This window comes from Pongo pygmaeus, chromosome 13 (genome assembly GCF_028885625.2).
Source record: "Pongo pygmaeus isolate AG05252 chromosome 13, NHGRI_mPonPyg2-v2.0_pri, whole genome shotgun sequence".
In the NCBI taxonomy this organism is placed as follows: Eukaryota; Metazoa; Chordata; class Mammalia; order Primates; family Hominidae; genus Pongo; species Pongo pygmaeus.
The window spans coordinates 16248746-16319349 of record NC_072386.2 but is presented as its reverse complement, the minus strand read 5'-3'; the positions used below and the strand labels follow the sequence as shown (position 1 = coordinate 16319349).

The window sequence follows — 70604 nt, the reverse complement described above, 5'->3', positions numbered from 1 at the left end:
GCTTTGTTTTAAACATTTAGTATGTTTACCACCTCGTTTCATCCTCACAACAGCCCTATGGGAAAGGTACATTATCACCCCATTTCACAGATGACGAAACTGAGGCATTGAAAGATCTAGAATGTTGTCCAAACTTACACAGCTAGCAAGCTGGGGAGCCAGGCATTGAATGCTAACAATCTGGATGATCGTAAAAGAACTCTCTGACTGCCAAGTTTTGATTTCAATATAATTTTCAGCTCCTATGGTCAGGGCAGTCTGGGCTCTCTCAGAATCAAGATGAGAGAATGGCAGGGGCTTGTGTAGGTTTGAGAACAAACTTCTGTATCAGATCACTTGTACACCACTTTAAGAATTCCCTGGAGAAAGCAGAATTCTTTTCAAAAATGAAATCCAGGCAGGCCATGGTGGCTCAAGTCTATAATTGCAGCACTTGGGAGGCTGACGGGGGAGGATTGCTTGAGCCTAGGAGTTCGAGACCAACCAAGGAAACACAAGGAGACCCCCATCTCTACAAAAAATAAAAGGCTTAGCTGGGCTTAGAGGTGCATGTCTATGGTCCCAGCTATTCAGGAGGCCGAGGTGGGGGGATCACCTGGGCCAGGGAGACCAAGGCTGCAGAGAGCTGTGATTGCACCACTGCACTCCAGCCTGGGTGACAGAGTGAGACTCTGTCTCAAACAAAAACACAAAAATGAAATCCATGATGAAATAATAGGCTGCCTAGGAGAGGAGGAGGGGATGGGGGAGTATCAATGAAACAAGACTGGCCATGTGTTGACAATTGTTGAAGCTGGTGGTTCATGATACTGTTCTCTTTTCTTTTGCATGGGTTTGCGTATTTCCATAATAAAAAGCTTACATTTTTAAAATAAAATAAGAGGAAGTCCATGACTACCATAAACCCACATAAGTTTGCTGACTGTCTTTCTGGTTGTTTCCCAGTTTCTCCTTTTCCCCTGCAGGCTTGCCTCTGACAGCCCCTCAGAGCATCACATGTGGCCCCCCTGCCTTTCTCTCTTTGTGTGTTGGCTTGTCTCTATGTCTGCCACTTTCTGTGACCTTCTGAGAACCAGGGAAAAGTTCTGCAATCAAGCCCACACATAAACAGCCCGTTTTTATCTCATTTTCTCCCAGAGCCTCTCTCTTTCTTCTCTGTATGTCCAAATCTCTGTTCTCTTTGTCTTTGCCTTGACTTCTCCATTCATTTTGACCTTGCTGTACGGCTGGCTAGGAATGGTCAGCTCCGGCTGGCACCCTGCTTTAGAAAATGTGCATGGAGGGTGTTTTCATGCATGTCTGAAAAGTTCAGAGGGTGCTACCACGAAAAAATTGGTTGTTGCAGAAGACAAAAACTTTTCTTTTCTACCTCCTTTCTTTCTTGTCTAATAAAGCCATACTCTTTTTCATTTCTTTTCACTTAATAGAAATAACAATAATAATAGCCATTGTTTATTGAATGTGTGCTGTGTGCTGGGCATTTGGATGAGGTTCTTATAGTTATTGTCTCACTTAACCCTTCACAACCTGTGTAACATGTATTCCCACTTCACGGATGAGAAAACTGAGGCTTTAGAGAGGTTAAGTAAAAGCCCAAAGTCACTTAGCTAGAGGCTGGCAGAGCTGGAGTTTGAACTCTTCTTATATTTTCCAAAGAGGAAACATATTCAGGCACTACAATGACATTAAGACGTTGATAAAGGTTTCATGTCTGGGATCCTTAGTGGGGACAGTGACACCCCTCCCCCACCCCTCACTGGTAGACAAACCTGAACTACATGCTCAGGCTGGGCCTCGCCCTGTGAGAAGGACCCTGACCAGCTGAACCATACCCAGGAAGAGGACCGTCATGGAGAGGGGGCCCTGAGAGGGATGGGTAGAAGCTCTCAGGGGCATGGTGCTGACTTCAAAGGAATGTCAAGGGTCCAAGGGGCACAACTGGCACCAAAAGGTAAGCCACATTCTCTGGGTCCATCCTGGACTTTCCCTCTAATTCCAGACCACAGGGCCAATTGTCAGCCTCCTGGTTATCTGTCTCTGGATGTCCCATGGGCACCCCAGTCCAACATGCCCCATCTGAACACCCCAACTTCCTGCTCCTCCCCTGGCATCCTCATCTCAGGAGTGGCACCACCCCCGACCCATTCATCCAAGTCAGGGACCCGAAGTCATCTTCCACTCCTTCCTCTCCAATCCCTGCCAAATCCAGACACATCTCTCGACCCTGACAGCCACCACCTTCGTCTAGGCCACTGTCCCCTTTGTCTGGACTATCTCAGTAGCCTCCGGCTCCGGCTCCTACCTCCTAACCATTTTCCATCCTGTGACCAGAGGGATCTTCCTAAACATCCTCCTCTTAGCCCTTCCCTTCTCCCAGCCCAAGGGGCCAGCTGGAGAGAGAGAGGAAAGGAATAATGCTCTCAGACCTCCCAGTTCCAGTCTTTGCCCACCTCTGGCTGCCTCCTGTGCTCCCTGTCCACTGGTCCTGCAAGCCGTCCCTCTGGTCTGTTTCCGGCCTCAGGTCTTTTCCATCCACTGTGCTCAGGCTCCCTCCCTCTTCCCGTGGGTGGGATTCTGGGAATCTCCTTTCCCAAGTGACTCTGATTATTCCTGTTGGTGTTTTCTTTTTTTTAAAAATTTTATTATTATTATTCTACTTTAAGTTTTAGGGTACATGTGCACAATGTGCAGGTTTGTTACATATGTATACATGTGCCATGTTGGTGTGCTGCACCCATTAACTCGTCATTTAGCATTAGGTATCTCCTAATGCTATCCCTCCCCACTCCCCCCACCCCACAACAGTCCCCAGAGTGTGATGTTCCCCTTCCTGTGTCCATGTGTTCTCATTGTTCAATTCCCACCTATGAGTGAGAACATGCGGTGTTTGGTTTTTTGTCCTTGCGATAGTTTGCTGAGAATGATGGTTTCCAGTTTCATCCATGTCCCTACAAAGGACATGAACTCATCATTTTTTATGGCTGCACATATTCCATGGTGTATATGTGCCACATTTTCTTAATCCAGTTTATCATTGTTGGACATTTAGGTTGGTTCCAAGTCTTTGCTATTGTGAATAGTGCCACTATAAACATACGTGTGCATGTGTCTTTATAGCAGCATGATTTATAATCCTTTGGGTATATACCCAGTAATGGGATGGCTGGGTCAAATGGTATTTCTAGTTCTAGATCCCTGAGGAATTGCCACACTGACTTTCACAATGGTTGAACTAGTTTACAGTCCCACCCCTGTTGGTGTTTTCTTGGCTCATTTCCCTCTTTGATCCTCCACAGTTCTAAACAGATATTGTGACACCAGAAGGTGACGGTTGGATTTTTTGTTATATTTTGGAGTAGGCTTTCAGTTCTTGGATCTAACACATTTGAAGGTTAGAATAAGAATTCTTAATTCCTGCCATCGGGGAAAGACTTTACAGATCTCGAATCCTTTCACATTCTTGTTCTCATACGATCTTCGCAAAGCTGTGGTTTAGGTAAGGCAGGAGGTATCACACCTGATTCAGAGATGAGGAAACTCCAGGATTTGAACCCAGGCCCCCTAACAACACATCTGGGCTCTGCCCACTCCACTCTGTCTCTGAACTGAAGATGAAAGGAAATCTATTCACTGACCAAGTAGCCTATCTATGTTATTTCCTCCATGCCAGCCTGTCTACAAATTAGCTGAAACATGCCTTTCTCCTGGTTTTCATTAATCACCAGCATCAAAGAAGACAGTTGCTAGGAATATGCCGCTATCCAGCGTGACTTGTCTCAGATCTGCCTCTTAAAGCTTACCTGGTGTTTTTGGGAAGCATCTTGGAGCAGGGGTACCACGTGCAGCCCTGGTGGGCAACGCGTTGGCAAAGGAGCCTTCTCTCAATTGTTCTTCAGGTTCCTCTGGGCTCTTGGATGTCACTGCTTCTGATGAGCTGATGTTCTGCCCAGTTCTCGTCACAGCACCGAAAAACTCAGAGAAAAGGCAAATTTCCAGCAAATATTTACCTAAGAAATGAAACCAAGCAGGCAGCCCACTTCCTCATTCCAGAACACTGCTGACTATTCAGCTCTTCCTCCCCTTCTCCTGCTGCAAATGTAGGACTTACACTCCTATTTCCTCTCTCCTGGGCTCTTGCTGGCCCTTTCAAGCTCCTGCTGTGGGCACCATCCCCCTGAGCTGTCGGAGCTTTGCCCAGCAGCCATGGCCCCTTTGGTTAGCTGTAAAAATTATTACAGGCAATAAACCAGGACTCTGCCTTAAGGCAATACACTAGGACCATGGGCTTCCAGATTCTCTTGGAAACAAGGCAGCCCATCTGCGGGGAGAAGAGGCTGGAGACAAGTTCAGAACTGAATTCCAACCACATGGCAGGACACACTAGCTGTCCATCAGGTGTTCCTGCTCCCTTTCTATAAAGTAAGGATCTTTTCATCCCAGGCCATACTTCCCAGCCACCCCAGCATCTAGGGACAGACATGGACTACGTCTCACCCGTGGAGTGTGAGCCAAAGTGATGTGTGTCACTTCTAGGCCAAGATGGCCAGGGAACAAGCGTGTCTTTCCCACCTTCTCCTTCCCCATCTGTTGGTTGGACTCTAAGGCTCTGAAGGATATAGAATCACAGGATGGAAGGCATCTGGGTCCATGAATCACCATGCAGAAAAAACTGTCCTCTACACAGGCTGTCCTCTCACAGACTAGTGCGTGAGCAAGAAGCAAGTTTCTATTGTAATAAGCGGGTGAAGAGTGGGGCTTATTTGTTCTAGCAGCTGGTGTTACCATAGCAAACACAGCACAGAATGTAGAGGACTTGCAAGCACCATGTGGTCCATCCTTTATTTTAAGGATAAAGCTTCGTTTTGATGTAATTACCTCTTTAAATGTCCTATCTCCAAATACAGTTACATTCTAAGGTACTGGGAGTTAGGGCTTCAACATGGGAATTCGGGAGGGAGATACAGTTCAGTCCATAACACCCCTGATCGAATCGGCCATGGTGGAGTGGGAGAGACTCATGGAGGCAGTGAACAGGCACCATAACTGACAAACCCAGGCCATTTGTGTTTGCCAACCCTGACCTCTTCGCTCCTGCCTGGAGTGGCTCCTCCCACCTCTACTGATGGGCATCACTCTTGTTCATTAAATCCTGCCTCAAGCAGAATCTGCATGAAGTATCTTCTGATCGCCGTGATGCAATATTCTGTCTGGGCTTGGCCTACATCCTTTTATGTCATACGTTTATTTGTTCATTTAACACATACTTATGGAGAAATAGTCAGGTGCAGTGGTTCCAAGTGTGGACTTGAGGGCCAACTCCATCATTTACCAGCTGTGTAACTTCAGGCAAGTTTCACTGTTAACCTCCCTGAGCCTCAGTTTTATCTAAGATAAGCTATGACCACCTTATGGACAGTGGGGCTGAAATCAGCTAGTAGACATAAAATACTTAGCAGGGTACCTGACAGACAGTAAGCACTCAGTGAACATCGGCTATCAATGGGAGCCGACTATGTGCCAGGTACTGAGCACACAGTCACAAAGTCACAGCCCCCTTCTAGGCCAGAGTGGCTTGGAAGCCACAGCTAGATCTGATTCAGCATGATATCTGGGATACAGGAGAGGCCCCATACATACTTATTCTCAAAATGAAAATGATGAAAGAAAAAAGAGGATGAGAAATACAAAGATTGAGTACAACATACCTCTTTTGCTGGATGTCTAAAAGCAAAGAAACACTGTAAATGCATTTCCTCTGAAACCAGGCTGTCTCCTTCACTGATAGAAGCAGTTCTTGGTACATCTTTGTCACATGGTTCATAGAAAAGAATTGCAAAGCTCTTCTCCTTCTAGGCACACGGAGATGCTATCTCTTCCAGGAGTGCCCATCCATAACGTGCTTCCTGGCTCCATTTCCCAGACTTCAAATGGATATTTTAAATTCTTGGATGATTGTGGCAAGTTTCCTCATAATTTTACAATTCCTCTCTTCATACCATTAAGGAAGAGTCATTATTGAGTTGTCACCAACCACTCTGGGGACATTGGGAAGGCAGCCATCTTAAAGTGGGGTAAAAAAAAGCTAAGACATTGGTTTTAAAATGCTTAAATTCTGGACATTGGTTTTAAAATGCTTAAATTCTGGAAAATTTGGTTCATAGTAGTAAAGATTCACTTCTGAGGGGCTGCCATGCTCCAGACTTGGACCCTTTTGAAATCAGCATGATAGATTTCATTTCCCTTCTCTTGGGCTTTCTCATTTTTGTGTTGAACTCAAACATAGAACTTGACATGTATCTCCAGAACATTTCAACATTTGATTTCTCTTCACCATGCTAAGCTATGCAAGCCTTTTTGAATATTGCTTTTCCTATCCAATGTATATTAATTTCTTTGGGGGCATTTGAATACTCTGAGTTCATCTAGGTTACCGATAAAAACATTGACCAGAACAGAGCCCTATAGCACTCCACTACAGACTTTTTTTCCAGGAGTTAATGCAATGGTGCTGCAGTTGGCAGAGAGTGAGGAAAGAGATTACTGACTGCACCAGACCCAGGTTAGGAAGAGTTACTGTACTGGGGCCCTGTATGTAGCAGGGTTCACAGCCTGGGTGATGTCGCAGAAGGAAATTCAACAGTGTATCACAAAGGTTGTGCTTGTTTCCTGAGTGTTGTAAGCTTATCACAGGCCAGCTTCTAGTTATTCTCTAGAGATATGGTTTAATTACTAAATTTAGAAACAAAAAAACTCAGATATCTAGGAGACCCAGCGCAATTTCTTCATTAAGTTGTGAAAGGAAAATCTATCTCAGACCCTCACTAAGCTAAAGGGAAAAGTCAAGCTCGGAACTAAGTCAGGCAAATCTACTTCCCATTTTATTTCTAAATAAGATAGCTACAAAGCTTCAATTTAAAAAAAAAGCTACATACCTTTCTCATAATTTACCCACAAGGAAATTCTCTGTGGGCCTCAGGGTCTTTACCCTAAAACAGTTCTGTTGAATTTCACCTTGGCTATGTAAATTGATGGCTTATCTTCACACGTGCAGTACAAAGGACAGACAGAACTCAAAGTTATCCCTTTGTCCACCCCAGACAAATGCATATCTGATTGCTTCCTCTGCCCTATTGTTTATGTAAAAGTGCAGATTCACTGAGCCAGACTAAGGGATAAGTGACTATTCCTCTACCCTTCTCTCACATGTAAACTGTGTATTCGGGGAAAGGCTAATCAGACACTCAAAAGAATGCAACCATTTGTCTCTTATCTACCTATGACCGAGAAGCCCCCACTTTGGCTTGTCCCACCACACCAGACAGAACCAATGTACTTCTTACACTATTGACTGATGTCTCATCTCTCCCTAAAATGTATAAAACCAAGCTGTGCCCCGACCACGTTGGGCACATGTTGTCAGCACCTCCTCAGGCTGTACCACGGGTGTGTCCTTAACCCTGGCAAAATAAACTTTCTAAATTGATTGAAACCTGTCTCCGATATTTTTGGGTTCAAAAAGTAATATCAATGTCTTTCTGGGGCAGATAGAGTTTTGACTTGGGACTATTCTTCTCTCTTTGACAAGGAATGAAACCAACCTATATTCTGATCCTGCTCCTTCCCTGTTCTCTAACAGGTTTGCTTCCCCTCTGCTAGTAGAAGAAAGACAATCTTTTTAGCTGGGCATTCAGCGACCTTTGTAATCTATCCCCAACTAATCTTTCCAGACTATTCTAGAGAAGACTCAACTCTGGATAAGCCCACAGGAGAGCTGGGACTAACCTCTCAGGCCTATCCACCTCCCCTGTCTTCACTCATTCATTCACATCACAAATATTTATAAAGTACCTATGTACCAAGGACTATGCTAGTCCCTGAGGATAAATGCTCTTGGGACACATCTTGTTTCTTCTTCCCAGGGAGGACAAGATCCTGGCTTCAGCACAGTATTCACCCTAGGGAGAGTTTTAGTGTTTTGCAATTTCACACAGACAGAATTCAGATCACAAAGGAAGACATTACTGCATCAGAAAGCTGGCTGTGACCAATTACCATGATGGGGCCTCGGAACAGGCAGGAGCAGAAGACCAGATTCTGCAAAGGCCATTTCTAGAGCACCAGGAGTGGGACCCATTTAAACTGAAGGCCAACCACGTATAAGAAAGAGCTCTGGGCTGACATACCCAGAAACTTGGGTGCTTGCCCCAGCTCTGCCCTGAAGAGCTGTGTGACCTTGAGTGAGTCCTTTCCTATTCTGTGCTGCAGGATGGAAAGTGAATATGGCCCCCAAAGACCCCTTTTTACCTGACTCAGTGCAGGTGTCATCTCTGAAGCTTTCCATGACCTCCTTCACCAACCTATTGCTTCAGGCATACCTCTGAACATTCACTGACTTCTGTATGCATTTCTGTTCTCTCCACCTGACAGACGGCTCCTTATTCCAGCACTGTGGCTTGTAATTATTAGGAAATACATATTGAATTCAGAAATAAGGAACATCATCATTTCTAGATCTGTAATTCCAGCATTACCCACAAGGTGGCAATTTCCTACACGTGGTCCCTGCACAAACCTTACATTTGGATAGAAGCCCCTGGAAGGGCCAGGTGCAGTGGCTCATGCCTGTAATCCCAACACTTTGGGAGGCCAAGGCGGGAGGACTGCTTGAGTCCAGAAGTTCAAGGCTGCAGTGAGCTATGATTGCACCACTGCACTCCAGCCTGTGAGACAGAGGAAAGGAGAACCAGAAGGACTTTCCAAAAGGCTCATCCTCTGGCCCCTGGTGGGTACGCGCTGTCCCCTTCCCCTCCACTTGTGAAGTGTCCGTCTGTCAGAAAGCAATACAGGCCTGCTTTACTGTGGCCAAGCCTAGGTTGCACTATTTCCAAGCTTTTCAGCTGGCCAGGAAAGACTGGTGGTCTGGCTCTTACTGACCTCTCAGGCTTCCGCTCCTATGTCTCCACACCCCACACAGCACTGCAGCTGTGCTGAGCTTGCTCCTGCTCTTGACTGTGCTGTCCTCTCTCTGGTCCTCATGCCTTCCCATACACTGTTTCCTCCATGTGGATTCCCCTTCTCTATCATCCTTCCAGGCCAACACCTACTGGCTCTCTGAGATTTAATTTAGGAAGTGCTCTGTCCAGGAGCTTTCCTTGACTCTCTTTTCCCCGAATACTCTTCAATAGTAACATTCATTGCACTGAAAATGCTTCCCTATCCACCCTACCTGGGCCACCTTCTTGAGCACACAGAGCATGGCTTCCTCAGCTACTCCCCAGTGTCCAGCACAGGCCAGGTGTACAGCGAGCCTTCTGAGAACTTGCTGGATGAAGAACAAATGAGTCAAGGCATCAGTGAATCTACAGATTAGGGATGTGATGTGGCAAGATGAACTGAGACCTGTACCCCTCCCCAGTATGGGAGAAATTTGAGAATAAGTGGGGGAAAAAGCTACAGCAGGTCCTTGAATAAAATCGTCACATTCAACATGATTTTTTTACAACATTGACGAGAGAAAAGGAAACCACCTCCAGCCAGGACCACTGTCTGTGTGGAGTTTGCACATTATCCTGATGTCTGTGTGGGTTTTCTCCAGGAGATGCCTGAAGATGTGCACCAGTGAGGGGAACTGGCGTGTCTGCATGGTCCCAGTGTGAGTGACTGTGGGTGTGTGTGAGCGCGCCCTGCAATGGCCAGGGTCAGTTCCTGCCTTGTGCTCTGAGCTGCTCAGATAGGGTTCAGCTCTCGCAACCCTGAGTAATAATTATCCTGTTCTTATTAATTTTTCTTAAATGTACCTATAGTTCACATTCATTTTAATGTTTATGATTAGAAGTATTTGGGGTTTTTATTTAGAAGTTTGGTAATGTTTTTATAACCAGAAAGATGCCATAGGAACTTAACCTCTTGTCTGTATCAATGAGCCTACGTAAAATTGGTTTTGTTATACGTTGTCTCACTTAAAGTCAGTTTCCAAGAACCTATCCACGGTGTTAAATAACAACTCGCTGTGTAACTTTTTGCTGATCTGGATCAGAAAGCAATCAAGTGCTCTTAGCACAATAACAGTACATTATTATTTTGAAAGGAAAAAGGCCAAAGGCATGAAAAAGGGGGCAAGTGCTTTCCTCCTATGAGACTAGGCTGTGCTGCCTTCTAAGAAAGTGAATTCTCCCATTGGCAAGGTGAATTCTCTTTCAATTATTTGTGAGGAAACTGGCAGCAGATATTTTACCCTCCAGGTCAGAAAGGAAGTTCCAGGGGCTTCCACTTTGTGTCACAGAGCTGATGCTGGGATTTTGCTGGTTACCAAGTGCATCTATTCTATTTAGGAAGTGGGGAAGTAACCACAGGATGTGTGCTCTGTGATCTGAACTTGGGCCCTGAGTGCTGTATTCCCCGACTTTGACTGTGGGCTATGGTGGTTCACTCTCGTAAACGGTCAGAGGTCCCTCTGGGGAGGGCTTACAGGATGGTTTATAGGATACATTTGTAAAGAGTCCTTCTTTAAGGGGACCCAGCCGTCCTTTCAAGGAAGAGGCTCTGGGTTAATACTAGGTCTGAAAATGGACAAGAAATTCTGGCTGTCCACTGTGGTAACTGAAATCAGCTTCTAGACACCAGATACGGAGTTTTTCCTGTTACGTAGAGCACACAGCATTTTAATAAGATGCCCATCTCTTTCAGTCCTAGGGACACTGTGACAACTAGCCGATGACAAGATTCCTGTGAGTCAAAACACAGTGGTGTCCACCATTTTATTGCCCATTACAGTGTATGTGCCCTGCTCTGCCCTTGGCAGCTGGATGCTACCACTTGGCCTCTGCTATTCTGGGATCCCATGATTCCCAGTGGATTAAGGAGCCCATCACAGTGGTGTCATCTCTTATCTTCATATGTGGCCAATAGAGGAGAGCCACCACCAAGTCTTCAAGGATAGTAGTGGTCCCCTCGCTAATGAATTTCCCAATGTCATAGTGAAGGGAATGTCCTCTGGGCCCCCTTGGAGAATGTAGTGGTTGGTTGGGTGGGTGGGTATGTGAGTTGTCTATAACAAATCTATTCCAACATCTCCCTAAGCCTTTTTATCCCATCCCCTACAACACACCAAGGATGTTCTGGCATCTCAATATCTTTAAATACAGGTCACCATTGAGTCTCAGTTCCACTCAAACAGCTAAGTAAACTATAGAGCCCCTTCCCCCTGCACAAATCAACACACTGAATCCAGAATCTCTGATCAGTGCACCTGTACCAATAAATTTGACTTGATGCTAAGTTCTATTCTGCCTTCCTTGGTCTAACACCCTAAGAATCTATTCATGCACATATTCTCCAGGTTTCTACAATGTAATGTATCAAAATCTTGCCATTTTTTTGGTGTAGAAGCTAAATCTTCCCAGGGTAAACCTTGTATGTGCCCTACTCAAGTACACAGAGTTCTGATGTCAGTTGAGAGTCTAGTAGCCACAAGCCCTAGGTTTTGAGGAGAAAAGGTATCCCTTGCAAGGCAACTGCCTTGGGTGATCTTAACACAGGGTCCTTAAGCAAGGGAAAGAGAGTCTTCTCAGACATGACACGCAAGCTGCTTCCATTGGCAAAGGAAGCTCAGAATGACTCAAGGGTTCAGGATTCTCAGCTTCATCTGAGTCCACCCAGATTTCTCCATTCCATGTCTCAGGTTCTCATTCCCTAACTTTCACATAAGAGACTGGAAAGCCTGTGAATTCAACTTATAATTATGCAACACACACAATCACATTTTTTGTGTCATTTTCAGCAATACTGACCCTGTAGCTGCAAGAAATGTATTCTTATTTATCATTTAAATAAATAATTTGTATGATTATTGAAGCATATTTATAGTTAAGCTTTCTAGTTCTCTGATTGTGACCCATCTTTGACAGTTGTTTCCTGGGACCACTCCTGGTTCTATTAGCTAGATCACTCAAGCCTAGTCAGATGACAAATAGAATTCATTTCTCTTTTTTTCTTTTTCAGGCATGCAACAGCTCTGTTCCCCAGGCTGGAGTGCAGCGGCCTGATCACAGCTCACTGCAGTCTTGAACTTCAAGTCTCAAGTGATCCCCCCACCTCAGCCTCCCGAGTAGCTGGAGGCGTGTATCACTATGCCCAGCAAACTTTACATGTTTTTGCTAGTAGAAAAGAGGTCTCACTATGTTGCCCAGGCTGTTGAACTCCTGGCACAATCCTTCCCACAAACCTTGGGAGGTACAGGGATTACAGCATGAGCCACTGTGCCAAGCCTACAAATGGAATGTAATATAAAGAATTATTGGGCCAGGCATGGTGGCTCACGCCTCTAATCCCAGCACTTTGGGAGGCCGAGGCGCATGGATCACCTGAGGTCAGGAGTTTGAGACTAGCCTGACCAACATGGTAAAACCCTGTCTCTACTAAAAATACAAAAATTAGCCGAGCATGATGGCACGCACCTGTAGTCTCAGCTACTCGAGAGGCTGAGGCAGGAGAATCACTTGAACTCAGGAGGTGGAGGTTGCAGTGAGCCAAGATAGTGCCACTGCACTCAATCCTAGGTGACAGAGCGAGACTCCATCTCAAAAAATAATAATTAAAAAAAAAAGAATTATTGGCTGGGCACAGTGGCTCATGCCTGTAATCTGAGCACTTTGGGAGGCTAAGGTGGGCGGATCACTTGAGTTCAGGAGTTCAAGACCGGGCTTGACAACATGGCAAAACCCTGTCTCTACAAAAAAATACAAAAATTAGCCAGGCATAGTGGCAAATACCTGTAGTCCCCAGCTACTCAGGAGGCTGAGGCAGGAGGATAGTTTGAGCACAAGAGGCAGAAGTTGCAGTAAACCAAGATCATGCTACTGCATTCCAGCCTGGGCGACAGAGCCAGACCCTGTCTCAAAAAAAAAAAAAAAAAAAAAGAAGAAGAAGAGGAATTATTAACTAGGCAACTTGGAGGTAGCAACTGTGAAGCAGCTACCACCAGTAGGGCTAGGAGAACAATGGAAATGGTTGGAATGACTAAAACTTAGATGCATATAAGAGGGGTCCTTGGAGCTCAAACTCAGACCTCTGCAGGGTGTGCCACTAGGCTGATGCTAGTGTCACTGAGCCTGGAGAAAGAACCCCAGGGGGGCTGGGGCAGTTCATTCTGGGTGGGCCTGAACTCTAAAATCTTATCAGCACTGTGTGAGCCCCAAATCTCTGCTCAGCTCTCACCTCCCAGCAGCCTCCCTCAAGTCTTGCCCTGTACTTGTGCAGTACAGGGTCAGCCAAAGGTCTAAGACTTGTGGGATTCCCTCTCTGTGGTTCCTCATTTTCTGTCCTAGATCCCCAAATCTCTGCCTTAGTCCTGAATTCTGATGTCTACCTCTTCTGTCCAGTGAGACCACTTGACCTCCACCTCCCTGCAGAGTGGCCTGGAAAGTGTCCCCAGGGAGAAAGCTTGGGTAGATGTGGGGCTCACATTGTGTACCCCCTGACGCTCTCAAGGATCACAGCCCTGTATTAGAACACTGTCCAGTGCCTGTCCATAGCTGTTTTCTTTAAATTTGTCCAAGTTATATAGTGGTTTACAGCAGAACAGCAAATCCTCTATCATTCTTTTTTGTCTGCTCAGTATCTGAATTCCCATCTTTGCAGAGTTCTACATCTTGCTACATCCCCTTGCATGCAATACTGAAGTGAAATCTGCCTCCCTAAAAATCCCATCTGTCATTTATGGAACTTCCCTCTAGAAGCTCACCTTGCCTTCTGCTCTGTAATGGCCCACCAGAGGTCTGGAGAAAGGGCTTTCACCTTCCCTTAGCTTGGAGAAGACTATCTATGATTGCCCTGACTGTTAAAGCTCGAGGTTCAAATCCATGGCCTATTTATGGAGTGGCCTTTGCTCAACTGAGCTTCTGTTCCCTTCCTCTGTGCTGGAAGCTCCCCAAGGACAGAGAACATCTGCCATTTATCTCTACGTTCAAGGGAGGAATTAACGGATGGGACATTCATACCCACTTCAGCAGCTGCTGGGTGGGTACACATCTGCTCTGAATGGGGGATTGGCTAGTCTCCCCTGTGTTGTGTTTGTGTTCAGGCTGGAAGCTGAAGAGGAAGAAAATCACACCTATTCTTGTTGCCTAATTACTTACCCAGGTGCATGGGATCTCTCCACCTGCCAGACAACAGAGGCACCTGAACCCCCCTTCCTGACTGGGAGAATTTGTCCCTACTTTCTCCTATCATCTTAAGGGGCCCACAGGTGTGGCCCACAGTATTAACTGGTACTCTGGGAACCAGAGAGATGAAAGAGCACAAATGCCTCTGCTGGGCTATGGGCTTGCAGGCAATTTTAAAAGGAAATAGACATGACTGATCACCTTCAAAGCTTGGGAATGTTTTCTCCACCCAGATACAGGGGCTTTGATGCCACAGGCTCAGTGTTGGAAAATGAGTCTTCTGATTTAATTCTCAAAGAGTCATTATGCATACATAATACCCTCCCTACCATTTAAAAGGAATGTAGATCATATGTAAATGTGCCTCTGTGAGATTGTGTATCCTAACCTGCATTAAGCACACATTAATTTCATTATGACACCGTTCACTTACTCCTCCTTTAATGTCTGCATAAAAAGCAGGCAAATCATTTCTCTACACATTTATTTCTCAATCATGACCATGTTTTGTCCAGTCCAGGTCTCAGGGTCGGGCACTGTACTACAGGAATGGTGGCTCAGTTTGAGGTAATCAAACATCAACTCCCCTAACCCCTAATTCTGACCCCCTCCATACTCCTTGCCAAGACTCATTCTTAAACTCCTTCTTTGACAAGGACCTCACTATCTCTGGAGTAGCCTGATTTCTCTTTGGACAACTATGAACCATTAGAAAGTTTGAACTTACCAGCAAAGTTGTCCCTGAAAAGCAGCATGGAGTTCGCTTATCTCTTTTGTTTGCAAATCCTGCTTTGTTCATTTAACATTATAAGTGTTTCCTTCTCATAGTGAGACCCCATCTCTGAAACAAAAAAATTATTTAAATTAGCCAGGCGTGGTGGTGCTCACCTGTAGTCCTAGCTACTCAGGAGGCTGAGCGGGGGAGGATGGCTTGAGGCTCAGGAGTTCGAGGCTGCAGTGAGCTATGATCATGGCATTGCACTCCAGCCTGGGCAGCAGAATGAGGTACCATCTCTTTTTTTAAAAAAAGAAAAAAAAAAGGGTTTCCTTCACATCATTAAAACAATCTTAAATTTTTGCATGTTTACACATTCACATATTTACAAATATGCCATTACATTAGATGTGTACTTTTTAACTGCTATTTTACTAAACAATGTATTATAAACATGTTTTCATTTCTATTAACCCATATCTTCTTTCTAATTTTTAATGCCTGCATAATCCTCCATTGTTAGATGTACCATAATTTATTTAATGATTGCCTCTCAGTGGGCATTTATAGTAACCAACTCCAGGATGAAATCTTCACACATAGTAATCATTTTTTTAGGAGAGATTCCTAGAAGAGCACAGAGGGGTCAAGGGGTGAGAGCACTTTAAAAGGCCACTCCTGGTAAAGACAGCAGCCTCCAAGTTGAAGGTCACTATTGATACGTTCCGAGAGCTGCGCTGACTGCATTACCAACATTGTTATATTTATTCCTTACCACCACCCCTTCACGGTGCCTGACCACCCCTGCTCTGTGTGGCTGATTGTAAGGTAAGGCCCGGCGTGGACCAGGTAGGTGGCCCTCCTCTGGCCACCACATAAAGTGGCCTCAGAAGAGGCTCCTTTCTGGGGATAAGAAGACTGCAAACTGGAAAGGAACTGGGCTTGAAAAGCAAAAAGAACCCCACCCAAGAATGGTGTAGCTGGTCTTCCCAGGCTGCAAGAGGCTTTCTCCATCTCCAGGAGTTCAGCAAAGAAAAAACAATAGAGCACAAGACAAATGAGGGGTGGCCAGTAAAGGTAGGAAAAGTCTCCTATAAAACCTGCTCAGCGAGTCCCTCCCTCCATCCAATGCCTTTACCCGGCAACACATCAAATCCCAGCAGCCAAGACTCTCTTAGGTTTCTCGTCTGGGTGCCCTGCCAGAACTTAGGCAGGATGGTGTGCACAGAGCCTGGCCCAGAGAAGGCGCAACGGCGGCATGAATAACTGACTACAAGAAACTGCATCTTTCCAACATCCATTCCCCACTAAGCCACAGGTACACTGACGCTTGTGCACCAAGACTTCATCAAAGCATTATTCGTATTAACCAAAGCATGGAAAACAAGTGGTTAAATAACTGCAACTAAACCCTGTGGAAAGGCCACTCTGTATGAACTCCAAAATATATCACCATATCTCATCACAACAAAGTCACTGTGGACGGAGACGCACCATGACTTTATGCAGCATTAAGAAACACACTCACAGAGCCAATGAACTATGCTCCCATTGATTGTATAAGAAACCCAGTTTCACAGATGACAAGAGGTGGGGAAACTGTGAAACACTGTAAGTGCAAAAACCAAGTGCAGACTAATGTGTATGGCACGCTACTCTGTGTGTGTGAGAGAGAAACAGAGTGTGTGTGTTTTAAAGGAAGGGGCTTTTTTAGGCACATGTACTTTTATAGGCATAGAGAAAATTTCAGAAAAGATATACAAAAACCCGATAGCAAGAGTGGCCTCTGGAAGTCGAGTTGGAGGATGGGGATACAAGGTGGTAGGGTAACCCTCTTTTCATCCTTAGATGTATATGTAAAATCTACATTTTAAACCATATATTCTCTTTATAAAATAAAACTTTGAAAACTACTGAATGCAAAATAAAATTAAATAAAATAGCGCATCCTTCTGGGAGGATTTACGGGCATACTATCTGGAGCCAGCCTTGGATCCAGAGGCCTTACGGTTATCCAATCCTGACTCTGCCATAGCGACCTCGGGCAAGTTCTCGCCCCGACTGGGTCTCGGATCCCTCAAGAGTCCAATCGGAGGTCGGAGAGCTGCTCTCGGGGCGTCCCTCCAGCTCGGAGCCCCAGGCCGCGGGCACCGCGCGGGTCCCGGGCTGGAGCAGCGGTCTGCTGGCGCCCCGCGGTGCAGGCCCGGCCAATCAGCGGCCGCGGGGCGGGAGCGGTGACTGCTCGGCAGGCGCGGAGCGGAGCGCGAAGCAGAGGCGCCGCCGCTGTCCCGGAGTAAGCCATGCCGCGCTTGTCTCTGCTCTTGCCGCTGCTGCTTCTGCTGCTGCTGCCGCTGCTGCCACCGCTGTCCCCGAGCCTCGGGATCCGCGACGTGGGCGGCCGGCGCCCGGAGTGTGGTCCGTGCCGGCTAGAGGGCTGCCCGGCGCCTGCGCCCTGCCCGGCGCCCGGGATCTCGGCGCTCGACGAGTGCGGCTGCTGCGCTCGCTGCCTGGGAGCCGAGGGCGCGAGCTGCGGGGGCCGCGCCGGCGCGCGCTGTGGCCCCGGCCTGGTGTGCGCGAGCCGGGCCGCGGGGGCGGCGCCCGAGGGCACCGGGCTCTGCGTGTGCGCGCAGCGCGGTACCGTCTGCGGCTCCGACGGTCGCTCGTACCCCAGCGTCTGCGCGCTGCGCCTGCGCGCCCGGCACACGCCCCGCGCGCACTCCGGTCACCTGCACAAGGCGCGCGACGGCCCTTGCGAGTTCGGTGAGTCGGGGTCGGGGATTGGGTGGGTAGAGAAGGAGGGATTCCAACCCTCTGGAGTGTGGAGCGAAGGGGTGTGTCCACCCCTGCCCAGTGGTGGACGGCGCTGCCTGGCACTCAGTTTCCCCTTAGGGAGCAGTATTTCTTATCTCTCCTCGTGCTCAGAGAGACTGGGGCGAGAATCCTTGGAGACGCCACTCACTGTGCTAGTCGAATTTTTGGTGAGCCTGCTACCCCTTTTGATACTTAAGTACCTGCTGATGCAGTCACTTATTTGTGGGCGTGGTATGTTTGCCCCGCAGGAGACTGGGAGTTAAGGAGGGGGATCCCAGTTCCCAGGTATCCAGCGCTAGGTGGATTGTTTGAAGGGGGAGGAAGGGAAGTTGAGGATGCGGAAGGAGGATGAGTTCCAGACCGGGAAATCAGGAGTCACCAGGCCATAGCACCAGAGCACCAGGGCCCCAGGTGTGGGATAGGGCTGAGCTGGGGTGCTGAGGGAGCTCCATCCAGGAAAAGTAAGACATTTGGAGACATAAGATCTGAAAAGATTGTGGTGCTATTAGGGGCAGACCCAGGTTTCGTGGGTCTGAGACATATATAATTTGGAGAGTCCTGCCTTAAGTAAAGGAATAGAACTGCTAGGGACTTAGAAACTTATTATGAAATGCTAGGGACTTAGAAACTTAAGCTTCATTAACATCACAGTAAAATAATCTCTGAGTGCGATAGTTGCCCACCCTCTTTATGTACCTTTTGAAAACCAAACAAAAAGAAACCAAAACGTTAGCACTGCTTTACCGGCTTCCTAAGCATGAGTGTATCCCACCCACTAGGTTTTGAAGTGCCCCTGTGTACTCTGCCTGGAGTGGGCAGTGCAGAGTTTAGGGTGAGTGAGAAGGTGGCCAGTGAGTCCCAAGGAGCCTGGGTTTTGGCCTGGGGTTCAGGCTTCTGGGAAATAATTCTGGCCTGAGCCCAGAGACCGAGTCCAGACTTCAGTGCCTAAGTCAGTGTAATGAGTTAGCTTCAAGAAAGAAGCTTGGGGTGGGGTGAGACCTTTCCAAGCCTTAAGAAGTATCTAGTAGTCTTTCCCCTCAAGTGGTTCAGGTAGATGTACCCAAGTCCAGGAGACGCAATGGGTTGTTGGAGATGGGGCAGGAAGCCTCCTGTCCTGGGAAATGTAAAACCAGTGTGTGGCCAGTTGAGCACAGGAGAGTCACCATTGACCCTTCCTAGCTGAAGCTCCCCATGGAGGACAGAGCTGGCTGGGGGTGCATCTGTGCTGCCTCTGGCTCCCTGAGTGGCCCTGGACGGGCCCCTTCCCCTCTCTGGCCATATCAGCCCCAGTGGAGTCATTGTTGAGGTCCCTTACGCTCCGGAACACTTAGTTTCCACCCTGTGGCACTTAAACAGTCCTGTCTCTTTCCTTTTGCTAGTTCCTGTCACTCGTTTTTATAACTGCTTTCCTCAGCAGTTAATTCACAGGCAATTCTCTTTGTCTCCAGACAGGTAACACTTTAACTCCACATGCAGGAGACATAAGAAATGCTGACCAAGTCCTCAGACTATAAATGGTGCTGATGATCTCAGATAATTTCTCCCCAGAGTGGCATTCTCTTCCTAAGAGAAAGGCACCTTAAAGACATTCAGACCAAATCTGCTGTTGTACAGAGAAAGAGACTGAGACCCAGCAAGGCCCTTGTCCAGGGTGACCAGTAAAGGATGACCAGCTCCCTGGTCCCAACATCCTGTCCAGTGCTCTTTCGGCACAGGACTTGATAGTATTAAGTCAGGCAGATGGTGGTTACCATGGTTACCAGAGTGAGGCCAGATGGCAGATGGAAACTCCATACCCCTAATTCACTGAAAATTACCAAATGACAAGTAAATGTGACAGCCCCTTCACTCTGATCTATGGGATCTGAGGCCCACCTCAGGCACAGACTCAGGGAATAAAGATGTTCGTGGGGCCACACGGAAGCAACTCAGAACTGCTTTTCATGATCTCATTACTGACAGGCGTCAGGCCTCCCCGGGGTTCAGCCCTTCTTCCGCACCAGCCTTTGTGTCATCCACCACAGAACCGGGCACTGTTTGCCTGTCACTCTCTGTCCTGAAGAGCTAGTGTGGCCTCTGCCCTTGTGTCCGGATAAAGCATGAAGGTTTGGACAGGGGATGTTTCCTAGCCCAGGCAGCAGCTCAGTCTGTGCTGCCCTAAAGCCATCTTTTATTCAGAAGACACAGCTGGAGCGTTTTTTAACAATGCCCCTGGGGATCCCGGTTGAAGGAAAACAGACTGTGAGTCAGAGCAGGACTGTTCTGCTTCAATATTCGTGATAAAATCACCCCTCCTGACTCCCTGGGTACCCAAGCACCTAGATTTCATGGAATGAGGCCTCGGGAAGTATTTATTATGTTGTTCACAGTGTGTGAAGGGCCCTTATACATGCCTCTGAGGAGCCTGGGGAAGCAGTTTTCAGGCTTAAATTCTGCCCTTTCCTCCTGTGCCGTGAAACGCCCCAAACTGCCACATAATGAGAGTGATCCTTTGATCCGCACACATGTATGGAAGACTCACATATGAATAATTCTTACTGTTGGAAATTGCATTTGCATTTTTTTTTTTTTTTTTTGAGACAGGGTCTCACTCTATCTCCCAGGTGGAGTACAATGGCTTGATCACAGCCCACTGTGATCCTGGGCTCAAGGAATCCTCCTGCCTCAGCCTCCCAAGTAGCTGGGACTATAGCACATGACATCATGCCCAGCTAATTTTTAGAATTTTTTGTAGAGACAGGATCTTACTGTGTTTCCCAGGCTGTTCTTGAACTCCTGGCCTCAAGCACTCCTCCCACCTCAGCCTCCCAAAGTGCTGAAATTACAGACATGAGATACCATCCCTGGGCTGCACCCATCTTTTTACATGATTTTTACAAGTGCCCTGGGGAGGTCTCCTTCCCATTTGATAGAAGGGAAAGCTGAGGCACATGGAAAGAAGTTCCCTGGAGCCACCTGGCTGGTCCCAGCTGTGAAAGGGCTCCAGTGTAGGTTTGCCTGGCTGTTTTGTTTTGAGACAGAGTCTCGCTCTGTCACCCAGGCTGGAGTGCAGTGGTGTGATCTTGGCTCACTGCAAGCTCCACCTCGTGGGTTCACACCATTCTCCTGCCTCAGCCTCCTGAGTAGCTGGGACTACAGGTGCCCGCCACCATACCCGGCTAATTTTGTTTTTTGTATTTTTAGTAGAGATGGGGTTTCACTGTGTTAGTCAGGATAGTCTCGATCTCCTACCTCGTGATCTGCCCGCCTTGGCCTCCCAAAGTGCTGGGATTACAGGTGTGCGCCACCATGCCTGGCCTGCCTCGCTATTTTCAGATGGGCGCTGCACAGCTAGCTGCTAGCAACCTGATCAGTAAGGTGCTGTGCACACGCCAGCCTTGAATCTTGGGGGTTTCTCAATCTGGGTCCACCTTCCTGTTTTTCCCAAGGTTTGTCACTTGTGCCTCTATTTAGCACTATAGCTCCTGAGAGAAGCCTTGAAGGATGGGGAGAGAATCCCAACGCTAGCAAGGGGGAGGCACAGCATGAACTGAGGCTCAGAGGTGGTAGCCCTTTGGTGGGTGTGCAAGTGGGCCCGTAGGGCCGAGGCCTGGTAGGATGGTTGGGAAAGGAGATGACACCCCAGAGTAGTTTGGGGTAGGCCATTGCAAGCTTTGGGTACCAGGCCGAAGGGGGAAGCTTCATTCTGCACTTTGGGAGGCTGAGGTGGAAGGATTTCTTGAGGCCAGGAGTTCAAGGATAGCCTGGGCAACACAGCAAGATCCCATCTCTACAAAAAATTCTAAAAATTAGCTGGACATGGTGGCATGTGCCTGTAGTCCCAGCTACTTGGGAGGCTGAGGCAGGAGGATTTCTTGAGCCCAGGAGTTCGAGGCTACAGTGAGCTATGATCATGCCACTGTATTCCGCCTAGGAGACAGAGTGAGGCCCTGTCTAAAAGAAGAAGGAGGAGGAGGAGGAGGAAGAGGAGGAGGAGGAAGGGGAGGAGGAGGAGGAAGAAGAAGGATGCAAAAGCAATTTCCAACAGTAAGAATTATTCGTACGTGGGTCTTCAATACATTCTGAATTATTGGTTCAGCTTCTCACTGGCAAGGTGGTGTGGCCTTAGTATTATGATGATTATTATTGCTCTCATTACTTTAAAGGCTGGATAGTTCAGTGTGTGCACCCTATTTGTTAGCATTGGGAGAGGGTTGGGGTCCTACGGACAGCAAGTTAATGTCATGTTTCAAATGATAAATTAGATAGGAACAGGGTCCCGGCCAGCACCCGCCAGGGCATTGAGCCCTGGCAGCTTCAGTGAGCTCCTGAGACCCTGAATCTTAGAAAATTCAGCTTGGTTGAAATTCCAGCTCCACTTAGAAACCTAGGTCGGTGCTAGTGTGTGTTACCAGGTAACCAGGAGAGGCAGTGAATGCCACTTCCTGAGAGGGACAAAGAAGGGGGTTTGTGCTCAAAACCCTTTCATGCTGAGGGAGGAGATCTGAGGCAGAGGCTGCAGGGAGCAGGATTAAGCTGTTTCTTGTTCCACATCATAACGTGACTGTTAGCATAAATTATCAGGGCTGTTCAGTGTGTTGATTATTAAAATCTTTGGTTGTGTCCTTTTTAATACAAGCAGATGGGGTCCTGGGGGATGACTTGATATCCTTTCTTTCCCTAGCACCATTAACTTTAAAGAAATCTCAGAGGGATTTGGGAAGATTTTTTCATTCCAGCCATCAATGATCGATATAATTGACGAGGTAGGGGGACAAATCACCATACACTATAATAATAATATTGATCCCTTTCATTTGTACAGATCCACACAGTTAATAACACAGTCACATCCATTTTCTCCCTTCACCCCAAAGATGCAAGGCTGTGGTCATTATCTTCATTTGCAGATAAAAAGGAAATGATTAGCAACTTGCCCAAGCTCAAGTGGTTGGCAGCTATACCCCTGGGCATTTGAGTCTCCCTCTGGTACTGTTTTTGCTCACCCCACAGTACTGCCTCCTGTGACCATGTGCATCTGGGTGACTGTCTTACCTGCTGGTTAGCCCTTGGATGGCTGGATTTGTGCAATTCTACTAGGGCTATTGCTGGCACAAGCTGAAGGAAACAAGTATCAGCAAGGAAGAGCTATAGGGGGATGAAGCTTCCACATTCACAGACTGGGCTAGCTAGAAGCCATCCTCCCTCCTGCAAGCCACATCATTCTTGTGAAAGCCAGGCAGAAAGGAAAGCCCTGGTTCCTCTGGCAGTGTGGCGGCTCTGGCAACAGTAAGAGTATGTGCTTGGCTCCCCAGAGTGAGGGCTGTAGTCATGGTCCCTGGTGCCTCTCACCCGAGGCCAGATGAGGGTCTCATGCACGCAAGGAGCTTTAGAGGAGACTGCCTAGGGACAGCACACCCTGCTGAGTCCTCAAGTCCCTCTGCAGAGGTCTTTTACAGTTTGTAAGGGGTCTTGCAATTGTTCCTCACAACAGCCTTTGGGGAGTGGGTGGGAAGGGAATAGATTCCTGTGCCCATTTTAAAGAAGAAGAAACTGAGGCCAAGACTGGGATGTGGCAGAGAAAGGTTTTGAACCTGGACTCTTCCACCCCTGCCTGCCACGCTGTCCTTCCTGCCTGTCGTGGCAGCCATGACATTGAGCACTCCAGTGCCTTGCTGGAATGAGCCCTTGGGGATAGCAGGGACTAGAAATGTCCTGCTGGTGTCAAGGACACATTGCTTATGTTATGGGTTATCTTCACAAGAGCTGTTCCCTGGGGGTGATGTTTGGGGTGTTTCATTGTTGTATAGAAAGGAGCTAACACGGCAGGCCTGCGACCGTATCCTCAGAAAGGCCTGCTGGCAAGGTTGGCCCTGGGCTGGTATCTGGGGACTTAGATTTCAGGGGGGTTCCACTCTTCTCAGAATTGATGAGAGTGGCTCACTGTGCCTGAACTGTACAAACAATGTGGTTTATGCTGAATCCCTGCTTTCCTTCTCAGAGTGTGGAATTTGGGTATTCGGTTAGGCAGAGAGTGCCTCTGTGGCCAGCTCCCAGTAAAAAGCGTGGGCGCCAAGTCACTCTTGAGCTTCTCTGGTAGACAGCATTTCACATGCTCGTGAGTCCATGGGGAGGGATCTTGGAAGCTTGGGCCTGCTTCCCCCACCCTGACTTTTTCCCTTGGCTGATTTTGCCAGATGGGAAAATCCTTTCACTGTAATAAATCACAGCCTGAGTACCACTATATGCTGAGTCCTGTGAGTCCTCCTAGTCCTCCTAGGATATCATTGAACTGGAGCGTTGTCTTGGGGATCCCCCAACACAATCCCTAAGCAACTCTTCTCTTATTCTGGATCGGAGCCCATACAGATAACAAATGTTCCACTTCAGAAACCAGTGTGGGAGTGAATGGAATCATGGTGCCTGGGTTTGAGTCCCTGTTCCTCTGGGCACTTTACCTTTCTGACTATTGGTTTTCTCATCTGTAAAATGGGGATGGAAGCAGCTACCTCACAGGGCTGCCATGAGGATTAAAGGGTGGTTGGTGTACATGGAAGGTCCTCTAGGGAAAAGGCAGGATGGTGTTAGCACAGTGGTTCAGAAGAGCTTGGGATCTGGAGCCAGATCACTGGGCTCATAGCCTCCTCACTACACCCTTTAATGCTCGGTAACCCAGGGCAGCGCCACCATCTGGCAGCTGGTGAGATTGCTGGAGAGATAAACAGGTTAATACCTGCAGGCAGAGGAGTGCTTAGCACACAGCGAGCGCTGTGCTAGCTGATAGCATAATAACAGTGTTATTATTATTGATCTTAAAGAGCTACTATGGATAAAAATATTTTAAATTTAAAATCAGATATGTTGGGCCGGGTGCGGTGGCTCACGCCTGTAATCCCAGCACTTTGGGAGGCTGAGGCGGGCGGATCACGAGGTCAGGAGATCAAGACCATGGTGAAACCCCATCTCTACTAAAAAATAAAAAAAATTAGCCAGGCACAGTGGTGGGTGCCTGTAGTCCCAGCTATTCGGGAGGCTGAGGCAGGAGAATGGCATGAACCCGGGAGGTGGAGCTTGCAGTGAGCAGAGATCGCGCCACTGCACTCCAGCCTGGGCGACAGAGCGAGACCCTGTCTCAAAAAAATAAATAAATGAATAAAATAAAATAAAATAAAATCAGATATGTTAAAATATGTTAAAATTAAAAACAGGGCTGGGAATACAATGACTCATGCCTGTTTTCCCAGAGCTTTGGAAGGCCAAGATAGGAGGACTGTTAGAGGCCAGGAGTTTAAGAGCAGCCTGAGCAACATAGCAAGACCCATCTCTACAAAAAAAAATTTTTTTTTTAATTATCTGGACATGGTAGTGCATGCCTGTAGTCCCAGCTACTCAAGAGGCTGAGGCAGGAGGATTGCTTGAGCCCTGGAGTTCGAGACTACAGTGAGCTATGATTGTGCCTTTCATTCCAGTCTGAGTGATAACATGAGACTCTGCCTCAAAAAAAGAAAATTAGAACCGGATTATTATGGCATGAGCAACATGAAATTTTTTGAGGTCACAGAACAACTGTTCTGTATCTTGGCTATAGTGGTAATTACATGACTGTATCCATTTGTCAGAACCTAGAACTGCACACCAGAAAGAACGAATTGTGCTTTGTGTAAATTTAAAAATAAATAAATAAATAAATAAATAAAAATTTAAAAAATGTCCCTTTAAAAGCAGGGCCTCTTTTGTAAAGGAATTTGTATTTTTTGCCACAAAATCAGTTACAAAGTCAGTATTTCCAAGACAGTCTTTCTTAATTGTAGTTGTTGAAAGAGAGAGAGAGACTGAAACATGAGGAGACAGAGATGAATTGTGATTTACTGGTTTACTCATTTAGGCCTGAAAGGGATTGATGAAATCACATTTAAAATGTATGACTTTACATGAACAAAAGTAAACCACGCTGATTGAGAGTCTCCTTGGTATCCAGGTCTTTCTGACTATCACCATAGCGAGCCACTGGAGCACTGGTTTGGGCTCTCCTGGAGGCGGCATCCCAGCGCTTGTGTGGTTGGGGAGGCGCTGGAGGGACAATGTGAATAAATTAGACTGTCTTTGTCATCACAGATGGGGCTCCTGCAGAGCTCAGTGTTGTGGCTCTCTGTGGCTGTCAGGCAACGTTAGACATCTAGGATCTTGGTTCCAGGGGCTTTGGCTACATTCAGGCACATGGGTTGGGCACCACCCTTCAGAGGGCCCTCAGATGGCACAGCTGAATGAGTGGGCGGATCAGATAGAGGGGGAGGAAAGCAGCCTGGGATGGGGAGGGCAGTCTGTATTCAACTCACTGGTGGGCTGCTGGGACACCCAGGGGCTATGGGGCTCCAGAGGACAGCCCCAGGATCAACAGGTGGGAGTTACAGGCTTTAGCTCTAGGTGAGGATGCACTTTCATACCAGGGGAACCCTCCAAAGACAGGATGGCCTGGCTCCGTAGGTGGTGAGTTCTCCATCCCTGAAGGCATGCAAATGGAGGCTGTGTGGGCATGTCATACATGGTCAGGCACAGAATCACAGCGAATCAGGATGCTAAAGAGCCTCTCTAGTTTGAGACTGTGGCTCTAAGGCGATTTTCCAGAGATTTTTTTGGCACTGGCTTGACAGGGTCTGCTTCCCAGTCTGTCTGGAGGGGCCAAACTAGTCTCCTTTCTGCACCCTGATCCTCCTGTGCGTTGGGGTGTGATGCGACCCTGTCTGTCACCTCCTTCCTCCTGCCTTCTGTCTCCTCCCTTTGCTCTCCTTTTGTATTGCAGCCTTATCCAGGTGCAGTCTTGTGGAGAACAACAGGGCTGTCTTTGAGTCACCAGGCAAAGCCCTAGGAGTTCTAGACTCTGCAGTTTGATGGCCTGGAAATGAACATGTTTGTTCCTTGATTTGTCATGTGTTTGTTCATCCAGTCATCCTTTTGCTCCTGGCCCTCACTTGCATATCACATTAACTTACACTTTTCACTGATTCCATGGTTAGATCAGCTTGACCGCCCTAGGAAGCAGGGGTGTGATCCCCACCTTATAAATGACAGCTGGGTGGGAGCATTCCCTGGCCAGGCCTCTGCACTGCACATTGCCCGACACACTGTGGTGCTGGATGCCAGGGTGGCTGAGTTGCTGTCCAGTGCAGGTGAGAGCAGGTAGAAACGCCTGGCCTTGATTATTCCAGCCCAGTGTGAGCAGAGCAGATGCCAGGCACGGGGAGGAAGGCAGAGTGTGGAGTAGGAGTTCGAAGCATCTAACACTGGGTCCTGTCCAGAGAGCCCATACCCTCCCTCTCCTCTCTGTCATGTTCTGGCAGTCTCGAACCACATTTCCCTGATTCCCTGATTTGCCCAGGCTTGGGTCGGCTTCTGGGGGTGGGGAGGCAGAGGGAGTGGGGGAGCCCTGGGGAGTCTTTACTCTGTGCATGCAAATGGGCATCTTGAATGGACCGCAGGGGGTTGAGCTCCAGGGTGTGTGCAGCTGTTCTGCCTGGCATTCTTCTTCCTAACGCCCTCCACGTGGAAGGAGAAAACCCCATCTGTTAGAAGACTCTGCCATTGGTGGCATGACACCAGCCCCTCTAGGAGTCGGCTGCCGTGTTTCCTGGTTGAGCTATAGCAGATGGCAGCCGGAGCCTGGAACGGACCCTGGGAGGGAGCACTGAGGCCCAAGCTCTGCCACAGATGGTGCTGGGGGAATTTGGGAAGTCGCCCTTCCCCTCTGGACCCCTGCTTCCCCATTGGTAAAACAATCATTGGATCAGGAGATTGGTCGGCAGCTTTCCAGGTCTGAGGAAATCTCTCTTTTAGGATTCCTGCCCAAGCGTGATGTGCCGCTCCCCTCATGTCAGGACATCACAGTGGGCTCTCAGTGGCAGGGGAATTTAGAGGTGGGTTGCTTGGAACCCGGCAGGGTAAAGGTTGCGTCTCCCTGTCTCCTCCTCCTAGCTCCTGTGGTCGTCGTTCCTCCCCGAAGTGTTCACAACGTCACTGGGGCGCAGGTGGGCCTGTCCTGTGAAGTGAGGGCTGTGCCTACCCCAGTCATCACGTGGAGAAAGGTATTTCTGTCCAAGAACTCATGCATCTCATGTGTGTGTGTGTGTGTGTGTGTGTGTGTGTGTGTGTGAAAGAGATGGAGAAACAGAAAGACGTGAGTGGTAAAAATGTTTTTCTTTTAAGTGTGTTTATATATATATATGCCTTTATAGGTGGGCCAGAGGATGAAGAAAAGATATCATCTGTACCACTCCTCTGCCTTGAAACTTCTACCCCAAAGCTCTCCCCTTAGAAGGGGACATTGCAACCCTTCCTGTGCCACTTACACCCTTGGCCACTTAGGGACCCAGAAAGCTGTGCTTTTACCCAGTCTGCTTCAGCTGCAGTGGCCATGTGTGTGTGTATCCTGCTTCACTTCGGGGCTGTGTTTCAGACAGACCTGGCTGGTGGCAGAAGACTCAGTCCTATTCCAAAACCAAATCTTCTAAAGACCAGTTTTAGAGAGACCGGCAAGGATCACTGTGAATGTTGTCCCCTTAATGTCAACAGCCCTGAGACGGGCGGGCGTTGAAATTCTGAATCTTTCTGTGGGATAGTGGTGATGTTCGGGTCTTTGCTGTCCGGCAGAGCGTGCTGTCTATATGTACAAGTAGGTTTAAAAAGTGACTGATGTCACTTGCACAGGCGTGAGCAGTGCTGGGGTTTCCGTTTTTGAATCAGTGGGAGGAGGAGGAAGGAGGAGGGCAAGGAAGCCTATGGGATGCTCTTTATCCAGAATTGCTTTTTCTAAGCCCCCTCCCGGCACTCCTGTCCCCTGTAGGTCACGAAGTCCCCTGAGGGCACCCAAGCACTGGAGGAGCTGCCTGGGGACCATGTCAATATAGCTGTCCAAGTGCGAGGGGGCCCTTCTGACCACGAGGCCACGGCCTGGATTTTGGTGAGTGTTTAGGATTATTGGATATTATTGACTGACCATTATAAACCATCCTTTATATTTCTACAACACATTACATGTTTCAAAGCTGTTCTTACCCATTTCTCACTGGCCCTTCCAGTAACTGTGAGGCAGGCAGGGCAGGTTTCAGATCTGCTGGGAACATACGTGTTCTGCTGCCAGGGGCAGAGTGATGGCCCCACAGTGATGTCCACATCCTCACCCCCAGAACCGTACGATGTTACATGGCAAGGTGGTGGGAGGGAGGTTGTGGTTGCTAAACAGCTGAGATAAGGAGATTTAAGATAAGGAGATTAGCCTGGATTATCCGGGTGGGCCAATTTAAAGGTGGGTCTTTAAGTGTGGAAGAGGGAAACAGAAGAGTCAGAGGCAGACTGAAGTGATTCGATGTGAGGAGTACTTGACCCACCATTTCTGGCTTTGATGATGTTGGAAAGGGCCGCAGCCAAGGAGTGCCAGCATCCACTAGGAACTGGAGAAGGCAAGAAAATGAGTCTCCTGAGAGCCTTCAGAAAGAATGCAGCCCTGCTGGCACCTTGATTTTAGCCCACTGATTTTAGCCGCCTTTGGGCTTCTGGCCTCCAAAACTGTAGATAATAAATGTGTTTGTTTTAAGGCACTCAGCTTGTGGCGATTTGTTACAGCAGCCCAAGGAACTAGTACACCTGCCTAAGGTCACCCGCTGGTAAAGGCAGAAGGTAGCACATTCGAATCCTCCTCCAGAGCTCTTTCCTGCCACTCGCAGCACTTTTACCAAGATGAAGAATGCCACATGTTTGAAAGAGTGATGGAATGAGGAGATAGGGGTCCATGTCGGGTCAGTCACTGTACCTTTCTGAGCCTCCATTTCCCACTGTTGTTAAAAGAGGGCTTCAAACTGAAAGACCTCTGAGGGCCTCTGTGGCCCTGGCAGTCTGTGATTTACCTGTGAGTCTCCTGTAAAAAGAAGACCATAATGCTCACCCTTCCCCCACGACTGGCATGGGTTTAAAATGAGCTGATGTGTGTACCCCAGCGCGTGGTCCTTAGGATGATTTGTAATTGATGGAAGCAGTTGGTTGTAACAAGAGAAAGCAAAAGAGAAGCGAGCTGGTTATGGACCTGGCTGTGAACATCCTTGGGGTGCTTCCTAAGGACAACCTCCTCATTCCACCCACAGCTCTGGGAGGCTTGGTGACTCTTCTCCACCCAGCTGAGAGATTGGGAATGCAATTGGCTGTGCGGTTTTTTCAAATCAAGCACATTCCTCTATTTTCTTAGGAGAAAAGACAGGGAGAAGAGGTTATCTCTGGTGGTATTTTGTAGAGGCTGCCCCTATAGGGAATACTTTGTGGATCATTCTTTGGTCAGTAGATTTTTGTTCTTCTTTTAACTTGAGGTATTTTCCAAATAACCTATACTTTGCACCTTTAATACAAAAGACCAGGTGGCTCACAGTAAAAGGCAGGTATGCGGAGGAATCATTCGGATGAGAGCCACAATAGAGAGCGTGCCTTTCAAGAGGGTCCCTGGGAAGGAAATTTACCTGCGTGCTCCTTGGCAGCCAAGGCAAGGAGAGAAATAGAGCAAGTTTTACCTTATTCTGAAAAGGAGGAAGTATGCAGACTTATCATTAAGAACTAACTAAGGAAGTCATTTTGCTGTACCTTATGTAACTGTATAAACTTGCCTGTTGTATTTCTAGATCAACCCCCTGCGAAAGGAGGATGAGGGTGTGTACCAGTGCCATGCAGCTAACATGGTGGGAGAGGCTGAGTCCCACAGCACAGTGACGGTTCTAGATCTGAGTAAATACAGGAGCTTCCGCTTCCCAGCTCCCGATGACCGCATGTGATGGAGAAATGTACATGTTCTACGTCATTTTCAGTATTTTACACCCATGTTATGAGATATTTGAGGTGGCTTATAAGACCTGTAATAAAAAAGAAGAAAAATACGTAAATGGGGGAAACCAGGGAGAGAGCAAAAGAAGAGTAGGGACATACTTAGATGAGCAGTAGAATCCCTGCTATATTCTGCACACATCTCCCTCTGAGCTTCTTAGCATGCAAAGACAGGAGCTGTGAACATGATGTGTGTCCATGAGATGAAAAGACCAGTTGTGTTTTGGGGCTGGAGGGAATATTTCCTCTGTATTCTTCTAGAAAGAGCACTGAGAGAGGTAGCAGACAGTGTCATTGTGACAGCGTCCATGTGAAAATATTCCCACAAAGAAGATGCCTGAGCTTCCTTTGTATGTTCCTGGAGCCCTTCCTTGTTCAGGATGCCTGAGCTTCCTTCCTGGGGCTCAGGCCTTGCCTTCCTGTCCTCAACACTGTATGCTGCTTTGCAACACATCTCCTTGTGGGTAGGGGCAGAGAGAATCTCTGGCCAGGGCCTCCTAGTCTGTAGTCACACAGGTGACAGCTGGGGTTGCATCTGTTCCTTGCCTACAGGTGAACTGGGATTTCGGGAAAGGGATCACTTTATAAGCCAGCTTTTGCTCGTAAAAATCCCAAAATATTGCTGGCTCACAGCCACAGACGTTGATCACTTGCTCATGTTCCATGTTACAGCTGTGAGCTGGCCGTGGCCCTGCCCCATGTGTCCCCTCATTCAGGACCCAGCTGGAGGAGCAGCTCCAGTGTGGAACATGTCCGTTCTGTGGCCAAGCTGCACACACCATTGCATTTAAAGTTTCTGCTCAGATGTGATGTGTGCCCCGCCCACTTACAGACCAATCAATAGGTCTGGGATGGGGAGGACGGGTGGTCCCAGTGGGGATGGTGTGGGAGGATGTGTGCTTCACTCACCAGAGGCAAAAGGGCAGGGATTGCATGATCCTCTTTTTTTTTTTTTTTTTTTTTGTGAGACAGAGTCTTACTCTGTCGCCCAGGCTGGAGTGCAGTGGCACGATCTCGGCTCACTGCAAGCTCCACCTCCTGGGTTCACGCCACTCTTCTGCCTCAGCCTCCTGAGTAGCTGGGACTACAGGCATCTGCCACCAGGCCTGGCTAACTTTTTTGTATTTTTAGTACAGACGGGGTTTCACCGTGTTAGCCAGGATGGTCTTAATCTCCTGACCTCATGATCCACCCGCCTTGGCCTCCCATAGTGCTGGGATTACAGGCATGAGCCACCACGCCCGGCCTGCATGATCCTCTTACAGGAATAGGGGAGCAGTGGTGAACAGGCACCATTACCAAGGCTGATCAACAGGTGCTTAATAGAACAGGAAAAATTAGAAACAAGTCTGATAAGGTTTCTCAAAAGCAGGGGGATTTTGCCATGGTTTTAGTTATATTATTCTTTTAGCCACTACTGCTGCACACCTTCTGTGTGCAAGGCCTTACTTCTGGTCTGTAGGGGATCACAGAAAAACAAAAAGTGGACATAATTATAATACAAGGAGTGCAACGTAAGGGAATGGGAGGAGATATTAAGGCACGAAAAGCAGCTTAGAACTGGGGAAAATGAAGGAAGAATCATCGAGGAGGTGGCATGAGGGTTGAAGGATGGGTGTACGTGAGTAGTTAGAGGCCCTAGAAATGGGGAGAAAAATATGAAAATGTAAAACTGTGAAATAGGAATTCAACAAAGAGTTAGGAGATTGGGTCTTAAAATTGTCTTCCTGATGATATGTGACTTGTTTTATATAGATATGTTTCCAGTTTTAAATATATATATCTATAATTTTCAAATACACGTATATTTTGAGGCAGAAATGATTCTGGGGTGTGAATACATCAAAAGGATACCATGAAAAATTGTGGAATTTTAAGACCATCACTGCTGCCTAGGTCTTGAGTTCCTTCTGTGACACACAGTATTGCCAGCTCTGGCTTGCATACCTCCAGGGATACAGAGCTCACTACCACTGAGAGCCATCTGTGGATTTTCCAATGGTTGAAAAGGTCTTCTTATTAAGCTGGAGTCTGCCGCTCTGAAACATCCACCTTTTGGTCTTAAAAGTACTTCCTGGGGCTCCACAGGGCCCTTCACTCTCCACCGGGCACCATTTCCTGCTGGGGAGGGATTTGAAGTGAAGGATCATTTCCCCCACCTTCCATGTAACACATAGTTGATTGTAACAGAGCAGCCTTACGTTCTCTAATTCTTTTTCTCCTTTTCTTCCTAGGGTCTTAGAAACATTGATCATGGGATGATGGAAAAGTCAAATAACGGATCTTTGTGCTTCATGAAGAGTTGGAAAACCTGTGTGTGTAGATGACCCCTTTTGTGTGTTTTTAAAAATTAGATGCAAACTAGATTTGTAAGCAGATGGAGTTTTTAGCAGGGCAAACAGTGAGAAACGGATTTGCATGTGGCTTCTTTATACTTTTGAAATGAGTTGCTCCGTGAGAAGTCTTTTTGTAATTACTCTCTTCCAGGGATATCACAGAATGGCATGTTTGCAATTTCTAAAGGGCTCGTGTCAGCTGTGACTCTTTACCTCATTTGTCTATGACCTATTAGTGGTGCTCTGTGACTTAGTGTGTGTTGTAGAAGGAGGGATGAGGGTCCCAGCTGGCCTCTGCCTGACTGTAACTTGCTGTGTGACCCGAACAGGTCCCTTCCCCTCTCTGGGCCCTGGTCCCTTCATCTGTGAGTATGGCATTTTAACTGGATGTTATCAATGTCCCTTTTAGCCCTGCCATCCTAGAGTAAGATGACCTTTTGGGAAAATTACAGGAGGTGTGGTCTTAGTGTTCTTTCTAAAATGGTATTCCCTCAGAAACAAATTCCATTCCTTTACCCCAGGGTGTGGACAGCTGGCTGTAGCTCTTCTATTCCTACCTTTTTCCCTTTTAAGGAGATTTAGTTTTAGTTGGGATGCTTTACTAGACTCAGGAGCGCCTTGGCTGGGTCTTTGGAGACCAGAGCATCCATTTGTTAGCCTAGCATTCTCTTTTTTAAAATTTTATTTTGAGACGGTCTTGCTCTATCACCCAGACTGAAGTGCAGTGGCGTGATCATGGCTCACTGCAACCTCCACTTTCTGGGCTCAAGTGATCCTTCCACCTCAGCCTCCCGAGTAGCTGGGACCACAGGCATGCCCCACCACACCCAGCTATTTTTTTTTTTTTTTTTGTAGAGACAGGGTCTCCCTATGTTGCCCAGGCTGGTCTCAAACTCCTGTGCTCAAGTGATCCTCCTGCCTTGGCCTCCCAAAGTGCTGGGATTACAGGCATCAGCCACTGTGCCCGGCCTAGCCTAGCATTCTCTAAACAGGTGGTTAGAAGCAGTGGAGACCAGGCTTCTCATGATCAAATTGTAAAAAAAAGAGGTCAGGTGTTATCTCCAGACTGTGGAATTAGATTGTAGTAGAATATATTTTACCTACAAATATTTTGACCTCACCCAAGAGTAAGGCTCTCTTTTTTTTCTTTTTTAATGAAAAAAGAAAGGAGAATATTTGCTATCTTATCTTAAAAAAATAGATCCTTAGGTGATTACAATTTTAAAATAAGAATTGAGATCCCTTACTATGCACAGTCCTTTAAGTTCATAAAGCTTGATCCCAACTCTGGGAGATGGGGCAGGACAGGTGTTAATGTCCCTGCATTTTGCAGATGAAGAAACCAGGCTCTGAGAGAAGCTACTTGCCCAAGGTCTGAAGGCCTCTGAAAGAGGAGTAGAACTCGGGGCACCTGGCCCTCCTTGGTCCCCTCTCTACTCCACAGTGCTGCTACTCAGGGTCATCTCAAAACTATGTAAAGGCAGATGTTGCCAATCCACAGGCTTCAGGGACTCTTACCAAGACTCATCCCAACTTTTAAGGCACACTTTCATACCGCTCACATTGTGCATTACATTTTGGAGTCCTTGTTGGAAGTGAACTTTCCACCTGTAAGCCTGCCATTTCATATCTAAAATATTGGGATGGCATCACCTTTTGTACTATGCAGCAGAAGACTGGCCTGGGATTCTGGAAACATGAGATCCATTTGCATATTAATCCCCCACTCGCTGTGTGACCCCGAGCAAGTCTCCTTCACTTTCTGTGCCTCAGTGTCCTTATTTGAGTAAAAAGGGAATAAAACCAGATGAGTGGTTTTCAAACTTTAAAACGCTGGAAGCTCTCTTTGAAAACAAAAGATGAGAATTGAAATGGATGGCACTGGAAGCTGTTCTTGTCAACTGGGGTTTGGAGCTGCCAGGGGACCTGCTCACATCCACTCCTCACTCAGCACCTCCCGCCCCTCTTCTCCACGCACTGTGACTTACTTCCATGTGTGAGGGCCTGCAGTTAATTCTCCTGTGTCTTGAATGGTTGGGAGATGATTTGGTCAGACCCTTAGTGAAATGATGTGGGAAGGAACAGGGATGCTGTGGCTCTGAAGAAGGCAGTAGAACATCCCACATCTGCTAATAAGCACATTTTGCAAACTCAGCTGACTCACCTCAGATTTGCCTGGTGAAAATTGAAGGGCTGGATGTAGACCCAGAGAGCAGGGTGGACAGAGCCCGTGCTGGAAGTACTGAGCATCAGGACCGTATGGGGCTGGCTTTAGCATCATCATTCTGTGCAGACAAATAAATAATTAATGTCACACTGTCTGAAATTTTCACCACAACCAAAAAGGCGCATCAACATGATTGTTCCAGCCTCATGGTTTTTTCAAGTGTGAGTGCCCAGAGACCTCTTCAGAGGCTAAGAGAGAGCATGCGTTGCCACAGCTGTTAGCATTTGGAGACATAATTACAATGCCCTCCCCTCCCCGCACCAAACCTGGGTTTTTCTACTGTTTTTGTAGATGTCATGATGTCACGACCTCTGCACCGTGAAAATAAATGTTTTTAAGGACAGTCTTTGTGGTGTCTTTGTTGTAGGAATGCTGTATAGGTGGGTGCAGGTCCCACTGGTATTCCTTTATCATCCCTCATGCATCCTGTCCTTTCTTCTGCGTGCCCACTTCAGCTACTTAGTCTAGACCCTCCTTACCTCTAATGCCTGGGGTACGATCACAGCCCCATCGTTCACCTTGCCCGCAATTTTTAACCAGCCCTAATCATCTTACACTACTGCCCTTGACTATGTGTGTCCTGCCGTGTAAGCATTCTAGTACTTAATTCACTTGCTGAGATATGTGCTCTGTCCCCTCCCACACACACTGAGTAGCATTCTCCAGGTGCCAGACGGGTACAAGATGCTGAAAATCATATGTTTGGAATCATCTGGATTCCTCCCATATGAAAGTAGATAGAATCAGGTCCTGAACTCAGACTCCAGCGGAGGCATGGGTGGCATGAGGTCACTATCCCTGGCAGCATATGGTGTCTGCTTTGTGGTTAGAGCAGAGGGAGATCAAGACTTCCCAGAAGAGGAGGCAGGCATTCGAACTGGCAGGAGTGGGTGTGGGGGATTCCAGGCTAAGGAAACAGCATGCAAAAAGGAGTCAGGGTAGAGAAATGCAGTGTAGTTTGTGAACAGGGAGGAATGGCCAGTTGCTGCTGCTCAGAGCTGTGGTGGTGGGTGGGTAGTAGTTTGGGGCAACACCCCTAAATGCAGACAGAGGAGGTTGAACTTGTTGCCATAAGCAGTGGACAGCCTGAATCTCTGTCTTCTGTTGTCAGCTGGGCTTGAGGAAGACAATTCCACAGCCCATGTTCAATCCCAAATGTATCTGCTTTCCCCCTTAAATAAGGCTAGTTTTTAGTTAAGGTGGATTTTTTCTTTCTTTCGGGTTTTATGGTGAAATTAATTCCAACATCTTTAAAAACACTGTCCTGCCCTCTCCTCCAGGGATGGATGGTGCAGGATAAATGAATAAGAACGGCAGATCCAGCGACAGTAAAAGTCTCCGCTAATGAATTTCCTCCTTCCCAGCCTTTACCAGGGCTTCTTGAACATTAAATCAGACAATGATTATTCCATGATATTTTAATTAATTAAGGGAAAGCCAAGTACTCTGGTGTCGCAGTTTAATGAATTCAGAACGTGGAAGCCCAGTGCCCAGGGCTGAGTTGGACACCAACACTTGCCCACGCTCTAGCTCTCTGGGGCTGACCTCTCTCCTGGAACGTGAACTCCTTTACGGCCAGGGATCCTTTTGAGTTCGGCCTCGATTGCATCCAGCAGTGAGAAGTGCGTGGGTCCAAGGAGGCCGACTTCCCTGTTGGCTTTCACTGTGGCTGTCTCTTCCTCATGCCCACATCTCCCCTCCTATATTAGGGAACGGTTGATTCTCGAGGGAAGAGTAAAAATCCTGAGTACTAGGGAGTGGGGGAACAGTCTCCCCTCTTTTCTCCATGCATAAACCCACCCATCACACACATTTGCAGAGCTCCTCCAGTGCACCAGGCATCGCCAGGTAGCAAAGGGTCTACAATTGCTCACAGACCTCGGAGTCTCAGCTCCGGCACAGAAGGCTGCTTGTGGTGCCAGGCAGCATGCCCCTGTCTCTCTGCTGTTGAAGGTGTATGCAGCTCTTGCTTGGGTAGAAAGAGCACTAGCTTTAGAGTTGGAAGACCCAGAACTAAGGTCAAGCCCTGTCAGAGACTGCAAGGCTGGGTCACTTCCATCAACTCTTAGAGTCTCCATTTCCTCTTCAATCCAGGAACGGTGGCATCCCTGCCCTGGCCTGTTGCTCTGAGAGCCCCGTGTGTGAATGGCCATGCACTGTCTGTTCTGCACAGATCTTGGAGGGCTGTGTGCCGGTGGGAGAAGGCTGGGAGAGAAATTAAACATGCTCAGAGTATGTGAGACATAGTCTAGCAGGACAAAAACATTAGACCGGTTTAAACCAATGAGAGCTGCCTCAGTACAAGACTAAATGAAGGGTGCCCAGAGACCTCTTCAGAGGCTAAGAGAGCATGTGCTGCCCAGCTGTTAGTGCAAAAGGTTAGCTCAAAGGGTGAGATTGCTTAAATGAGAAGTTCAGAGGAACTGTCCTGAAGGGGTGTCCCTTAAGTAGGGCTCTGAGAAAAAGGAACAGCGTAAGCATGGCTGAATGGGAGGCAGCAAATGGCCCACGACAGCATTAAACTCAAAAAACGTCCTTGTGAGAAGCAGTCTCCTGTTGGCATATCTCCATGGATGTGCCATGGGCGGCAGAGCTGGCGCGAGCTGCCAGCAAAACCCAGGGTCTTCCACAGGGTTGAACTGTCCTGTCACAGACTATACTTCCCGTCTCCTCTTGCACCTAGGCTGGGTCATGTAGCTAGTGAAATGTGAGTAGAGGTGATATGTTCCATGCAGAGCCCAGGGCTTTCAAAAAGTCGCTGTGCCTTTTCTGCACTTTCTTCCCCATTTACCAGCTGACACGGAGATCTCTGAGGCCCCAGACAGGGGTTTTCACTTGGATCCCTGGACCCCTTGGGATTCTATAGATAGATTCACAGATTCTGTGAACTCCTTGAAAGTGTGCAAACTGTGTGCATGTGCGTGTGTACATCCTTTTCATGGTGGAAAGGTCTATTGCTTTGATTAGCTTTTCAAAGGAATACAAAACATAAAAATGGTTAAGAAGAGGCCAGGTGCAGTGGCTCATGCCTGTAATCCCAGCACTTTGGGAGGCCGAGGTGGGCAGATCACCTGAGGTCAGGAGTTCGAGACCAGCCTGGCCAACATGGTGAAACCCTGTCTCTACTAAAAATACAAAAATTAGTCGGGCATGGTGGTGGGAACCTGTAATCCCAGCTACTCGGGAGGCTGAGGCAGGGAAAATTGCTTGAACCCAGGAAGCAGAGGTTGCAGTGAACCGAGATCGTGCCACTGTACTCCAGTGTGGGTGACAGAGCAAAGGCTCCATCTCAAAAAAAAAAAAAAAAAAAAAAAAAAAAAAGATTAAGAACCATTGTAGATGGTGGAACCACAAGACGAAAGGAACTTGTGTCCCTGAATCTCCACATGGAAGGAAAATGCCAATTTGCCAGGTACCTGCATTAGATTGTTACATAAGCAAAACTAGTCATTGTATTGAACCCTCAAATTTGGGGGGTTATTCGTTGTGGCGGCTACCATTATGCCAATACACATGGGAAGAACGCTTGGCTGGGAGCAACTTGTCCAAGTTGCTCTGTCCACATTCCTGGCTAAGTGAGGTGGGATGCACCAGAGGCTCTCAAAGGACCTCATACCAGGACTTCTTGTTTTCCCTTGAGGGTCTTCCTAACTCCAGGACTAATGTACAGATCATTGGGGCTTGGGAGGATTAAGTGACACTCTCAACCCAGGCTGTCTGGCTTCTGTGCCCAACTCCACCACCTGCTCTTACCAAGGTCTACAGGGAGTCCTGGTGGCTGCAGCCAGCGACATTGCTCAGTGCTCCTCCTACTTGACCTCTTGGGAGCCTCGGGCTTTGCTGGGGGCTCCCTCCCCTGGAAAGTGCCCCGCCTTCCTTGGCTTCTTGCCTCATCTCTCCTGGGTCTTCCTCCTGCTCCTCCTCATTCTCTGTTCACTCCTTGTTGGCATTCTTAAGGTCAAATGATTTTGCTCCCCTTACAAACTGTTCTCAACATAGCAGCCCCAGTGATCCTTTGAAAACAAGTTACATCATGTTGCTGCTGTGCTCAAAAGCCTCTGGTGGCTCCTTCCTCAGAGTAAAGACCCCCGTCAGTCCATCCACACGGTGACCTCCAAACACTAGCCCTCTGCCTCCACTCAGGCTGTGACTTCTCTGTCCTATTTCCCCACCTGGCTTGCTCCATGCCAGCCACCTGGCCTTCTCCTGTGTTCCTGGAGCCTCCAGGCATGCTCCAGTCTCTTTCAGTTCCTTTGTCATCTCTTTGGTGAGACGACCTCTGAGCACCTTACTGAAAATTACAATGTCTACTCCATCCCACCCACTTCCCTATTCCCTTCCCGGCACTGTTGTTCTCTATAATACCCTTCGCCTCCTGACAGACTAACGATTTCACCTATTTTGCATATGGTCTGCCTCTTCTATCGGAAAGGATGTTCAGGATTTTTTTTTTTTAAGTTTCCTGCTGTATCCTCTGCCCCTAGAATAGTTCCTAGCACATACTCAACATTCCATAAAATGTGTTAAACAAAGGCATAAATAAGTAAGAGTCCCACCATGTCCCTAAACGTGCAACCTCCAGGGTGGCTGGCCCTACCCCCCACGTGGTTACTGCAGCCAGAAACACGAGGTTACCCAACTGTCTCTCCTCTCTTGTGCCAAGCTGTCCATCTGTCATCATGCCCTGAAGCCTGCCTTCTGGCTGTCCAGGCTCTGCCCCACCCCACACCCTGGTGCGCCAGCATCACTTTGGGCGCAAGCAACAATGTCCTGAGAGGTGCTGACTCCAGGTCAACTCCCTCAATCTATCCTCCACATTGATGCAGAGCCAGCTTCAGAAACCGAATGTGATCCTATCACTTTCCTTTAAAAGCCCTCAGGGGCAGCCAGACATGGTGGCTCACACCTGTAATCTCAGCACTTTGGGTGGCTGAGGCAGGAGGATTGCTTGAGGCCAGGAGTTCAAGACCAGCCTGGGCTACACAGCGAGATGTCCCCCATCTCTACAAAATGTTAAAAAATTAACCCAGCATGGTGGCACACACCTGTAGTCCCAGTTACTTGGGAGGCTCAGGTGGGAGGATCGCTTGAGCCCAGGAGTTTGAAGCCGTAGTGAGCTATGATCAAGCAACTGTGCTCCAGCCTGTGTGGCAGAGGGAGACCCTGTTTAAAAAACAAAAGCAAAACCAAAAAGCACCCTCCCATTGCTAGACCAAGTGTGAGCTTTGATGCACCAGCCCCTTCACAGTCCAGCCCCTGCCTGCCCCCTGCCCCCATGCTTTTCCTCCCTGCCTCTTTCCTCCTCATGGAAAAACTTGCCCTTCCTCCAACCCTCCATATTTCTCAGACTCCAGGAGCATCCTTCCCTTATCCCTCTGGTCCCCTGCTAGTCATTTAGCAGGACCCCATGCCCACTCCCACTGGGCCTGTGCCTGAGCTGAGCTGGGAGCCCTGGGAGGCAGTGGTGTCTGGCAGAGTGAGAGGACCTGCGCTTGAGCCTGGCTCCACTCACTGCTGAACACCTCCCGGGCTCGATGTCTATCAAGTGCAGAAGAATAATACTGAGGGCCCTGATGGCAGTTAGAAAGTGAAACCCTGTCTCTACTAAAACTACAAAAATTAGCCGGACGTGGTGGCGTGTGCTTGTAATCCCAGCTACTCAGGAGGCACCCAGGAGGCAGAGGTTGCAGTGAGCCAAGATTGCGCCACTGCACTCCAGCCTGGTAGACAGAGCGAGACTTCATCTCGAAACTAAAAAAAAGAAAGAAGCATGAAGCGAGGTGGCCCACCGTGTGTGTTTGATACAGATGCTTGCTTTCTGCTCATGATCTCATGGCCTCCGTACTTCTCACTGCACTTTCCACCTGGCTCTGTAATTGTCTTCCCTGCCCAGCTCTGAGCTCCTGCAGGGAAGGGACTGTCTTACTCAATTCTCTTTCCCCCAACAATAGGCCTAGAGCAGGACCATCGCCCCCCACCAACCCCTTTGTTTTTTCTTAAACCAGAGTTACTTGTGTGAATTAATGAATCAGGTGGCCACAAGAGGTCAGCCTCACACCCAGAATGGAGCCAACCCAAATGAAAGTTCCTAAATGGCCCTGGGTCTGAGGAGAACCCGTGGGACTGAGCAGCAGCTCTGATGCATCCAGCACAGTGGCTGGCTGGGTGTGTAGGGCTTTCTGGGCTTTGTCGTGGGTTCTCCAGGCTTGGAGGGTTGGTTCCATGTGCTTGCCAGTATGCCCCGCTCTCTGGTCCCTCGTGCATGCTCAAGGGGAACTGATTCCAGAAGAGTTCCCTATTAAACCTCTCCACTTCCTTTTCCTCACCTGAAAAAAAGTGGGGCGGTAACTCCACTACTCCACTACCTGCTTTATAGGATGGTTGTGAGGCTTCCATAGCATGGCAAGATGCCTGGCATAGTGTTTATGGAGTAAGATCTTGGTGAGAGTTTGCTGAGTGGATGGAAGCCCCAGGATTGCAACATCTCCCAAGTGTGAGTCTGGTGGGCAGTGTCTGGCCTGAATGAGGACACCCAGTTAAACCTCCCTGCTCACAAGTCTGTGCATTCAGCACGATGGTAAAATGAGTGGAAGGGACTGGGCTTGGTGGCTCAACGCCTGTAATCCCAGCACTTTGGGATGCCAAGGTGGGCAGATCGTTTGAACTCAGGACTTCAAGACCAGCCTGGGCTATGAGGCAAAACCTTGTCTCTCCAAAAAATACACAAATCAGCCAGGCGTCATATATGCCTGTAGTCCCAGCTACTCAGGAGGCTGAGGTGTGAGGATTGCTTGAGCCCAAGAGGTGGAGGCTGCAGTGCGCCATGATCGTGCCACTGCACCCACCCTGGACAACAGAAGGAGACCCTATCTCAATGAATGAATAAATAAATAAATAAATAAATAAATAAATAAATAAATTTTTAAAAGAATTTAAAAATGGGTGGAGGAGCCGTGATGGCTGAGCTTATTAACAATCTGACCTACGGGCTCCTCACTCAGAATTTCAGGGCTCAAAACAAGGGACCATGAAGATTGTCTTTTCCAATCCCATTCCATACTGGAACACTATCTACAGAGCTCCTCTTTGGTTAAGGAGTATTGAAACTTAAATAAGGAATGGATTTGTTAAAATATTGTGATGTTGCACATCAATCATTAGAGACACGCACCCACCCACTTCCATGTCCCAGTGAGTTTGTTCAGGAGAAACTTTCACTGCTGTGCAACAGAGGTGCCAACAGCCTCCCAGAGAAATTCGTAGAAGGTGCACTATGGGGGAGTGTCAGGGTCACCTTAGCTGTAGACAAATGGTGTAGAAAGGAGGTCCTAGGAAGGGAGGTTAGGGAACCAAACAGACTCTGAACCCTCAAGCAGCAGTTTCCAGCCAAACCCAAGTTATGATAATAAACAAAATCATCATGTTGCCTAGGTAAGACAATAGGATGTTTAAGAGTTGACTGGGGCCAGGCATGGTGGCTCATGCCTGTAATTCCAGCACTTTGGGAGGCCGTGGCAGGAGGGTTGCTTGAGACCAGGAGTTTGAGACCAGCCTGGGAATTATGGTGAAATCTCATCTCTACAAAAAATACCAAAAAAAAAAAAAATTAGCCAGGCATGGTGGTGAGCGCCTGTAGTCCCAGCTACTTGGGAGGCTCAGGTGGGAGGATTGCTTGAGCCTGGGAAGCAGAGATGACTGGGTTGTGCATTTACAGGAACGGGGGGACTTGAATGTAAGGTGACTTGTAAGCAGCATGGTCTAGAAAAATGGACCGAGAGAGGGAGGCTCAGCATTCTGCTCCTGTATTGTGGCCTGGCTGGCTTGGATTTGCCTTCACTCCCATCAGTTGGGGAATGAATGTAGCAAGACTAACAATAAACATTATGAACTCTGAGGTTTGAAACTCTGTAAATCCCCAGCATGTCAAGGTGGCCCCCATGCTAGGCTTGGCTTGAAGGGTGGTATGGTTTGGAAGGGCTGGGGGGCTATGGAAACGAGTCCAAAGATGGGCCCACTCTGAGCAGGAACCAGAGTTTTTCTCTATGGGTCTTACAGTTGCACTTTGTCACCCATCCAAGAGAAAACAAAAACAGAAACGTTGGGGAGGGAACTTTTGCACCTGACTGGGGGTTGACTAGACCACCTGGGTCCCTTCCAGCCCCCACACTCTATAAAATGTTCAGCAGCAGGACAATATGGAGACCAAATGGATTTGCTCACAGAATGTATACGTTTATTTTTTAATGGAGTTAATCCATGGCTGGCTGTTGTGGCTCACACCTGTAATCCCAGCACTTTGGGAGGCCGAGGCGGGTGGATCACCTGAGGTCAGGAGCTCAAGATCAGCCTGGCCAAAATGGTGAAACCTCATCTCTACCAAAAATACAAAAATTAGCCAGGTGTGATGGCGTGCACCTATAATCCCAGCTACTTAGGAGGCTGAGACAGGAGAATCGCTTGAATCTGGGAGGCGGAGGTTGCAGTGAGATGAGATCACACCACTGTACTCCAGCCTGGGTGACAGAGTGAGACTCTGTGTCAAAAAAAAAAAAAAGAAAAAAGAAACTAATTCATATACCATAATTAAACAATCCCATAGTTTTTAGTATTTTTACCAAATCGTGCAACCATTACTATTGTTCAATTCCAGAACATTTTCAAAACCTCCCAAAAACAAATCCCATGCCCACTAACAGTTACTCCTCTATCCCCTGGCAACCACTAATCTATGTTCCGTCTCCATGGATTTGCCTAGTATGTATATTTCATATAAATGGAATCATACAGTCTGTAGCCTTGTATATCTCTCTGGCTTGTTTCACTGAGAAGGATGTTTTCAGGGTTCACTGATGTCGCAGCATGTGTCAGTACTTCATTCCTTTTTATGGCTGAGTAGTCCAAGGAATATTCCATGGAAACATTTTATTAATCCACTCATCAGTTGATGGACATTTGGGATGTTTGGGCTTACTTTACAGGTGTAATCATGTAAGCATATTCTTTGCCTACTCCTTCCCACAAATTAAGGAAAATCAGTAGCAAAATGAAGGGCAAGCAACTAAAACAGCCAGCAACTGACACACAGACAAGGAAAAGCACCTCTGGTTTTTAGGTTAAGCCAGTGAAGAGTGGGGCCGAGATTTGGTGTCCACCTAGTTCAAAACCCCAAACACTTTCCAAGCCTATGTTCTGAGTTGAGTCGATCCACTAAACCATCAAGTGCACCCATGGGAAAGTCCTTGGATCAGCAGGAAGAGCTACAAATTACAGATCATTGGTTTTTAATCTGTCTTCCATAGACTCCTAAGATTTCATGGAAGCAACTCATGGGCCACCAAGGGGGCTGTAGTTGGGGGTTAGATAGGTAGAACTCTGAGCCTGGTCCCCATCCCTGATTTAAATAGAACAGCCTCGATTGAATTGCTTTATTTGTGGGGTTTCTTCTAAGAGTTAATTTGGAACAAATAAAGGGTGTTCTTGGCTTTAAAAGAGTTTGGCAAGCATTGGTCAAAGTGGTTGTGGAATTGCTGGACTGTGACTGGGCCTCCCTGACAGCTGCTCTTACGAGTTCTTCTGAGGAACCTTGATGGTGACCGTCTTCACCTCTGTGTAGGCCTTAAGCCCATCCTCACCCAGCTCCCTCCCATTTCCAGATTCCTTAAACCCTCCAAATGGCGTGTGGCAGGTGACGATGTTGTAGGTGTTTACCCACACGGTCCCGGCCTGGAGTGCCTGGGTGAAGTACATGGCCTTGTCCAGATCCCGGGTGAACACAGCCGCAGCCAGGCCATACCTGGTGTTGTTGGCCCTCTCAATCACCTCCTCCATCTTCTTGAACTTGAACAGGGGCTGCACAGGCCCAAAGATCTCCTCTTTGGCAATTCTCATGTCATCCTGCACGCCACCAAAGACAGTAGGCTTGATGAAGAAACCACGCTCCCCGAAACGCTCTCCGCCACAGAGGAGTTTTGCGCCCTCCTTCTGGCCAAGCTGGATGTAGCCTAGGACTCGTTCAAACTGCTCCTTGTCCACCTGAGGCCCCTGCTGGGTGTCCAGCTCAAAGGGGTTCCCCACTTTCCTCTGCTTTGCTTTCTCCACGGTTCTCTCGAGAAACTCATTGTAGATGGATTCTTCCACGAAGGTCCGGGAGCCAGCACAGCAGCACTGGCCCATGTTGAAGAACAGGGCTTCGTGGCACTGCTCCACGGCATGCTCCATGTCAGCATCGGCCAGCACGATGCTGGGGCTCTTACCACCCAGCTCCAGGGTGACTCTCTTGAGGTTGGAATCACCAGCTGCTTTCTGGATCAGGTGGCCCACCTCGGTGGAACCGGTGAAGGCAACTTTGTCAACATCCATGTGCTGTGCAATGGCCGCACCTGCTGTTGGGCCATAGCCCGTAATGATGTTCACCACCCCAGGGGGAAAGCCCGCCTCCTTGATGAGGGAGGCCAAATACAGGGCAGAGAGGGGGGTCTGCTCTGCCACCTTCATAACCACAGTGTTGCCTGTGGCGAGTGCCGGGGCAAGTTTCCAACCCTGCATGACCAAGGGGAAGTTCCATGGGATGATCTGGCCACAGACACCAATGGGCTCATGCCGGGTGAAGCAGAAATGCTGGCCATCCATGGGGATGGTCTTGCCATGCCACTTGTCAGCCCAGCCAGCAAAGTACCGATACACCTTGATGACCTCATCCAAGTCCAAGGCGTAAGACTCTTGGAAAGGCTTCCCATTGTCCAAGGTCTCCAGTGAGGCCAAGTAGACTCGATCCCGCTCCACTAGGTCTGCCAGGCAGTTCAGCAGCCGGCCCCGCTCAGAGGCATCCATCCGGCGCCATGGGGACCCCAGGCGGAAGGCTTCCCGGGCTGCTTTCACAGCCCGATCCACATCAGCCCGGTCACCTTCAGCCACGTGCCCGATGACCTCCCCGGTGGTAGGGTTGACCGTCGGGAAGGTCTTCTTGCTGACTGCATCTTGCCATTCGTTGTTGATGAACAGCTGGTTGTAGGGGATGTCTGGGTTCAGAATGGGGCTTGGGAGCGCTGCTGCCGAGGAGTAGCGGGCGGTCCTGCCCTGGAGGCTAAGCAGCCGGGGTGCCAGGAAGCGCAGCATGCTGACACTCTGGAGAGGAACAAAAGAAACCAGGGTGAACAGGCGGGAGAAGGCAGGTGGCAGTACCCAAGGGCCCACCAGCTCAAACATTCCAAGATTCCAGCATAAAGGACTGTCATCTCTAAAAACACAGACTGTAAGAGCTGTGAGGGCCCTGATGAACTCTCTGGGCCAACTCCATCACGTCCCGCCTATCCTCAGCTCACTCCCTCACCTCTGCTGGGTCTCAAAAGCCACTGTCTCAGCAAGGCCTTCCCTGACCACCCTTTATAAAATTGCAACCCTTCCCACCCCAACACTCTCTATCCCCCCTACCCTGCTTTACTCCTTCTCTATCTCACATCCCAAATACTATCTTTACAGGCTTATATGTTTGTCTGTCTCCCCCCAATAAAATGCAAGCTCCATGAGCACAGGAACTTATTTTTCTGTTCCATTCATTGCTATGTGCCCGAGCCTAGAGGTATGCCTGCTACAGAGCAGCGGCTCAACACATAGTACTGAATGATACACTGAGAAAACACTGAAATTGCCACAAAGGCTGTCTAAGAATTGACTTAAGACTTGAGTAGAAATCAAAGGGACTTGGAGACGGTTTTTCTCTGAGAGGGACTTGCTTCATTTCACCTCTGTGCCTCAGTTCCCCCATATGTGAAATGCGTCATGGGGTTACGTTGAATGATGTCTTGCGTATAAAAACCCGGGCAAGCTCCACTCAGGACATCAGAACTGGCCGTGCCTCAGAAATTGACGTAGCCCAGCATCCCCCAACCACAGGTCTCAGCATCCCTTTTCAGCTTTCCCAGAGGGGCAGCAAGTCAGGAGGTAGCTGAGAAGAAAAGCTACAACTCTGAAAAGTGTAGACTTCGTTAAAACAACTACTGTTATAAAACGTAAACAGCATATAATACATATTAAATGAAAATTAAACAGAGTGTAATGTTCCCAGATTAGTTGAAGCAGTTATTCTTCAGTCAGAATTTGAATCTCTCTGCCTTTGATATCTCGTGAGTCTTGCTATGCCCAGCAGTAAAATGGAATTGCACCTGCCTGTCCCTTCACCCCCAGCCTCTCACCCTCCACCCCTGGGCAGGGAGAGGAACAAAAAACTCAATCAGGAAAGCAAGGCTCCATGTAGGTCCCCGGCCCCATAAAAATCAATGTGATGGGCGTGGTGGCTTAAGCTGGTAACGCTTTGGTAGGCCGAAGTGGAAGGATTGCTTGAGGCCAGGAGTTTGAGACCAGCCTGAGCACATAGCAAGAACCATGTCTCTACAAAAAAATACAAATAAATTTGCCAAGCATAGTGGTGCATGCCTGTAGTTCTAGCTGCTTGGGAGGCTGAGGTGGGGGGGGAAATCACTTGAGCCCAGGAGGTTGAGGCTGCAGTGAGCCATGATTGTGCCACTGCACTCCAGCCTGGGTAACAGAGCAAGACTGTATCTAAAAATAATAATAATAATAATCAATGCTGATCAAGAAAGTTTCCCTTCCCCTTGCCGGTGTTAGGAATAACGCTCAAAATCCTAAGGAAATTGAACACTCGAACACAGGATTCTTAGCAAAGCAATTTTACTTCTGCGCAGAGGGATGCCTCCTTGGCCAGTTGCCATGAGAGCACACCTGAACAAAGGGGCATGCCAGCCTTTATTCCTGATGCAAGTCCTGCCCCTGAACCCTTTCCCCATTGGCTGGGGTCGGGTCGTACAATCTAAACTAATCCTGGTTGGCTAAACATTTGATTTATTTTAGATAGAGTGGGCACATAAAAGAAATTGGAGAGAAAGGGGAAGGGGTGTCTGTAATGAGCTAGAAAGTTAGTCTTCTTTCCAAATAAGCAAAGGAATGTGAGCTGGTACTGATAACGCTTGGTACTGTGGCGTGCCTGGGCATCCAACAAAGGCAAAAAGGAAAAAAATGAAAAAAAAAAGGGGGGGGGATACCAAGAATTAAAGAATAAAAGATTGATCAGATTATTTGAAGAGAAACCTCATCATATCCCACAGGGGTAAGCTGAGTCAGCAGATCTGCCAGGGGTGCCCAGGGTTCCATTTAGCTCAGGACTTTGTCATATGCTGGGACAGAGCCCCCTTGCCACCAACAGCCTGGCCCTGAGGGTGAGGAGACCAAAAGGAGGTAGGGGAAAGGGGAGTCACCAATCCATGGGGTAAGGATTGGAGGGGTGAAGCACTCAGGAGAGGTGGTCATAGGCCAAGGCTGGCAAACCTTTGCAGCCACACCAAGGCCGTTCCTATTCTTGGGGCCTATATGGGGTTCTTGCTGGGGCCTCCACTTGCTGATAGGAAGATCACAGCTCACGGAGCATCATGCTTTACAGTTTGCAGGCCGTCTTCTCACGGGAAATTTCCCAAGCCTCTCTGCAGTCTCTGGGCGGTCAGGGTTGATGATGACCCCCATTCTGGAAGAAGGCTGGGCATCAGAGAGGTTCAGGGACTCACCGAGGACACACAGCAAGAAAGTATAGGAGCCTCACCCCAGATTTCCACAAACCTAGCTTTGCATAGCCTCCTAAATATGAGCAATTTTTTACAATTCACCCACAGCGGGAAGGACCGGACCTTCTCTATCCGCGGGAACTGCAGCGGCGCCCACCTCACGGCTTCTGCGGGGGAAAGGGCGCAACCTTTGGGCTTGCCCAAGCCTCTGGACTATGGTCAGGGGTCCTCTGTTGAAGTGGGCCGAATGAGCAGGAGTGTTGAGGTCGAGCTAACATGGTAAGGTCTGGGGGCGTCTGTGTCCTCGGGGCTCCTGTAGCGTCACCCAGAGGCGGGGGATGGGATTAGGGGACGTGGAGAGAGTCCCACAGTGCAACGGCAGAAAGGCCAGCCCCCAGATGCGGACGCCGCGGCCCAGAGAGGAAAGCCCCCACGCGGCGCCGGGAGCTGCGGCTTCCCGGGGGAGCCGAGGGGAGACCAGCGTTAGTTACCTGCAGCAGGCTCGGGCTCCGGTTCAGGATCAAGCTCCGGTTCTGGTTCCGGCCCTCCCAGCTCTGTCCAGCTGGCCGCCCAGGGCTGGCCGCAGGTCCCGCCTCCGCGCAGCCCGGGGCTCAGCGGCCAATGAGGCTCCGCCTGCGCCTGGGGCGCTGCCTACGTCCTGTCGCCGGCCAAGGCCGCTCCTCCCTCGCCCAGCCCGGTCTTTCCCGGTCCCCTCCCCTCTACCCCCGGCAGCCCGCACCGCTTCAGCGCTCCCTCCCTCGCGTCTCCGCAAGCCCAGTGTCCACGTTGCTCAGATCTAGGGTCCTAAGGCACTGGTTTGGGAGCGGAAACAGAGATACCCAGAGAAGGGCAGGGGCTTCCCCAGGTCACGCAGCAAAGTTTTCGGAGACCGAACCCCAACTACACTTTGCATTTCTCCCCGCTGCAAGACGCTGCTTAATCGACTGCCATCCTTGAGGCTCCCCTTAACCCCTTCTCTGCCTCGCCTCTCCCTCACTTTTTTTGTCCAGGATTCCCTAATTTCTGTCCTCCACTTTCACTGCTCCTTTCTTCAGTTCCTTCAAGAAGATTTTATATTTGGGCATTTTTCAAAGTACATTTTTGTCCTAAGGACAAAAAGAATGTATGCACAGTGTAGAAAGCTTGGAAAACACAGGAAAGGATGAAAAAAGAAGAAAAATATCACCTGTAATCTCTTCACCTACGGTAGCCATTATTACGGTGTTCGTCCTGCTAGTATTGTTTCCTCTGCATCTTTCAAAAATTATTTTAATAAAAATAAAATCATATAGTAACCTCTGTTGTGTTGCTTTAAAAAAGATTTAAAAACTTAGCGCTGTATTTTGAAGTTTTCTCCTATCACTAATTACAGATGACATCATCCTCTCCAATGTGGCATAGAATTCTGTTGTAGGGGTAAACTGTTGGACATTTAATTGTCTCCATTTTGTTGCTATAAAGGTTGCCAAGATGGACCACTGAACACGCATCTCACTCACTCCACCCTCACTGCACCTTCCTTCTGGCTAGGGAGGTCCAAAAGCTAACCGTCATGTTTCCCAGCCTCATTTGCAGTTAGAGTTCTGGATGTGGACTAGGTGCTGCCGATTAGTAGTACTCTGCCAGATGTGGAAGGCGGGCACGCGTTGGAGGGTATTGCCCTGCCCCTGTAGGGTGGCACTAGCAGGATAGCAGAAATGGGAGATGTTCTGCGGCAGCATTCCTTGTCCCTTCTCCAGCTTCCTGGCTGTGGACTGGCCGCTGTGGCTGTAGCCGCTCCTTGACCTGGCTTCCTGCTCTTTGAATGGAGGCTGCAGGAGGGTGTCTGAAGTAGCCTCAGACAGGCACGAGGCTGGTGGGCCATGTCCATATCGTCCTGAGAGTTGGTCCTGGTCTAGCTAAGGCTTGCTTCTGCCTCCGGCACTTGCAGCAGCTCTGTAAGCACCCAATTCCTTGTATTAAATCACTGCCTCTCCACCGATCTAGGGTGTTTACATGCAACTGCTTGGACCTAATTCACTTAGTTGTTTCCTTAAGCTACATCTCTATGGAATCTTTTGCTACCATATCATCCTTAGGATGTTCACAGCCCTTGCTGCAAAAGTTAGCCCTCCATGAAGGCACTATGATTGGCATCGTATCACCTTGATGCCCATGCTTTCCTCGGGTTTCTCCAGCAACGGAGTGAGCCCCTTGCCAAGGCCCTCCTGCCTCCCCCACAGCACGTGGACAGCCTAGCTCCCCTTGGGCACTTGGCATAGCACTCCAGGATTGATTGACTTAATAATTAACTGACCAATCCTTAAGAGGCATCATTGATAGAGGGAGTGAGTTTATGGCAAAATGAGTATCAGTCCTCATGTCAGAGGGCATTGGAAACTGTGGCAGGTCTGAGAGGCCAGCTGCAGACAGGAAGTGGCCCCCACGGGGCAAGGTTGGAGGCTGTGCCCTTTGAGGAGCAGCTGAAGGAACTGGGATGTTCACCCTTTAGAACTTGAAAGACAAGGCTGTGCCCTCCAAATCTCTGAAGGGCAAAACCAGATAGGATCTGTGGGGTCCTAGAAGGCAGAGCCAGACCAGTGAAGAGCACAGAGGAATAACTCCCAGAAAAAGCAGAACTGGCTAAGGCTGGGAGGGGCTCGCTTGAAAGGCAGTGGGCCTCTCATCACTGGAGGAGTACAGGGAAGGACAGATACCCATGTGGCAAAATCCTAGTTCAGATAAGAACTAGACAAGGGGCTCCCAAACTTAGCTATACATCAGAATTGGGTGGGGAGCTTAGTTTTTGTTTGTTTGTGTTTTTGTTTTTGTTTTTTAACAATCTCCTGGACCTTGCCTTCAGAGAGTCTAAATTATTAGATGTAGGTTGGAGCCCAGAAGTTTTTGTTAAGTTTCTCATATGCTTCCTTTTTTTTGTTTGTTTTGTTTTGTTTTGAGATGGAGTCTTACTCTGTCACCCAGGCTGGAGTACAACAGTGCCATCTTGGCTCACTGCCGCCTCTGCCTCCCCAGTTCAGGTGAGTCTCCTGCCTCAGACTCCTGAGTAGCTGGGACTACAGGAGTGTGCCACCATGCCCAGCTAATTTTTGTATTTTTAGTAGAGACGGGGTTTTACCATGTTGACCAGGCTGGTCTCAAACTCCTGACCTCAAGTGATCCGCCCCGCTCAGCCTCCCAAAGTGCGGGGATTACAGGCATGAGCCACTGCGCTTGGCCAAGTTTCTCATATGCTTCTGATATATAACCATATTTGGGAAGCACTGGCCTAAGTGGTTTCTGAGGAGTCTTCGACTCCATCATGGTTATTTCCAGAAAGTGACTTTGCCTGCAAATGTGTTATGTCTAGGTTCTATCCAGCATGCCCACCCTTGACACTTTCTAAGCTGTGACTGGCATCAGAACCCACCAAAGCGGTCCTGTTGCAAGGTATTTACCCCTCCTCAAAAAAAAAAAAAAAGAAAAACACCTTCCACAGTGCTTGACATTTATGGTTTGGAGAGAAGAACGAATGTGCAGTAGCTGAAGGTAAAATGCACAAATTATTTTTGCAGAGGGTTGACTATTTTCCAGGAATCTGATGGATTCAGCTTTTTAATTAACAAAAAAAGATCCAGGCCCTTTGTAAGGATATTGGACCTGGAGCCTGTGTGGATTGAAGGGGAGAGGGTGAGATAACACAAGCCACAGTCAGGTCAGTGTTGTCCAGGGATGTGTTTACACTGGGCTGGTGGGTGAAGAGAAGCAATTTCTATCCTTCAGCGTTGTAGAGCCTTATATGTCTAGGAAGTTACTGAAGAAGAATCCAGCTCTGAGAATGATGAACAGATCAGCTAGATTCCAAACAAAAGGACTGCAAGCTGCACTGAGTGTTTCTTCTACACTGAGCATAATCATTTTCCGTATTTGAACGGAAGAGGGAAGACTAGGTCAAGACACTGAGGCATTTGCAGGAAATGGAAATTTAAAAATAAAGATGCATTTAAAAATCAAACCAATATATACTTTTTTCTTTTTTCCTAAGTGATCCTCTAAGTGAAGCTTACTCTCTGTGAACATGAGCAAGTCTGAATGTTGTTGAACAAAACCAGCCCCTGAGTATTTGCCACAAACTCAGTTCTCCTCCCTCTCTGTCTTTCTTTCCCTTCACCTCATTTTTATAGTTGAAGAAACTGAGACCCAAAAAGGAAAAGGGACTTGCCCAAGGTCCCTTTGGAAGGGATTAGGGGATTAGTATCCAAGTGCAGACTAGAAGCCAGGCTCTTGCACAATCACACAAATAACACTGGCCTGGAAGCAGAGCATGCAGCTGGTGCGTGGGCATCTGCAGAGGTGGATTTCTACCCAAGGCTTTGAAGGCCCCCCTAAGGAGCACTCATTTCATGGCTGTGGGCTGCAGAGAACACTGCTAGTAGCCTCCCTATAATCCTAGCACTTCCAGATTTCTTCACAATGGCTTAGTGCCCTTCACTTCCCAGCCTCCCAACACTTGTGTTAATATTAATCTCTTCCTACTCAAAACACCTAGAGTGGCTTCCATTTTCTTGACCACACCTTAACTGACAGCATCATTGAGACTAAGGAAGACCCAACTGAGAGGAGGAGGAGGTTGGAGGCCGGTGGGGCAGGGAGAGAAGACTGTTGCAGTGCTTACGTGTGGCAATAGCACCTGTAAAGCACAGTTAGAGTTCACCCTAGCAGAGCAAAAGGCTCAGCTTTTACTACACTGCCCTGGCTGTGGCTCCCCTCCTCATGTTAAGGTCAAGGAGAAAAGCCACATGCAAATGAGCTAAACAGTAATTGAAGGCAGAGCCACGTGCAGCCTTGGGAGCTCCTTCTTCTTGGAGAGATGAGGAGGAGTTTGGACAGAGGTCAAGGGAAGAACGTGGGTGGTAAATGGAAGGGAGATACCAACACCACCCTGGGGCCTGAGAGAGAGCCTGGGCTTCACACCTGCCTGTCTCTTCTCCCACTGACAAGGTGACAAGGGGCACAAAATAAATTAATGCTGCCTTAACTGTCCTAGTGAGGAAGAAGCTCCAGACCAGACACCACAAACTGGTAGCCCAAGTCTCAAGCCAGCATACATGTTCAATTTGGCCCCAGCAGAGTTGTGGGTTTTTTTCCCATTTTATGCTTTCTAATGCCTAAACATTGAGATATTTGACATTAAAATGTACATTTCTATTTTTTCTTGAAACATTGGAAGACTTAGTACTATCAGGCCTGCACATGGATATGGAACAGTGGCTCAACTAGAGATGCACGTAGTAGCTGCCCCCTTTAGGCAGGGCTTTCATTTTCCAGTTTGCTACAGGCCTCACCACTCCTTATTGCTTCACCTTATGTACACTGATTGTGGTAGGCAGAATAATGGCCCCTAAAGACGCCGATGTCCTAACACCTGGTACCTATGAAGACATTACCTTGCATGGCAAAAGGGGATATTGTAGTTAATGATCTGGAGGTGGGAGATTATTCTAGATTGTATAGCTAGGGCCTAATGTAATCACAAGGGTCCTTATCAAAGGAAAACAGGAGTCAGAGAAAGAGATGTGGGGATGGAAGCAGAGGTCAGGTGATGCTGTCACAAGACAACAAATGCAAGCAGTTGGAAAAGGCAAGGGACCGGCTTCTCCCCCAGTGTCTCTAGAAGAAACCCATCCCTGCCAACACCTTGATTTTAGTCCAAGGAAACACTTTGAATTTCTGACCTCCACCACACTCAGCTAATTTTAAAATTTTTCTTAGAGGTAGGGTCTCACCGTATTACCCAGGCTGGTCTCCAACTCCGGGCCTCAATGAATCCTTCCAACTCAGCCTCCCAAAGTGTTGGTATTACAGGTATCAGTCACTATGCCCAGCCTGATACACTTAATAAAGATTAGCACCAAGCTCTGTGGAAACAGAAGAGGCAGCCCTGAGTTCCTCTCCAGACTTCTTGGGAGAAGATGACCTTTCAGCCGAGCCTGTACCAGTTAGAGTTAGATTGGATGCATATAATGAAACAGTGGTTCTCAACGATGCCTGTGCATCAGCACCACCTGGAGAGCCTTTGGAAACACCTGAGCAACACTCCACACTACTAGGAGTCCCTGGGTGTTGTTCTGTGTTATCTGGTTTTGTTGTTGTGTTGTTTTGTGTTTAAGCTCTTCCATTTATTCCATTGTGTAGCCAGTTTTGAGAACTACTGACATCAGAGAAAACCCAAAATAAAAGTGGCTTAAACAAGAGAAGTGTACTTTTCTCTCACTTAAAAGAAGTCTAGAGACAGCTGTCCAGGTCTGGGGTAGGAGCTCTGCTCCATCTTCATTCCAGGAGCAGAGGATTCTATTAAAGGGTCTTGAGGGAGAAGGAAGGGCGGTTGACACGATCCAGTTTGCAATTTGAAATGATCATTCTGGTTATAATGTTTTATAGTGTGTGTCTCCTCCAGTTTCCTAGGAGGAAATAAGATTCCAAGTTATGTTACCAAGAACAGCAGGTGTTGATAATTACTTAAGCTGGCAGCTGCTGGCACAAAGGGGTTCATTGTAATGTCTATTTTTGTATATATTTAAAATTTCTGGTAATAAAAAGTTAAAAAAAAAAGTTTATGTTACCAAGTCAATAGCAAGTGTCCTCTGGGCTCAAACGTTGTGTAATGAATCTGTTCTTTTGTGACCTCATGATTGGGCCCGAGGGGTCCATGTCTTTCTCAAAACCCACGGTTAATTATTGAACAGCAATCACCAAACCTAGTAGAGTTGGTGCAAAGGGCACTGGCAGGCTATCAGAGCCTGGGTGCTGGTTCCAGCCTTTCTGTGTGACCTTGAGCCACCATCTCCCTCTGGGCATCAGTCATCACCACTGTAAAAAGAGGGGTATAGGAGGAGGAGGACACAAGGGCCTCTAGGAGACTGAAGCCCCAGAAAGTTGTAGTAAAGCTGTTACATAGTGTTCATTTGTTCATTGGCGGCAGAATCCTTGGGCCACAAATGTTGGAGCCTAAATGCATGCTATTTGTTAAACCCAGTCAATTGACTTTCCCATCCTGTTATGGCCGGTTATGGGCCACTATAAGGCAATGGCTGAAGTACAAAGTATTGGCAGGGACCCAGTGTATCTTCATACACTTGCTGATGGAGCAAGCCTGAAATGCTGCCCTACCATCAGTGACAGCAGGGCAGATCTGCCAAGGAGGGAGCAAAGGCTTTTTGGATCCACAGGGCTGATGCCTAGGTGACCAGAGTATGGGAGCCTCAGTGAGCGCTGATTACCCTTGCTTTCCACTTTGCCTCTCTGTCTCTAGCTAGTTCTTTCTGGTTCAAAGACAGTTTCCCCAGCACAGTCCCTTGTCAGGCCCAGCAGTGTCCACATCAGCAAGCATCTGCCACTCATCATTCCTTCGTTCACTCAGCTCCCATTACTGCTGACCCGCCTATGCCAGGCCCTGCAGTGTGGAGATAAATAAGACATCATACCTGTCCTCCAGCAACTCACAGACTGGGGAGGCAGACAGACATGGAGACTGGCAGGTTTCCCTCACACAGTGTGAGAAAGAGAACCCAGAGAGTGGTGCCAAGAGAGCAGAGAAACAGGAAATGGGACAAAACAACTAAACAAAGCCTGGGAAGGTCAGGGGAGGCTTCCTGGAGGAGGTGATGCTTGACCTGATTCTTGAAAGTTGAATCAAGGGGAGAAACAGCGTTTCTGGAAGACAGAGCTGCATGTGCCAAAGGTCAGAAATGAGAGGGAGCCCTGTGGCTTTGGGTGCAGTAAGAACCTCCTCCTGGCTGGTGCCTGGGCTGTGACGGGATAAGTGGGGGCCATTGAGAGCCAAGTCTGGAGCCATAGGAGGAGCAGATCATGAAAGGCCTGAAGGGCCTTGCTAAGGAGTTTGGATGTATCCTGAGGCGGCACAGAAGTGACACAGGATGCTTCCCAGTCACTTTGCCAGCTGGGACCCCTGGTCAGCAATGTCCCCCTTGCCTGGGCCTCTCTGGGTCCCAGGCCTGCCGCTGGAGACACCCTACCCACTTGTCCCACCTGTGTTATAGCTTGTAGCTGTGTTCAGCAGTTCTTGAGCTCTTGTCTCACATAAGAAGAATGAGGATACGCTGACAGTAGAAGGGTGAGGATGCGCAGAGAAAAATTTTATTGAACAACAGAACGGCTGTCAGCAGAGAGGGGATGTGGGAATCGGTCCCCCAGCCCTGCAGCTGGGTGGTTTCTCTCCTCAGTGTGGCTGGGTCTGGGGCTTTTTATGGATTCAGAATGGGGAATGCGTGCTAATTGGTTTGTGAGCATGCAAAAACAGTTAAAGCGAAGACACCATCGAAAGGAGGGCACGACAGTGTAGAAAACCAATTAGAAAAGGGTAGGCTTGTGTAAAATAGGTGAAGGGTGTGATCAGTCAGAGGAAAGTGTGCCAAATGGGAAGACAGGTTCTCAGTCTGGTCCGAGGATCTAACTTGTAGCTTGGCTTTCAGGCTTTGAACTGTCTTTGGCTTGGAGGTGAGATTTCACTGGGGACCACTCCTATCTGCCTAGGCATTTGGCTGCCTCCTGTCACTATCAGAGGGATTTAAGGTATAAGGGTGACTTGGTTAGATGAGAACCACTTGATTTCCTCAGATCCTATGGCAGTGAGTGAGGAGTGAGTTCAGCTCTGAGTAACAGAGGCTCGTATAAAAATGGCTTACATAAGATGGGAGTTGATTTCTCTAAAAAAGTAAAAGAAGCCCAGAGGTAAGCAGGTGAGAGAGGTGGCTCAATGATGCTCAAGGAGGTGGACCCCTTCCAATTCCCACTGGTCACCCCTAGCAGGGGAAACTGTCTTCATGATCCCAAATGGCAGCCACCACATCTACATTCTAGGGATCAGAAGGCGGGTGGGAGTGAAGAAGACAAAAGTGCAAAGTGTGCATGCCTCTGGCTTTAGAGGAAGGCTCCCCAAAGCTAACCCTCAAACAATTCCACTTATATCCCATTGGCCAGAACTTACCTGCATGGTACAACTATCTGCAAAGCACGCTGGGAAATAGAGTCTTTAGGGTGGTCAAAATATTGGGGCTTTCATTTCTGTGGCTTGGTGGGAAGACAGACACTGGGGGCTAACTAGGAGGTTCTGTCACAGACCCCTCCAACTCTGCTATGAGGAAAAGATTACTGGCTCTGGTTGACAGATAAGGACACTGAGGTTCAGAAAGAGAAAATTACTCACTGGTAAGTGGTGCATCTGCAATTGCAAAGCTCGGCTTGGAATTCCACACTCATAAAAGCACTAGGCAAGCTAGTGGAGGTGACTGACTTTGCACTGTCTCCCCTCTCCAAATCTGATTCTAAAGGTCCCACCATAGGTGTGCCTCAGTGACTCATCAAGGAAGAGCAGCCCTTTCTTTTTTATTTTTGAGACAGAGTGTTGCTCTGTCACCCAGGCTGGAGTGAAGCGGCACCATCTCGGTTCACCGTGGCCTCTGCCTCCTGGGTTCAAGTGTTCTCATGCCTCACCCTCCCAAGTAGCTGGGATTACACATGCATGCCACCATGCCCGGCTAATTTTTGTATTTTTAGTAGAGACGGGGTTTCGCCATGTTGGCCAGGCTGGTTTCAAACTCCTGACCTCAAATGATCTGCCCGCCTCAGCCTCCCAAAGTGGGTGAGCCACTGCGCCCTGCCTGAGCAGCTTTTTCCTGAGAGGATTCCAGGATGGTTGTTCCCACCCCTGGCCTTATAGAATCAGGAACAGATCAGGGGAAAGGGGGTCCTTAGAATTTCTGGTCCAACATCACCATTGTACAGACGAGGAGACTAAGGTCCAGAGAAGGGAAAGACTTCTGTAGATCCCACAGGGAGTGAGTAGGAAGGTCTGGATAGGGTCCATAGTGAGAGCCACATATAGTCCAGTCTTAGTTATGGCTCACCTGGTGCTACATGTGGTGTTTGGACAACGTTTTCAGCTAGACTGAAGCCTCATTAAGGCCTCTGCTACAGGTTGGTAAAAGAAATTGCCCTAGGGTTGGAATAACAAAGATGCTTCCCGTTGTCTATCTGTTCACATGGATTATGGGCCATGGAATACTCCCTCCCTGGAACAGAGAGACAACGTGTGTGAGGACGAGGATAGACTCACAAAGGAGAGAGGGCATAAGGTGCTGTGGGCAAAGCCCCCAGCTGGGGACCTGGACCCCAGGCTGTCTGACTCACCATGTGCCCTCTGGGCCCAATTATCCGCATGGTGAAGGGACTGCACTAGATTACAGACTAAGCCAGGTGCAAGGGAGCTGCTTACTGGGCCCCTACACTCTGGTGGCCCCTGAGGAAGCTCCAAGGGGCCCCGTGGCTCCAGGCTTTCCTAGATCTGCCCCTGGGCTGATGCCTGGACATGTTCATGAGGAAGGGGAAGGAAAGTGATCAGGAGCAGGAGCCAGAGAGTGTGGCCCCCACCCCGTCACGAAGGGTCCTTCACAGGAGGACAGTCAGGCCGGGTCTGTCCTCCCAGGCCCAACTTCTTGGGCCAGAAATACCTGTTAGAAATTAAGGTAGAATCAGACAGATCAGGGCTCAGCGGCTCAGAAATGGCTCCACTCCCAGCTGCACTCCTGTTCAGTGAATCCAGGCAGGCTGGATTCTGCTGTTAAAGGACGGGAGAAGCTCCTCAAGAAGCCTCTCTCTAGGCTAAGAAGGGCTGGAGCCTGTGCAGGGGCCCCAGCCCAGGCCCAGGGGTGAGATTTGAAATACTGAGGAACGGAGCATCGGCACAAAGCCTGGCTGTAATTCTTTTGTACCCGCCCTAACCCTAACCCTTGTGATCTGGTTGGCCATGGTGAGTCACGCGGAAGTTCAGGGGGTACCAGGCCAAGGGCTGTGAGGACAGAGTGGAGGTGGCACCTAGGGGCTCAGATACGGGCTACTTACAAACTGGTAGGTGAGCATTTCACATTAAAGTACCCATGTGGCTGTGCTAGGGCTTTTCCACGGAAAACGAGTCCTATATTATCATTTATGACTGAGCCAGAGGGGTTCATCCCTGTGATGGGAAGAATATGAATTAGCAGCATTGTGACTCTGTACAGAAGAAGAGCCTGAATCCCAAGGAGGGTCAGGGCCCGTCCCAGGCCAGGCAGGGAGACTGGCAGGGCAGGGCAGGGCGGGGTGGAGTAGAACCCCAGGCTGTGCATCTGTCGCATTTGAGGTGCAATTACTGCCTCCTGGGGACAGGTCAATGCCTCTAATAGACGTGTTTATTTAGGGAATGAAAGGCTCTTTCAATCTTACAGAGGAGGAGTCATGAGGGAGCTGAACAACGCTCCAGCTGACCAAGGCTGGCATCTCAGATCGCATTCCACCTGTCCCACGATGGGAAGAAGAAACTGGTGCACTGAATGGGGCTGTTTATTCACCAAACGATGCAAACCTGCTGAATCATTATCTTCTTCTTATCACTGTTCTCTCCTTCACAGAGCATGGGGTTCCCTAGTGCGCAGGCTTCAGGCCTTGCAAAACCTGGATCCTCCCTGTTTTCCCGATTGCTGCTCTTTGGAGACCCCTGAGTTCCATTCCCAAAGCTCTCCTGAGCAACAAAGCCATTTCTTCCTCTGGCCAAAGACCACCTCTGGAGAGCACAGGAGAGGAAAAGCAATTATTTTCAAAAACTCAAGGCCTCCTCTTCAAGAAGCCCTGGAGTCCATAGTAAACAAAGTTCCCCATCTTATCTGTGAGAAACCTGAAGGAGGATTTTAAAATTCTGGTCTGCCTGTCAGAGCAGAATACGTGTAAATAGGTAATTTCCTGCAACCTTAAGGCATGCTGGGAGCCAGACACTTACCAAGGTGACATTGGCCCAGGCGCCTGTTCTGTGCTTTGAATGTGGCACTAGAATCCCTAAACCAAGCCCGAGGGATGCAGAGTTCTGATTAGATCCTGTCTTGTGTCTCCCTAAGGTGTGAAATGCTTGGTTTTAGTGCACCTGAAAAGGTCACTGAGTAAGTGATCTACTGAATCTTTCTATTCGTAAGAGGGGACACAGCAGGAGGCACTGAAAGATGATCCAGGTACAGGTGGGGATACTGAGGCCCAAGAGGGAAAAGGACCACTGCACGTCCACAGGGAGTCAGTCGTGAGTCACAGTAATGAATAGTTATTGGTGGTTTATTATGTCCTAATCACTTTACAGGGATTACCTTATTTGAGGCTCATCACACCCACGTGGGGTAACCTAACACTGATTTCTATCTTAGAGGAGGAAACAGAGATTTAGAGAGGTAGGGGGTGGTGCTTGGTGCTGGCTACATATTAGAATCATCTGGGGCCTTATATTAATAAGTACTGATTCTGGTCTGATTCTTGAAGGTCCATTAAAAACAAGATTAAAATAAAAAGTACTGGTGCCTAAGCGCCTCTCCTGAGGCCAAGTTGAATTCTCAGGGTGGGCCCTAGCCATGGGTACAATTTGAGGTGCTCCAGATGATTCTAATATGTAGCCAGCGTTGAGACGATGGGGTTGCAGAATTTGCTCAAGGTTACATGGCCAGTGAGTGGTGGATTCTACCCCAGGAGGTCTGACTCCACTAGGCCTCACCTGAGCATGCTGGAAATCAGTGTAACTCATTGCCCTGCAAAAAGTACCTGCTCCCCTTAACATCATCTTCTGTGAGCCTGAAACCTCTAGTACATCATGCAGCTCTGGGACCACAGGTGTGCTTTCTTTCCTGCTCTAAACTCTCCTGATGGTACCAAATGGATATGATGCAGGGTATTCCTTTGCTATTGTTGCTGTAACATTGCTACAAATTTCCAGTTCAAAACACACACGTCCAAGGGAAGGTGCAGTGGCTCACACCTGCAATCCCAGCACTTTGGGAGGTGGAGGCAGGTGGATCACTTGGGGCCAGAAGTTTGAGACCAGCCAGGCCAACATGGTGAAACCTCATCTCTACTAAAAATACAAAAATTGGCCAGGCGTGGTGGTGCACGCCTGTAGTCCCAGCTACTCAGGAGGCTGAGTCAGGAGAATTGCCTGAACTTGGGAGGCAGAGGTTGCAGTGAGCCAAGATCGAGCCACTGCACTCCAGCCTAGGCAACAGAGTGATACTCTTGACTCAAAAACAAAAACCAAAAAAATCCACACACACACACACACATTCAATCTCTTGCAATTCTAGAAGTCAGAAGTGTGAAATCAGTTTCACTGGGCCAAATTCAAGGCATCAGCGGGGCCCTGCTCCTTCCTGAGTCTCCAGGGGAGAAGACATTTCTCCTTGCCTTTCTCAGCTTCTAAAGCTGTTTTTCTTGCATTCCTTATTTCATAGCTCCTTCCCCTCTCGTCTTGCTAGTGTTACATTGTCACCTCCTTCTTCTGTGTCAAATTTCCCCCTCCCTTTTCTCCCCACCCTTCCTTCTCTCTCTCTCTCCCATCCCTTCTCCTACTTTGTAAGGACACAGCAAGAAGGGGAGAAGGCAGTCATCTGAAAACGAGGAAGACAATCCTCACCAGAAACTGACACTGTTGGACCTGAATGTCTCCATTCAGGTTCCACATAACCATCTGTGATCTAACTGAAGGCCATTGGGCCAAAAACATGTTGGTTTATATCAGTTTGGCCTAAATGATTTTTTTTTAAAAAGAATGCTGTAGCCAGCCTCCAAATGGTCCCCAGTGAACCCTGCCTCCTGGTATTCCCACCTGCCTGCATTGTGGGGTTCCCTCCCACACTGTATCAGGGATGGTCTGTGTGACCAACAGCATATGGTAGATGTAGTGGTGGTGTGCCGGAGTTGGTGGGTTCTTGGCCTCACTGACTTCAAGAATGAAGCCGCGGACCCTCGCGGTGAGTGTTAACAGTTTTTAAAAGCAGCGTGTCCGGAGTTTGTTCCTTCTGACGTTTGGATGTGTTCGGAGTTTCTTCCTTTTGATGAGCTCGTGGTCTCGCTGGATCAAGAGTGAAGCTGCAGACCTTCGCAGTGAGTGTTACAGCTTTTAAGGCTGTGCGTCTGGAGTTGTTCATTCCTCCTGGTGGGTTCGTGGTCTCACTGGCTTCAGGAGTGAAACTACAGACCTTCGCGGTGTGTTAGAGCTCATAAAGGTAGCGTGGACCCAGAATGAGTAACAGCAAGACGTATTGCAAAGAGGGAAAGAACAAGGAACCCACATTGCGTAAGGAAACCCAAGCGAGTTGCCACTGCTGGCCGGGGCAGCCTGCTTTTATTCTCTTATCTGGCCCCACCCACATCCTGCTGATTAGTCCATTTTACAGAGAGCAGATTGGTCCATTTTACAGGGAGCTGATTGGTCCATTTTGACAGGGTGCTGATTGGTGCCTTTACAATCCCTGAGCTAGACACTTCAGTTCTCCACATCCCCACTAGATTAGCTAGATATAGAGTGTCGACACAAAGATTCTCCAAGTCCCCACCAGAGTAGCTAGATACGGAGTGTCAATTGGTGCATTCACAAACCCTGAGCTAGACACAGGGTGCTGATTGGTGTGTTTGCAAACCTTGAGCTAGATACAGAGTGCCGATTGGTGTATTTACAATCCCTTAGCTAGACATAAAGGTTCTCCAAGTCCCTACCAGACTCAGGAGCCCAGTTGGCTTCCCCCAGTGGATCCCATACTGGGGCCACAGGTGGAGCTGCCTGCCAGTCCCAGCCATGCACCCACACTCCTCAGCCCTTGGGTGGTCGATGGGACTGGACGCTGTGGAGCAGGGGGCTGCGCTCCTCAGGGAGGCTCATGCCGCGCAGGAGCCCATGGAGGGGTGGAGGCTCAGGCATGGCGGGCTGCAGGTCCCGAGCCCTGCCCCGAGGGGAGGCAGCTAAGGCCAGGCGAGAAGTCAAGCACAGCAGCTGCTGGCCCAGGGGCTAAGATCACTGCCCGGGGTTTGTGGGCGGGGGGCCGCTCCGAGTGCAGACCCGCCGAGCCCACGCCCACCCAGAACTCGTGCTGGCCGGCAAGCGCTGCACGCAGCCCCAGTTCCCGCCCGGGCCTCTTCCTCCACACCTCCCCGCAAGCTGAGGGAGCCAGCTCTGGCCTTGACCAGCCCAGAAGGGGGCTCCCACGGTGCAGCGGCGGGCTGAAGGGCTCCTCAAGTGTGGCCAGAGTGAGCGCCAAGGCCGAGGAGGTGCGGAGAGCGAGTGAGGGCTGTGAGGGCTGCCAGCACGCTGTCACCTGTCAGTGGTATGTCACATCCAAGATTAGATGATGAAAGACTGAGGCCCATCTTGGGCTTTTTTCTCTGATCTCTCACTCCGGGAAGCAAGCTGCCATGTGAGTCTGCAGAGGCTCACCTGGCCAGGAACGGAGGCCTCCCTCCAGGCTGCCAGCATCCCCTTGCGTGCACTTGGAAGTGGGTCCTCCAGGCCAGGCAAAGCTTCGGGGGCTGCAGCCCTGGCTGACAGCTTGATCCAAATCCCATGAGAGACCCTGAGCCAGAACCAGCCAGCTAAGCCACTCCTGGATCCCGATGCTGAGAAATTGTTGTTTAAAGTTGCTAAGTTGGGGACAATCTATTAGGCAGCAATAGGTAGCTATTACAAGAGATACTTTCAGCCTCTGTTTTTTCTAGTATTGGTAATTTTTAGTCCCTCCAACGGGGCACTTCGCCAACTTTTCAGTAACTCAGAGCACTTTTTTCCATTTTCCTGAAGTGTGCAGAGATTCATTTTCTCTTTTAAAAATTTTCAGCTTATTTTCAGCCACTGATCTCTGCATTCCCATGTTCTAATATTAAACAAGGCCGAAAGAGGATGACTTAGAATGAACTGATGTCTGAAAATGGAGAATTTGCTGGGACAAGTGATGTGGCTTATCATTGGGCTTCACTGACATTGAGGGTGAGGTGCAGAAGGGACCATGAGGACCCTCTGGGCCAGCAGTGCTCAGAGGGTGGTCAGAGATCGCCTCTCAAAATCATGGGGACTTGAGGCTCATCCTCAGACACGCCCACTTGGAATCCAGAGGGGTGGATCTTGGAGTCTGCCTCCTTGACAAGGGGCCCCGGGGATTTTCCCCAGTACCCTGACCCTGACCCTGACCCGGACCCGGACCCCTGCTGCAGGCCCACTCTCCTCTGTTGTTGAAAGGAAGTCTTATCCGCTCAGGCTGCCATAACAACCTACTACACACTAGAGAGCTTAAATAACAGAGTCCACAGCTTAAATTTATTTTCTTGCAATTCTAGAGGCTGCAAGTCCAAGATCAAGGTCCAACAGTGTCAGTTTCTGGTGAGGGCTGTCTTCCTCATTTCCAGATGACTGCCTTCTCCCCTTCTTGCTGTGTCCTCACAAGGTAGGAGAAGGGGTGGTAGAGAGAGAGAGAGAGAGAAGGAGTGGGGTGGGGAGAAAAGGGAGATGGAGGCGCCATCTCATGCATATACATGAGATCCTACGGTTTGGCATATTTTTCACATGAAAAGCAGGATGGTGAAGTGTATTCAAAAGAACATTGAATTTCAAGCTTAAAGACCTGGGGTCTCATCTCACTTCTCCACTTAAATCTTTTGTGATCCTAACATTTAAAAACCTAATTTTTCTGAGGCTCAATTTCCTGGTCTGTAAATTCGGGATAACAAAACTCGCAGTCATGATAAGGACGAAAAGAATGAGAGCCATGGAAGGTGACCAGCACACTCAAGGACATAGACAGGCCCGCATCTGTATTGGTTGAAGACAGAGGATGGAGGAGAGAGAATCAGCCCCAGCCTGGGAGCAGTGGGAGCAAAGGCCTGGGGTAGCAAGTGCATGGTGGGGCGGGGAACTGGGCAGAAGAAGGCGGCTAGAGCTTACAGCGTGTGAGGGGTCAGCAGCTGTGGGCAGGATCTGCAGGGACTTCGAGGGAGTGATGGGCTCTGCTGTTTATTTGCATGCCCACTCGGCTCCCACCCAGATCTGTCCCCCAGACCCCCGACCCTATGCCCAGAGCACTTGTCCTCCTTGCTCTGAGGGGCACTTGACTGCCCTGGACCCCGTTCCTGTCTCTCCATTTCTCTGCAAGAAAGTGGACTCCTCCTTTGTCTCTTTCCCATCTCTTCTTTGCTGTATGTTAAGGTTAAGCTGGACCAGAACAATCCAGAGACCAATGAGGATGTGAATGGCCAGCCAGAGAGCTGATATCTGTTAAGGCTTTGTCACCCTGTGGCCTTAGCCATGTTGCTTCTCCTCTCTTGGTGTCAGCTGTTGATTTGCAAAGCTGGGGCTGGACCCGATGAACAGCGCTCAGTCAAAGGCCTTTTGTAGTTGAAATATTCCAGAGGATGCTGTCACTTGGAAATACATTCTCTCAGGTGAGTGAGTAATAAATGCAACTTAAAAGGCAGACAAAATATATTCCAGCAACAAGCCCAAGGGGGTGGGTAAGGAAAAGGTCTCTGAGGGTGAAAAGGATAAGGACTTCTGGGCTGGGAAACCTCCAAGTTCCCATCTCTTTGTGAGAGTCTGTGAGTCTGTTACATTTCAAGTCAGCTTCAGAAAGCACTTTCTAACTGGCAAAATGGCCCCATGATGGAAGGCACCACTCTGGGAGAGAAAGAGCCCCCTGTCACCAGCGTGTGCAAACAGAAGCCAGGCAAACCATTGGCAAGGACACTGTAGGATGGAGGTTGTAAACGGAAATGTGTTCAAAGGCCAGGAACGTATTTTGAGAGAGAGAGAAGAGAGGTCACATTCACATAACTTTGATTACTGTATATTGTTAAAGTTGTTCTATTTTATTACTAGCTATTGTTGTTAATCTTTTACTGTGCCTAATTTATAAATTAAACTTTATTTTAGGTATTTACATATAGGGAAAACCATAAGCTATGTTGAGTTTGGTACTATTGAGGTTTAAGGCATCCACTAGGGTTCTTGGAATGTATTAACACTTTCATCCTGCCTGTTCCTAAATCGGGATTATTTTGTAATCTCGTGATTACATGTTTATAATAATTAGCATGTAATTTTACAGTAAATAACATTTATAGTAATTCTCAGATCATTGGGTCTGACAGCCAAATTTCTTTTTAAAGCTTGATGTTAAATATATTTTAAAGTGATCATAATTTATTGAATTTTTTTGAAAAAGAACAATGGGGAGGATAAGGGGGACTACTATAGATACAAACAACAGAATATTATTCAGCCTTTAAAAAGAGGGCACTCCTGCCATTTGCTACAGCACGTATGGACCTGGGGCACATTATGCTAAGTGAAATAAGTCAGGGAGATGATTCTTATTTGTGGATGTAAAGAGCAGCCTCTGCATGTTTCATATACAAGCCCACTGCATCTGCTTTGGTGGATTCTGCATCACTGAGCCATAAGTATGTCAGTGGTTGGATGTCAAGAGCAGACGATGTTGATGACAACTGGGCAGGTAGCATCTCCAGTGTGGAATGCTGAACAAAGGGATGATTCACATCCCAGGTGGGACAAAGCAGGACAGTACAAGATTTCATCACGCAGTTTAAAACTTATGAATTGTTTATTTTTGGAATTTTCTATTTAATACTTTCGTACTGTGGTTGACTGCAGGGTAACTGAAACTGTGAAAAGTGAAAACGTGGATAAGGGGGCACTGTTGTACCAAAGTGTCTTTATCCATCTAGCCATCACACAGAAAGACAGATCAATACTGCATGATCTCACTCACATGTGGAATCTTAAAAAGGTGAACTCACAGAAACAGAAACTAGAAGGGTGGTTATACCAGCGGTGAGGGGTAGGGGAAATGGGGCAAAGTTGGCCAAAAGGTACAAACTTGCAGATGAAAAAGTTCTGGAGACCTAATGTACAGCATGGCTATTATTAACATACAGTTAATAATATAGGAATGATTCCTTTGTTCAGCATTCCACACTGTAGATGCTATCTGCCCACAAGTCATCGACATCATCTGCAACTATAGTTAATAACTATAACTATATAGTCAACAACTATAGTTCATATTCACGAATAACTACTAATTAATAACTAACTACACAGTTAATAAAATTAGCCATGCCTGGCTAATTTTCATCCTTGTTACTGTACAGAATTCCTCAGTGTGACTATACCACAGTTAATTCATCCACTCCTGTTGCTGGCCATTTAGGATGTTTCCAGTTTCAGTCTGTTACAAATCATGCTGCCATAAACATTTTTGAATGGCTTTTGATGGCGGTGTGTACGCATTTCTGTTGGGTGCATACCTAGGAGTGGAATTGCTGGGTCACCAGGCACGCATGTGTTCTGCTTATAGTAGAAAATGTCTATCAGCTTTTCAAAGGGGATGTATCCATTTATATACCCTGATAGCTGTGGATGAGTTGGATGCTCCAAATTTCCCTGTATTTAAATATTAACCACAAATTTTTAAACACCCTTTGCAGGCCAAACAAAATACAGATTTTATCTGTAGCTGCCTGTTTTCAATCTCTCAAGTGGAGAGAATTCAAATGGCAGAGCAGCTGAGGATTAGACAAGAGCGTTTCTAATATCTCTTTTTGCTGGAGAGCTCAAAATTGGCTCCAGCAAATGGTTCGAGTCTTTTTGATTCCTCCACTCCCACCCAATACCCGCCCCCAAAGCTTGTAAAACAGGCTTCCCCCTCCCTACTTACCTCCCTAGACTGCCGTGAAGATTTACTAATAAATGTCTGCACATCAGCCAGTGAAGAGAAGCAGGGTTGTAAGTAGACAATAATCATGATACTAATCAGCATCACATCCAAGGGCGTGACTCCATTAAGCCAGCCCTTGCCCCACCACTGACCCCCATCCATTCAGCTGCTCACTCCACTATTCTGTAAGCAATTTTCAGGCATCTGCTCTGGGCTGGGCCCTCAGTTATAGGCTGGAGACCCAGAGGAGGGCCTGGAAGAGTTCCTGGACTCACCCTCCATGGTACGAAGGAGGAAACTGAGACCCAGGAACAGAAAGGAATCTGCCCAGGTCACAGCACCCTTCAGGCACAGCTAGAGGCTGAAGCCCCTAACTCTAGCTCAGGCTCCTTTCTGTACCTGTGAGGCCCCAGACATTCTCAAAAGGACCCCCCTTTTCCCCTGGCACTGCCTCTGTGCCACTCCCTGTACCCCCCACTGCCTCTAGTCCCCACCAGTTCCTCTCTTTGCAGCTGCCTTGATGAGAAAGGGATTCTCCCACCCCCTCCCAATTTCCCAGTCCTTTTCTTTCTCCTCAAATCTGTCAGGCTGGCAACCCTATCTGGGACTCACCGTGTCCACCCTGCCTCTCTGTTTCTGCACTGAGGTCCTCCTGGGTGGAGACTTTTATGAGGTTCTGGTGTCGGACAGAGCTGGAACTGAATCCTGACCCTGCCTCTCTAACTAGATGTATAACCTTGGGCATGCCAAGGTTAACTTAACCTCTCTGTGCCTCAGTTCTTACATCTGTGAAATGGGGATATCAACAGTACTTATCTCCTGAGGTAGGTATGAAGAATAAATAACAAAGTGTTTGGAAACCATTAACCTCAAGGCTAGACAGGAGTTTTGAGACCCAGAGAGATGAAGGCACCAGTCTGTGGTCACATAGCATGTCTGTGGAAGAGGCAGGAACTAATCTAGGTCTCCTGGGTCCCAGGTCTAGGCTCCATGCACCACCTTCGAGGGATTTCTGCTGGGCTGTGCAGACCAGTTGGATAGAAGTTTTAAGTCAGGCGGTAATGAGACTAAGCACCAAGAAAGAAGCCCATTTCCAGCCCTGACAAAAGGCTGTTCTCCTTAATGGGAGCCAACCATATACTAGGTGTACACATGCTTTATAGTCATGAACTCTCGTCTTTGCTACAAAGGAGGCAACCACTTTACAGAAGAGAATATTGAGGCTCAGAGAAGTCCACAAGCCCAGTAAGTAGTGGAGCAGAGTGACACAGGTAGGGCATGTGACTTTGCGAGACACTAGGCTGCCACCTGCTGTGAGATTAGGTTGTTTACATCTGCATAAACCAGTCCTCAGATAATTGCATGGGTGCTGGAGACTGAAGTGGGTATTGAGATCTCGTTTATTAGAACAGGCAATTGCATCTTGGATAGCCCCTGGGTCCTTACAGAATGACTTTTTCGGAAAACCTCTAGCTTACCTTCCACGCTCTGGCCCCACCACCTTCACCTTTGCCTTTACCTTCACTGTCAGCAGGGGACTTCAGAGAGATGCACTTGCTGTGGTGTTGGGAATCATATTCTTTTTTTTCTTTTTCTTTTTTTTTTTTTTTTGCGAGGGAGTGGGGAAGGTCTTTCTATGTTGCCCAGGCTGGCCTCAAACTCCTGGGCTCAAGCAGTCCTCCTGCCTCAGCCTCCCAAATAGGTGAGGAAATCACATTTCCTGTTGCTGAATCCAGATCGCACTCTGCCTGTTTTCCTCACTGGCTTCTGGGCATTTCCCTTCCCGCTCTTGACCTCAGTTTCCTCATCTGACTCAGTGGATCCTTCAAAGCGACCTTGACTCCCAGGCAGCCACACTTTCCCCAACATTTCTACCTGCTCCAGGCAGGTGAGACTCAGCTGGAGGCCAGAAGGAAAGCAATGGATTAGAATGATTCACACCAGGGAGTGAATGGCTGACGCCTCCCTACCACTCCCCTCCTTCCTTATCTTTGCCTTAAAATAAAAAGCAAACACACACAAACAAAAACACCAGGGCAGTATCCTGGTGGCATCTTATGTGGACTGAAGAAGAGATGGGAACTAATGAGGAAGACAGGAGAGTGTGGGAACAGAAACCTCCACAGCTTGAGGCCAAACCTCAGGCTCTGGAATCAGACAGAGCTGAGCTCAAATCAGTTCTGCCACTGACCAGAATTGTGGCCTTGGCAAGTTCTTACCCTCTCTGAGTCTCAGTTTCCACATCTGTAAAAGAGAATAACAACCCCTGCCTCTGTGACTTGTAATGACTTTTGAGCAAGATAACACACATGCAGTGCCCAGCACCGAGCTGCGCTCCTGATGTGTGCAAGGAGGTGTGGAGTCTCCTTCCTTCTTTCCTTGTATCCCACCA

The 70604-nt window shown here is 48.4% G+C and overlaps 2 protein-coding genes across 2 annotated transcripts; one reads left to right on the top strand and one right to left on the bottom strand.

Annotated features, from left to right (window-relative positions):
* The first annotated feature begins 16891 nt into the window (after positions 1-16891).
* Positions 16892-35444, top strand: LOC129044261 (insulin-like growth factor-binding protein-like 1). Its single transcript, XM_054502064.2, has 5 exons — positions 16892-17637; positions 27637-27746; positions 28505-28621; positions 30324-30482; positions 32757-35444. Exons 1-4 carry the CDS (start codon positions 17178-17180, stop codon positions 30471-30473), a joined length of 837 nt encoding a protein of 278 aa, XP_054358039.1. The 5' UTR covers positions 16892-17177; the 3' UTR covers positions 30474-30482; positions 32757-35444.
* A 7852-nt stretch (positions 35445-43296) lies between these two features.
* Positions 43297-49290, bottom strand: LOC129044260 (aldehyde dehydrogenase X, mitochondrial). The gene is made up of 2 exons (XM_054502063.2): positions 49148-49290; positions 43297-46209 (listed from the first exon to the last, which is right to left on the bottom strand). Exon 2 carries the CDS (start codon positions 46198-46200, stop codon positions 44647-44649), a length of 1554 nt encoding a protein of 517 aa, XP_054358038.1. The 5' UTR covers positions 46201-46209; positions 49148-49290; the 3' UTR covers positions 43297-44646.
* Positions 49291-70604: the final 21314 nt, after the last annotated feature.

What these genes read in the sequence shown, in the direction of transcription:
- LOC129044261 (XM_054502064.2), top strand. Translation starts at nt 17,178, where the DNA reads ATGCCGCGCTTGTCTCTGCTCTTGCCGCTGCTGCTTCTGCTGCTGCTG. An exon ending in CAGTCATCACGTGGAGAAAG is followed by an intron (nt 27,747 to 28,504) that starts GTATTTCTGTCC and finishes TGTCCCCTGTAG; the next exon opens with GTCACGAAGTCCCCTGAGGG. An exon ending in AGGCCACGGCCTGGATTTTG is followed by an intron (nt 28,622 to 30,323) that starts GTGAGTGTTTAG and finishes TTGTATTTCTAG; the next exon opens with ATCAACCCCCTGCGAAAGGA.
- LOC129044260 (XM_054502063.2), bottom strand. Translation starts at nt 46,200, where the DNA reads ATGCTGCGCTTCCTGGCACCCCGGCTGCTTAGCCTCCAGGGCAGGACC.